This window comes from Balaenoptera musculus, chromosome 10, assembly GCF_009873245.2.
Source record: "Balaenoptera musculus isolate JJ_BM4_2016_0621 chromosome 10, mBalMus1.pri.v3, whole genome shotgun sequence".
Classification (NCBI taxonomy): Eukaryota; Metazoa; Chordata; class Mammalia; order Artiodactyla; family Balaenopteridae; genus Balaenoptera; species Balaenoptera musculus.
This window is the reverse complement of record NC_045794.1, coordinates 43,713,157-43,774,104: the sequence shown is the minus strand read 5'-3', so window position 1 is coordinate 43,774,104 and position 60,948 is coordinate 43,713,157. Positions and strand designations below refer to the sequence as shown.

Here is a 60,948-nt window from a genome sequence, read left to right as displayed (position 1 = left end):
AAATAGTAATACATAGTATTAGAATCACTTCCAACAAACCCAGTACTTCCTCCATCTGAATTAACACACGGCTGTGCTTAAAGCATTTATAACGCAGTTTTCTTTCAACAGCTTACAGTGACTACAGGGAAAAACACTGGTAAGGAATGAGGGTAAAATTCTTCTGGTTTACCATTAACTCCTGCATTTCCCGTTCTCAAACTTGATCTAGTAAAGAACATGCACTATCTCAAATTATTTACCATAAACATCATGAAGAAGACATAGAAAACAAGAACCAAAACCAAGTTAAATGCATTTTATTTTTAAAAAAATCCATTCACAAAATTGAATGATTAATTCAAGCTGCACAGCAGCTAATGACTACTGCATGGCAGTGAAAATGAAGTGCACAGTGGCTCAGATAAAGGTCCTCGTAAGGATGGTCCTGCAAAAAAGAAAAAAGTATATACATAAGTAGCTGAAAGATGCTACAATTATGTCCACTCTCTTTACTGAGAATCCCATTGTTTTAATAGCTTTTTGCTGGCTACAGTCTGTCAGATCAGATAATAGAAAACAAATTACGAGATCTTACTTTTTTAGTTCTGAGGCACAGCTTGCCGTTTTACTGTAGGAATACTAAGCACTGTTACTATATAAACACCTACCTTTTGGCCATGAGCTTGAACTGGAATTTTGTTTGTTAAGAGTTGCTAAGCCTGTGGTAGCACACTCCTCCCTAGAAAAGTAAACAGCCTTTAGAACTAGCTTTTCTCAGAGCCAAGTTCCATCTCAGGCTAAACCCTCCCACCTCCCACTAATGGTCCACCCACCCTCCCACCAGCATTCTGGGGAAGATTCTAATACATTACTTTGAGCCATTGTTTTAAGTTAATAGGTCAAAAGATAGGAAATATAGAAATTAAAGGGTAAGAATGTATCACTATACAAGTAATTAAAGTGCTCACTTCCTTCAGTTGGGAGCCACCAAGAATAGGGTGTCAACTTAAAAAGCAATTCATTTCCAGAAAAACCAAGTTCAGCTTAACTGGACTAGTTTTGGCTCAATATATTAAAGAAAATATGAGAGAAAGCTGGATTTTAGAGAGCTATATGGATGTAAGTAAAATCTGTTCTTACCTACCAGCATAGCAATAAAACCTTTTCTCCTGGTTCTGACTGCTAGGTCTAAGAGTCAGGTGTGCCTTACTCTTGTCTCCCTCCTTCCTTGCGATGGTCACTGAAACTTCACTCCCTCCTAGCTTTCATGGAGCGTGCCGTGGCCTGCCCCTGGCTTATCTGTACTCCACATACCACAAGTGTCTACTCTCAGCTGTAGAGTGTCTGACCTCGGAGCCATTCGCGCTATACTTGCTAGCAGTTCCTAGTAGCTGAACATCTCTCCTGGATCTTTAAAGGCATTGTCACGAATCCTGAGGTATCTGCAAACTCCCTCAATAGTTAAGGTTCCACCTGCCATTGCAAACTCAGCCAGTATCAAGCCCATGGAACTATTATCCACGCTTTCCCACCCACCTCCACCTCCCACCCAACCCCACCCAACCCCCTCCCCAAACTTCCAAGTAACACACCCATGGGATGGAATACACAGTCCTAGTGATAAACAAATTTCTATTCTACTAAGTACAATGGCACTGAAATTGAGGGTACCAAAGGGAGGGCTCAAAGGAAGCTATGTACAAATAACAATTAGATATTAAGTAAACTGTTATAAAGGTTTAGAAATCATTTTCTATACAATCAACATTTTAGAATGTTTGTGTCACCTTGTGCCGTATTTAAAGGAAAACTGCAGTTAGCGTGAATTAAAGTAGATAATATGGCTCACCATATCAACAAATTTTTATCTCCATACAGAAAATTACTAGTGTGTCAATCCATAAACCTATATAAAGACCCACCCAACCAGAACAAAAACCGCAGTTTTCCTTTAATGTAAACCTGTTTTTGTGTTAAGAGTAAGTTCCTTACTGGTACTGGTCAGTTTAAAAAGGTCTCCCCAAAACTTCTAATTTGTGGATTTATGGGGTGGCATTAGCCAGCATCTGGTTTCTATTCTCTGGCAGAGTTTTGAACTTGAATTGTGATAGAAGCATTCAACATTATCAGGGGTAGCGGGTAGGGAAGGTCCAAAGCTCTGCCAGTCCCAAATCCATACAGTTGTCATTCCATTCAAGAGGGTATTAAATTGTTTATTTATTACACATGATAATGGATGATACACAAGCTTCATTCCCATCTATATCTGGTACCATAATCCAATTTAGATATATTGCATAGGATGTGCCAACAATCATATTAATAATCAAAAAACTCCATGACTTTGCTTGGGTGACCCTTTTCACGGTGAACTCCAGGTCACAACGTAGTAACTGTCAGTTCAACTACACCAAGGTTTCGGAAGACAATAGCTTCTCCACCAAAGCAGGTTGTAAATAAATTTTGAATGGAACCTGGCATCACCCTGAAGGAATACTAACTTCACACTGTTGGGGTAGTTTACCAAAATGGCTTCAGAGTAGACTAACTTTACACAGCACATTTAAAAAAAAGACACATTTATTCAGCGTCATGATCAGACTATTACATTTAGCAATCAACAGCATGGGTGCAAAAAAAAAAAAAAAAAAAAAAAAATCTACATTAAAACCCTTTGTTGGAATGCTTTACACTTTCCACAGAACAGAAACTAAAATAACCTGTTATACAATTAGTCACAAATACAGTCCTCGAGTTTTTTTGCCCATACACATGAGTATTGTCTAAAACATGTCTTCTTTGTAGCAGCTAGGCCCTGCCACCACTGTGCTTGGCTGAGTTCACAAATCTGTTGTAACCTGTAGCTTCCCTGTCACTTCTCTGGCTCTCCTCTCCTGCTAAGCTTTGTTTCCTGTTGAACAATATGGAATAAAGTTGTTAATCTAAACATATTAACACTCAAGGCTACAATCCAATAGCAAGTTGTTTCCCACAAATTTTGCTGATCTGAATATTAACTTAATATCCACAATTTTATTGTAATTATAATGTTAACTATGTTTCACTGCTCAGCTACATTAGGGTTACTGTGTTCATTATCAATTACAAGAAAATTAAGTGGAAACAAAAAAAGGTGTTCACTTACCTGACAGTAATCAAAACCTTCTGCCACTGCCATAGCTACTGCTGCTGCTGGAACCACCATAGCCACCTAAGAACAAATTTGTTCCCTTAAGCTTTAAATGTATGAATAATAACGGTAATGCTTTTATATTTGGGGCTTTCATATTTGTATCGTATAAGTTCAAATTCACAAGTTTGGGCTCACATGATTTTCCTAACTGAACTACAAGTTACCACTTAAAATTTCCTCAAGATTTTAAATTGTCAGCTTTTTTTCTGCACCTGCATTGCCTAAAAGTCTAATATTTTCCTCAACAGTACTAGTTTAGCCCTCCAATACCACATATACACCATACCTTGGTTTCGGGGTTTGGCAAAGTATTGGCCTCCACCACCATAGGGGCCAGAACTTCTGCCTCCAAAGTTTCCTCCTTTCATGGGTCCAAAATTTGAAGATTGATTGTTGTAACTGCCAAAATCATTGTAGCTTCCACCACCTCCAAAATTGCTTCCTAAGAATGGAAAAGAGGGCCTTTATCTGTTACTCGGGGAAAATGAAAAATTCTGGTGTTCAAAGTAAAAAAGTTCCTTGATCTGCCTTGCTCCCAAAACTGGTGGCTCCAATGTTTATCTTTGTATTTTATCCTTTCTGGGCAAGGCATTCAGTTGAATAATCCAATAATTAAAAAAAAATTTACCCAACTCACCACAGTATAGCAAAATGATATATTCTCTTGCCTTGAAGACCTTTTACCCATCCAGGGGCACGGCAAACACATGCTGGATACATCAACTAAGTGCCTGAGACCCCAAGAGTTAAGACACTAAATCCTGCTAGAATCTAATCTAATTCCAATTGAAGACACCACTATCCACTTATCCATCTATCTATTGGGAGTGAGGCGGCCCCAGCTTAAAGCTAGGAGGAGGTAGCATTGCAAGCCCGTTAAAAAAGTACCATGCAGCGTTAACACACAAGCATCAAGTCCCCATATGGATAAACTCTAAAAGGCTAATCTAGCTATTGCACCAGTACTTGGATCACTGGATACCTACCACTACCACCGCCAAAGCCGCCTCCGCCTCCTCCGTTGTTATAGCTGTCACTCCCGCCATAGCCACTGCCCTGGTTTCCATAACCCTGTCCACCACTTCCATAGCCTCTGCTTCCTCCAGAGTAACCAGGGCCGCCTCCTCCATAACCACCTACAAGAATACAATTCTTCTCAATAAGACAAAAGTATTCAACAGTCAAATTCTGTGCTAGCATGACAGCTAAAAACCTGCTCACAACATGCTATTAGGTCAAAATTGAGCTTATCATGCACTAAAGTTTTAGTCTCTATTAGCCTATTCTAAAGGTTGCCAAAACTTTTTATCTGTAGTTCCTTAAATAAAACCAACAAAACTTACCATCATTACCAAATCCGTTATAGCCATCCCCACTGCCACCATATCCACCACCACCGCGGCTGCCACCAAAGCCACCTGGAGAAAAGCAGAATTAAAAAAAAAAAAAAAACAACAACAAAAAAACAGGTTTGAAGTATGTGGATCGCATACAAGTCACCCCCTTTTAAGTCTAAATTTTAGGCAGCATTAAATCAGTGAATTATTTCCGTATGCAAGACTAACTACCGGTTAGTGAGAAGCTGGAACTACATCTGGATTAAAATGTAACTTTGGATAAGTCATCTGGGGGTAATTATAATTTTACCATTAACTCTTATTAGTAAACTATAACCACACATACCTCGACCACTGAAGTTTCCTCCACGACCAAAGTTGTCATTCCCACCAAAACCACCTCCACGACCACCACCAAAGTTTCCAGAACCACTTCGACCTGAAGAGACAAATTTTAAGTGTTAGGCTGTACAAATTGGAATTACTCAAAATTATGTTTAAGATTTAATTAAGTAACAAACTCACCCCTTTGGCTGGATGAGGCACTAGCCATCTCTTGCTTAGATAGGGCTTTCCTTACTTCACAGTTGTGGCCATTCACAGTGTGGTATTTCTGAACTGAAAAAATTTTAAGACAAAGAAAACACCAACTCAGCATTTAGAATACAGCATGGATTTCAGAACCCTTAGCAAATGCCAGCCACCTGATACTTACTGACAATCTTGTCTACAGAGTCATGGTCATCAAAGGTTACAAAAGCAAAGCCTCTCTTTTTGCCACTGCCTCGATCAGTCATGATTTCAATCACTTCAATTTTCCCATACTGTTCAAAATAATCTCTTAGATGATGTTCCTCAGTGTCTTCTTTAATGCCACCAACAAAAATCTTCTTCACAGTTAAGTGGGCACCAGGTCTTTGAGAATCCTAACACGAAAAAAATTAAGTTAACTTATATTAACAAAACCTATCCACAAGTTAAGAATTTTAAGTTTGTTACACCCCCAAATGTTAAGTCCCCCTGGTGGCACACTTCCAAATGACTAAAGGAAGGGGGAAAAAAAGATCACTTACTTCTCTTGAGACGGCCCTCTTTGGTTCCACCACTCTTCCATCCACCTTGTGTGGCCTTGCATTCATGGCCGCATCCACCTCCTCCACAGTGGCATATGTGACAAACCCGAAGCCTCTGGAGCGCTTGGTGTTTGGATCCCTCATTACCTTTAATGTTTAATACGTGGTAAGCCCCCAGAAGCTACTGCCTTTTCTACCTTAAGTAAGGCAATAGGAGACTTTTTACCAACCCTTTGTCTGAAGCCCTTCGATTTCCCACTAACCATCTAAAGTTAATCTACCAATTGGGAGATTTTTAATCAGCTAAAGCCACACCTTACTTAAAACCATAATCCCATTAGCATTCAGACGGTAACTACAGCAAGCTAAGCCAGAGAAATCAAGGAGTTCTACGGTCCTTTGTCTCTTTCAAGTCTTACCACACAATCTGTGAGCGTTCCCCACTGCTCAAAATGGCTCCTCAGACTCTCATCGGTTGTTTCAAAGCTCAAACCTCCGATGAAGAGCTTCCGCAGCTGTTCGGGCTCTTTGGGTGACTATGAGTTGGGGGAAAAAAAGCGGTAAGTGGGGCTATAACGCAAAACACCTTCCAGTTACAAAAACCAAAACTAAAACTAGATAGCAACGTACGAAACACTTATTGTTCCTTCTGGTCGCAGCAAGCCACGTGCTTCTCCGCACTGGGGGAGGCGGTATGTTGGGTGCTGGGTGGGCCGAGAAGCGCCGAGCGCATGCGTCCCTCACTCCATTCGACGCACGCGCAACAAAAGGACTAGGAGGGAGGAGTACATCGCCAATATCGACTACAAATGCTCTTTAAGAAAGTCGCCCACTGAGACAAGGTAAAAAACAGATTGAATGTGCTTAAGAGTTTTGCAAGGTGGACCGAGCCTGCGTGATAGCTAAGGGTTGCAGGACGGCAACCTCATGGCGAAGAGGACAAAATGGCGACCTCAACTTAGGGAGGGGTAGGCCCTGGCAGCGACCGAAGAACTGCTGAACCGGCTGGGGCAAGCAGCCAAACTAGGCCGAACCCTACTGAACTCAGGAAGGCGCGAGAAAGAAAATTTAGCTAGAAAGAGCATCTTACTCACCTCTGACTTAGACATGACGGCAGTGGACGGGGGGAGACGTCAACGATGCTCACTCGGCGGCGTCCACGGGCAGAAAGAAGTAATCTACCGAACGTATCTGCCAGCCTACCTTCGGCCTCGCTCTTTTATCCCGCCTCCTCGCTTTCAGCATTGGTAGACTCCGCCCCTGAGTAGCTCTGATTGGATATTTGAAATTGCTTCCCCCTACTATTGGTCTCTTGTACTGCAGTGCTGTGTAACGTCATCCGTTTGGGCGTTCTACGCAGTCTCCACCCCTCGGGGGGGGGTCTATGGGTTCCCGAGTAATATTATTCTTAACTAGTCTGATTGGCTAGTCAACCATTCATGTTTGAATGCATTTAGGGTAACTAGATAACTTTTTAATTCTCTATGCTACTAATTTTATGTTCAGCTCATCTGGCAAACCATGATTAATACTATGTATCAGAAAAGTAGTTAGCCTGTAACAATTTTTGTTTTTGGCAGCGACTGCCTGCTGAGCGCATGTGTAGTAAAATGGCGCGTTTACGCAGGCGCGTTAAGAAGTTCCGCCTGGCGCTTGGAACACGTGAAATGGCGGGCAGGAGACAGCGGCGAACCTAAGGCGCCTGCGTAGTGGCGGGAGTTGGGCCCCTTTTTGCGCAGGCGTAATGGGCGGGGAAAGGGTCCAGTCCCAGGATTGGTCGCGCAGGCGCAGGGAAGGATCCGTTTTGGCGGGCGGTTGGCGTTGCGCAGAACGCGGCGGCAGCGGCGGCCTGTGGTCCGGCCTCACCACCGAGGAACAGGGGAGACGTTAGCGTGTGTGATCGGTCTCGATCCCGGGTAAGTGGCGGACAGTCTTGCCTACGCATACGAGGTCTTGAACCGACTCCAGTTGGCCCCGTTATTGTGTGAAATGAATGGACCGCGGGGTGGGGGCTAGTGAAGGGGGAGCGGTAGGTCCACCCAACCAATGGAAGAACAGGGGCGGGATGTTTTAATCCCCGTAGTTTCTGTGGAGCTTTGCAGCCGAAGAGTTTGACTGGCGAGTGAATAGGCCAATTGGGTCCGCCTTTAGCTGCCGACTGACCGGTCCTTGGGCCATCGGTATGTGGGAGGCGGGCTTTCTCGTCCTGAGCAGCGGCTCACTGAGCCAATGAGCACGAAGCGCGCGGTAGGTTGGGCTCCTCCAAGAGGCAGCGGTTTGACTCCAATGGGGGATGCGGCAGTTGGGCGGTTAAATGGATGGACCAAATCTGGAGCCAGTAGGCGGACAGCTTACGGAGAGCGCTCGGGCTGACCGTCCAATCAGCGCTCCAAAAGAGGGAGGTCTTAGATTTGGGGATGCAAGGATGGGGAGTCACTGCCTGCGATGGCGCGAGGGGGTGGGTATTTTATTCACAATGACTTGAACGAAGCCGTTGGGTCTCTAGGCCACACACTTCTCTGGTAGGGAACCTGTAAGTTTGCTACTGTATTTCTCGAGTTTGGCTTTATTTCCCCATTTAGGTACATCCCACCATCCAGCAATGTTTAGGTTTTGGGGGGGGGGGGGAACAAGGGAGGTCTTTTGACTTTGAGAACTCGCTTCTTTAGAAAGACTGACTTGAAATGTTAGAGCGAATAGGATAAATCTTTGTATTGTTGTGGAAAGGTACGCAAGAAAAATCAACATAATAGTAATAATGCATATTTTCACGGACAAAGAGATTTGTAAATCCACAGAAAAAGTTTTGGAAAGCTACATACCAAAGCGTGTCACCTCTAGGGATACAGTGGGATGGAGACAGGTCCGATCTCCAATGTTTAAGTCTTTGCAGGGATAATAATTTGTGATTCAAGTTAAATTTAAAAGCCAATTGTTTTTGTGTTTTCAGTTATAAGCAAGTACTTCTCAACACCTCCTTACTCCTTACACCTCAAAAAAGTTCTATTTTTCCATTAAGAACTAAGGTGATCCTCTGTTTAAAAATACAAATTTTAAAAAGGTAGCTTTTTTTGAGTACTTAGTATTGATACCTGCTAGGCATTATGCTAAATGCTTTGCAAGCATTGTCCATGTCCCCAATGCCTTTATCTTAGGCTCTTCTCTGTGGAACTTTTCTCTCCATGTATTATCTCTTTCTTTACACCATTACAGATCTCCTAAGCCCTTTCTGCTGTTCCATTGAGGATATCTGGATTTGGATAAAAAGGAGGTTGCTTAAGGAGGATGATACTTAGGGTGTTGGAGAAAGGAGGACTCATCCATCACCTGGGTTATTTTTTTGCCTTTTGATTATATTTCCTTCAAAGTATTTTATATGCAGTTCATATCCTGTTAGTAATGCCAATTCTTATCAGTCCAGTGTATTTTAGTAAAACAAATTTTCATTGCATATTGGCTGTATCAGACTCTACACTGCTCTATTATTTACTGATTTATTTAGTGTCAAGAGAAAAATGTTTAAATACTGTAATAAGTTGAAATACATATGAAGTTTTCTTATGAGTAGAGACCTTTCTGACATTGTACAAAAGGAAGATGATTTTAGATGAGCTTATCGTGAACCAGAGGAGAGATTTTCATGTTCTCTGGCACTTACAAAAGGAAAACCTATTTTGTATTTGCTTCTGAACTATTCGTAGGTATGCTAATAATGCAGCTACTTAGTTTATAAGAACTAAAGTGAAATAGATTAAGGGTATCTGTCCCTAATTTATTTAGGTTTGAAAGGAATACAATCTTGATCTACTACAGGGTTTCTCAAGCTCAGCACTATTGATATTTTGAGCCTGATATTTTGAGTCTTCCCCCCACACCCCCACTTGTGACAATCAAAATGTCACCAAATTTCCTGGGAGGGAGGGGTGCAAAATCTCCACTTGAAAACCATTGATCTGAAATGACAGATGGTAGAGTTGATTATCTTGTCAAAATCTGTTATTTTGCCAATTGGAATTTAGAGGGAGAAGATGGGTGAAGTGTTTAGGAAGTGTCCTTTGGTAAATGGATCACTAAATCCTCATGATTATCTCTTCAGATATAGCGTGATCATTGTTTGATTGGATAAAAGCAAAATTTCATTAAGGTTTTTACCATTTCTTACAATTTGAACGTTGATTGCATCTTGTGTGTGTTTGGCTTCCTAAAATAATGGCAAATATGTTTTTGAAGAAGGTAGACTTTGCTTCAGATGCTTATTATATTCTCATTTGACTTAATCCTGTTTCCTTTAAAGTTTCATTATGCAAATAAATGTGCAAAGCACTCTGACATTTTCTTTTTTTTAAATAAATTTATTTATTTATTTTTGGCTGTGTTGGGTCTTTGTTGCTGCACGCGGGCTTTCTCTAGTTGCGGCTAGCGGAGGTTACTCTTCGTTGCGGTGTGTGGGCTTCTCATTGCGGTGGCTTCTCTTGTTGCGGAGCACGGGCTCTAGGCACACCGGCTTCAGTAGTTGCAGCACGCAGGCTCAATAGTTGTGGCTTACGGGCTCTAGAGCACAGGCTCAGTAGTTGTGGCGCACGGGCTCAGTTGCTCCAGGCATGTGGGATTTTCCCGGACCAGGGATCGAACCCGTGTCCCCTGCATTGGCAGGCGGATTCTCAACCACTGCGCCACCAGGGAAGCCCCTCTCTGACATTTCCTTATCTACAGTACTCTATTTCATTTTCTTAAAAGCACAGGTCGATTGCTGCTGATCTGATTTTTCAGTTGTGTAGAGACCCGTACACTGGGAGAAAAGAAATACTGACTGAAAGATAGGTAACCAAATCATGCCACCCTAGATTACTCTGAATAGATTCATCTCATCTCCAGCCCCACCTACTTGGCTGTAATCAGTGACCCCTTATTTGATGTTTTTTTTTTAATTTTTTTCTATTTTTTAATTAATTAATTTATTTTTTGGCTGCACTGGGTCTTTGTTGCTGGGCACGGGCTTTCTCTAGTTGCAGCGAGCAGGGGCTACTCTTCATTGTAGTGCTCGGGCTTCTCATTGTGGTGGCTTCTCTTGTTGCAGAGCACAGGCTCTAGGCGCACGGGCTTCAGTAGTTGTGGCACGTGGGCTCAGTAGTTGTGGCTCACGGGCTCTAGAGCGCAGGCTCGGTAGTTGTGGCACATGGGCTTCGTTGCTCCACGGCATGTGGGATCTTCCCGGACCAGGGCTCCAACCCATGTCCCCTGACTTGGCAGGCGGATTCTTAACCACTGTGCCACCAGGGAAGTCCCTATTTGATGTTTTTAATGGTATATTTTAATTTGAAAAATATCAGGACTGGAAGCTAGACTTTTTGGTTTACTGTGGTGTGCAAATAAAAGTTGTTTGTTTTATTGGAAATTCTCTTACAGTGTCATAGTTAATAGGTCTGATAAACATTTCTTTTTGGTGGGTAATTTTTCATTGAAATTCTGAGACTATCACATTGAAAATCCTAGGTTTAGACTTTTATTTCTTGCCTTTAGAGAACCTGGTTTGGTTGTTAATTTGTTCCTCTCTGTTAACAATATAAAATGCTGAGCCTTTGTTATAAAGATTAAATTTCAGGCACTTGCACTTAGAATTTAGAAGCATATTATTGCATCCAAACATGAAATGATTATTCACTAAAAGGGAAAATAACACATCTTCACTGGTCTGTCTGAAATACAGTAAGTAGAAAGCTTCTGTCTGGGCAGGAGGTGAGCAAGATGATAATTGGGGAAAGAGAAAGAAAGAACATACCTCTGAAGTGACTGGATTTTTATATTATCTAGGGAAGTTCTGGTGATTTTCAGTGCCCTTGACAGTACCTCTGGAAAAGAGAGAAAGGTATCCAGGGTACAAAGGTTTCTGAGGAAGACTACTATTTTTTGCTTTTATCAAGGTATTTTATTTAACCACATAGCATGATTTATATATCTTATTGAAATAGCCCATTTAACATCCCCTGGTAAAGCATTTTTTCTTGTCCTTTTACTTGGTCTATTTTTATTTCCGTTTACCTTACGTGAAATTGGGCCTAAATGCTCTGGATGTTGATTTAAAAAGCAATAAATTACAGTGTGAGATATCACAACTGACTTAGTATGGCTGATATTTACACATTGTTATCTATGAACTTGGACTCTGGGCAGTTGTCTTTTTTCCCTGACATAAACTTTGATTTTCCTTCCCTCCTTGTAGAGGATGGCTTTAGCTGATCATCGTACTAATGGGAAGGAGTCCAGGTCATCCTGAGAAGAGTTGGCTTGTGCAGAGTCCAGGACGCAGATTTGTTGGATTTCTGTCAGCCACTCGAAGCCACGTGTTCATTTCTGATGACAACTTTACACTTGTGTTGGCAGAACACCCACAGTGACAACTGTTGCTCATGTTTAGTCTGTTCGGGAGCTCTACCAGCTAGCATGTTTGGGGGAAGACCTACACTGTTCTTGTTAGAAGCTGTGTAAATATTAGATCTTTCTGAATTTATCTTCTCAGATCTGCCATAATTTTAGATAAATTGCATCCTGTGATCGCCTCAACTTACTCTTTGAAATGAAAGATTAAAGGGTTTAGGCATTCTTTGGGTCATTTAAAGTACAATTCTTTTTGCGTCAGTAATTGGTTTTATATATGTCCGGTTTATGATTTTTAAAATTTTATTTCCCCTGTGTCTTGGTTTCTTGTGGCTGCAATTACCACAAACCTGGTGGCTTCAAACAACAGGAATTTATTCTCTCGCAATTCTGGAGGCCAGAAGTCTGCAATCAAGGTGTTGAGCCCATTCTGGAGGCCCTATGGGAGAGTCCCTTTCTTGCCTTTCCAGCTTCTGGTGGTTGTCAGTTTTCCTTGGCTTATGGCCTCATCTCTCCCTGCTCTGTCTTCATGTTGCCTTCTCTGTGTGTCTGTCTCAGAACTCCTGCCTCTCTTAAAAAGATACATGTGATTGCACTTAAGGCCCACTGATAATCCAGGATAAATTTCTCCTTTCACATCTTTAAATCACATCTTTTGCCATGTAAAGTATATATTCACAGGCTTGAGGGATTAGGTCACGGATAACTTTTGGAGGGCTATCATTCAGACTGTTATACCCTGGTTCTCTAACCCCTATGCAAATAAATTTTACCTAATTCAAAAAAGGAAAGGTTATTTTTAAAAATGAGGGGCAGCTGGGGGCAGGGGAAGGCTCAGGAGACCCAAGTGAGCCATTTGCTCTCTTCAGTCCTTAGTTTCTTTTTTCTTTTTGGCTGTGTTGGGTCTTTGTTGCTGCACACGGGCTTTCTCTAGTTGTCGCAAGCGGGGGCTACACTTTGTTGCGGTGCGTGGGCTTCTCATTGCGGTGGCTTCTTGTTCCAGTGCGTGGGCTTCAGTAGTTGTGGCCCACAGGCTCTAGAGCGCAGGCTCAGTAGTTGTGGCGCATGGGCTTAGACGCTCTGTGACATGTGGGATCTTCCCGGACCAGGGATCAAACCCGTGTCCCCTGCATTGGCAGGTGGATTCTTAACTACTGTGCCACCAGGGAAATCCCAGTCCTTAGTTTCTTATATGGAAGAAATTGGATAGGTGAGAACTAATAGCCCTCTAGACCTAAGACTTTTATGAAGTGACTCCTAAATTGTCTTGGAGTTTATTTTTGAAGTTAATTTTAAATGCAAATCAAGAACTCATTCTTATATTTTGGGCCAGTGTAGTCCACTGGTGGTTTTGCCTAGGACTTGAGGGACAGAAGACTTTGTTGGCTGCTTGTCAACTTCTCAGGGTGTTAACACAGGATAACAAACTGTACTTGTTAATTGTGTGTGATTTTCTAAAAAGAATGTAATGGACTAGCTGGACCACTTTTCACTCATTCTAATGAGGCTGTGAACTGTGTAGTATGGATTTCCTATCCAGTAAGAATAGTTCATCAAATTTAAACACTTAAAATCAATTATACCTCAATTTAAAATTATTTTTAAAGAGAGGGGAGTAAGCAGAATATAAAAAAAAAAATAGCACTGACAGATTTTTTCTAACTGAAAATAGGTCATGGACCTAGTTTTAAAATTTTTCACATGCAGTCTTTTTTTTTTAACCAGTTGGCACGCCGGATCTTAGTTTCCTGACCAGGGATTGAACCCGTGCCCCCTGCAGTGGAAGTGCGGATTCTTAACCACTGGACCACCAGGGAAGTCCCAACATGCAGTCTTATTCTTTAGACTTACCAAGTGCCTGTTGCATTGTGTTTCATTGCTAGGAAGGACACCAGAAAGCATAGGATTGAGATGGTGTCATTGAAAGGCCTACTTTAAGATCAAGTTTCATAACACACTCATTATTTATTTCTTCCATGGAGAGGAGGAACCAAATTGAATTCAAGTATTTCTCTGATTGTAATCTACAATTCTTAGAATAAAGCAAGTTCATATCTGAGACAGCAGGCATAATTATGTTGGAATAAAATGTCCTCTGCTAAAGAGGTCAGCCAATAGGCTGGGAAATCTATCTTAAGTTTGGTTTCTGAGGCAAATCCTTGAACTCCTTGTGCCTTGTTTCTCATCCCTAAATCATTAAGACTCACTTACTACCTCACAGGGAGTTGTGGAGGGTAATATACTGCTAATTTGTTCAGTGTTTCACAACAATAAATTATATCTAGGAATCTGATGAAACATAGGCAACCCTCATTTATATGTGTAGTTGGAGACAAGCATAGATGAAACTTAGAGATAGTTCAACAAATTCATTAAAGTTATTTTTAACATCCAACATTTTACCTTCTGTTTCCTGTATATTTTGCGAAGTGTTTTCTTGTTCTTTTTCCGTAACAGACATGAGGTAGGTAGGGCAAATAGCTAACACTAGGTTAGATGATAAAAGGATCAATTCATCAAGAGGACACAATAATTCTAAATTTTACACAACTAATAGTAAGTGTCAAAGTACAAGAAAGAAAAACAATAGAACTAAATAATAGACATCTGCAATTATGCTGGAGACTTCAACACCCTCTTTTAATTAAAAAAAAACAATAGAACTGAAATAGTAGATATCTGCAATTATATTGAAGATTTCAACACCCTTTTTCCGTAATTAATAGAACAAGTAGACAGAAAGTCAGTACGGAATAGACTTGAACAACACTATCAACCAGCCTGATGTAATTGACATTCATAGGATATTCCATCCAACAGTAGCAGAATACACATTTTTTTCAAGTGTACGGGAACATTTATCAAGACAGACCATCTTCTGTCATAAAACAAATCTCAAAATTAAAAGGATTTGATCATACAAAGTATGTTTTCTGGCCATAATGGAATTAAATTAGAAATCAGTAACTGAAAGACATCTGGAAGATCCCCAAATATTTGAAACTAAACACACTTCTAAGTAACCCATGGATCAAAGAAGAGATCACACACAGAAAATTAGAAAATATTTTGAACTGAATAAAAATGATGACGTCAAAATTTATGAGATATAGCCAAGGCAGTGCTTAGAGGAAAATTTATAATATTAAATGCTTTAATTAAAAAGGCAGAAAGATCTAGAGTCTGTTTCTATCTTAAGAACCTAGAAAAAGAAGGGATAAGAGTGATGGTGTTTAAGGGTACAAACTTGTAACAAGTAGTAAATAACCCTAAAGACCTAATGCATGGTATAGTGAATATGGACAATAATATTGTACTGCAATTATGTAACATAAATATCACTACATTGTCCACCATATTACAATACACAAATGTATCAAAGTAACACACTGTACACCTTAAACTTACAGTGTTACGTGTCAAATTTATTCAATTAAAAAAAGAAAAAGCAAATTAAACCCAAAGTAAGCAGAAGAAAGGAAATAGTGAAGGTAAAAGCAGTAAGTAGTTGGTGAAGTATAAGACAAAACCAGTAGAGAAAAATCAATGAAACTGAAAGTTGGTTTTTTGAGATGATAAATAAAATTAACGAGCAAGTCTGATCAGGGGGAAAACGTCACAAATTACTAATATCAGGAATAAGAGAAGGGCTATCACTACTGATCCTACAGACAGTGAAAGGGTAATAAGGGAGTATTCTGAACAACTATGCCAATACATTCAATGTCTAAGGTAAAATGAATGGCTTCCTTGAAAGACAAACTACCAGAGCTCACTTCAGAAGAAATTCAGAACCTCACTAGCCCTATATGTATCAAGGATAATGGAATTTGTAGTTAACAGCCTCCCCACAAAGAAAACTCCAGGTCTAGATGGCTTCACAGGTGAATTTTCCCAACTTCTACAGAAGAAATAATATCAAATTCTACACAGACTGTTCCAGAAAATAGAAGAGGAGGAAACACCTACGTGTTCATTATTTTTAACTTCATCTACTATTAACTTCCCTGCTTTATATATATATATATTTTTTTTAAATAAATTTATTTATTTATTTATGGCTGTGTTGGGTCTTCGTTGCTGCGCACGGGCTTTCTCTCTAGTTGCGGCGAGCGGGGGGCTGCTCTTCGTTGCGGTGCACGGGTTCTAGGGTGCACGGGCTTCAGTAGTTGTGGCTCGCGGGCTCTAGAGCGCAGGCTCAGTAGTTGCGGTGCATGGGCTTAGTTGCTCCGCGGCATGTGGGATCTTCCCGGAGCAGGGCTCGAACCTGTGTCCCCTGCATTGGCAGGCGGATTCTTAACCACTGCGCCACCAGGGAAGCCCCTGCTTTATATTTTTAAAAGTGTTTAGCTTTTTTACCCCCACAGCAGACCTATGAGATAAGTGGGGCAAATAGCTAACACCCTTAAAGTTAAGTGAACTGTCCAGTTCAACCTTTCAGTGATCTAGTTGGGATAGGACCCACATCTCCTTACTCCTAGTCCTGATATTGCCACTGTTAACTAGCTACCCCTTTAGTAGCTTTTCTGTAGTAACCTTTGGGGATGGTGCTAACCAGTGCTGACTTAACTAAGGAGAATCTTAAAATCCTTAGTCCTTAAGTTGAAGACTGGGCTAGACTCACTGCTTATGCAATGCTTGACACCTACTTGGCCCTCAATAAATGTCCCATAACCAATTTTAGAGCAAGGATCAGTATTACTGTATCATCCTTTTGGCATAGGATCTGAATTGGGATGATGGTTGGAAGCTGGACAAAAAGAGAGTCAGAAACATCTGATTTGGCTGGCATAAGCAATGTGTCAGAGTGCTCAGTGGAAGAGCTGGGTGGTCTGAGATTGGCCCATCCCTTTAGCTGTTTATCTGATGGCCTTTCTTTGCATTTAACTATCAAGATATCTGAAGTGTAGAGCACACTTTTATGATATTGTGGCATAGTAACTCACACTTAAATGTCAATAGAGACGCTTGCAGAGATGTACAAGGTTCAATAATTTCTGGTGTAGGTTTGTTTCTCCTGTCATCACCCATTATGTATTTTTTTACAGCTTTTAAATTGCCACAGAGAGAAATTGGTCAGGATCATAATAGATGGCCAAGGAGCTGCCAAGGATACCGTTGTATGGGATGGGAAAAAGTTCAATACTGGCTTGATTTTATTTATCTAAATTGTAGGCTATGACTTCAATATAATTCATGTTGCTAATACACCAAGGTAATGGCAGAGCACAAAACTATGCCATATGTTGAAGGAATGCTCTCTTTTACTCCTGAAGTTTTGCAGTCTGAGATATCTTTCTTATTCCAATTATATAAAAACTCCTTTTTTGTCAGGATGTATTAATCAGGTTTTAGCATATTGACTTAAAAGTCTAATACCATCTCAACAGTTAGAGATTTTAGTTGGGATATGCAAATTAATTTTTATGACTCTTGAATGTCTTTGCAAAACTAAGACTATGTTAGAATGTAAATTGTTTGGCATAGTAGAAGCTCTTCCTTGAAATAGAGGATTTGTTGAAATGACCTGAAGGGGCCCTTGTAACCCTTAAGCTGCTGATAGCCAAAATCTGTACAAGCTAGATAAGCATGAGTCTTAATTTTATGGCTGTTTAGAAACTGCTTTATGACCATAATTTTATTTGGTGGTGGATACTTCAGTTCTCTTTTAACCCTTCCATATTTTGTGAACATGAATTGCCAAAGTGGTACGTAAAAATCTAAGATTCGTGGTAATCTACTCAAATGTTGCTCTTACTCATTTTTCTTAAGATTTATGATGAAATTGCTAGGTTCTTCATGAAAGGTGACAAGATCTACTAGTTCATGCTTCATCACATTTAATTAATAGAGAGGAGTGGGTGTGAGATTAACACTCACTAGAGACTGTGGTGCTTTGAGATGAATTCAGCACATTCCAAGGATAGAGTTGTTGGAAGCACCATCTGGAAGACATTTGCCCATAGTGATACAAATTCTACTTTCTCATGAATCTTGGAACAATTGACCATCTAACCTCTTGCCCAGCGATGGGTTTAGGTGTGCCCTAACTAAATTTAGAGAAGATGGACACTCGGTAGATTTGAATAAAGGAAAGAGACAAATCTCATGTAAAATTACTATTTTGTGGAATTGTGATCTGGTAATGAGTTATCAAGAATTTGTGTGTTAGTGCTAAATATACCAATGAACCAGACTTCACGCTTTGAGCAGTTCTGAGAATTGCTGTAGTACACATTCATTTATATTTTTTAATGGCATTCAGAGCTTGGAGGACAGTACAGTCAAATGAAATTTATAAGGCACCCTTTATCTCCATTTATAATGTAGATGTTTTAATCTAAAAGAACAAAAGGCTCTTTACTGCCTTGCTCGCTGGAGCAGGAGGCTTAGATAATCAACAAATAGGATACTTTGCCCCCAGAATAATTCTGTGACTGGTTGAAGCAGTGCCTTGGCCTGATTTTTGAAGGATCATGAACTGGAGCTTGTGCTAGCCAAGGGAGAGAGCATTTCCTCTTTCCACACTCCTCTCTATTAATAAAGTTTGTGTTCTCTGTATGTGGCTTGTTAATGACAGGGGTGTTAACGACCACAGTTAATCTTCCTCCTCAACTCTTTCCTAATCCAGTCTCTTAAATAGACATTTGAAAAGCTTTTAACTCCTCTTGAGTTGGGTGCTCATAGGCTTTTGGTGGAGGTAGAGTGATAGTTATCAGCCCATTTAACAAAACCTGAGACAGCTAGGACAGCTGTAATGTGCATCCCTAGGCGGTGTTTTTGTTAAAATGTCACATGGCTAATACTTTGGAAATCATAAATCTAGTGGAAGAAAACATCTTTATCAAGGGTATTTTAGTTTTATGCTGTATGTGTTAACAAACCTAAAACTATTGGTACTTCTAGATCTATAAAGAGCAAAGAACACAAACCAGATTAAAATGGTTCTATAAATTTGGTTGCTTTTCATCTGTTTTATTTGCTGCAATACGGCTATAAAGATGACGCCTTGAAGACAATGCTGTAGCTGACAGTTTAATCTTCGCGTAAGCCACCAGCTTTCCCCAAGGGCCTTAGGGGAGAAATGGGAGTTTCTCAAGCCTAGACCAACTGAAGTCACCCATCAGTGGCATATTAATACATGTGATAGGAACCTTTGCATATGCCCTTTCCCTTTCCTACTCTTTAGAATGACTTTCTTTATAGAAGATTTTGCCTTTTTAGTGGGCTTATAAAATTTATGTTGAAACTCTAAAATAAAGAGCTCATTGATTATGCATTTTGACATTTGGTTTGACTAATGTCAGTTTAGTAGGTAGCTCAGTGAGGCAGCTTAGCAGTTGGTTTCATTACTTTTAAACAATACAAAGAAAACTTAGAGAAAAACTTAGAATATATATAATACATATATATGCTTTTGCTCGTAAGTCGTAATGAAAATACAGTGTGCTACACCAAGATCTAAGAAAAGCCACCAGGACAGTTGACATTGAAAAGTCAACTGGAGGGACTAGAGCAGAGCCTGAACTAGACAGAGCAGACAGATACCAGAGATCTCATGTGGGTGGTTCTGTTTCCAGGATTGATTGGTTGATACAAACAGCTAATCATTACATCTGTTGTTCTTCTGGATTGCTCCAGTTTTCTGTAATGCCCTCTCTGTAATTTCTGGGCACTGGCAGTTTTTACCATTTTTTTTTTCTTTTACCTGTATGTGTGGGGGTTTTTTTGTCCCTCTCTTTCTGCTTCACCTCCTCACCTCTTCCCCCCCTTTTTTTTTTCTGGAAGATTCATGTGTTAAAGAAGTTTCCTGTCATCGACTTGGAATGTGGGATCTGACTGTGCCTGACCGCAGAGCTCTTTGATGTTTGTCCAAGGCTGAATTTTCACCAGATCCCTGGTTTAGGTGTTTTTCCCCCAGCACTCAGAGGCCTGTAAGGTGAATTTGCCTTGTATCATTGATATGAAGGGTTCGTGGGCCTGCTCTTTCTTGTCATCTGATGGGCCATTAAATTGCTGGACTCTGTGGTTGTTGATGCCTTTACCAGAGAGTTTCTGTGTATGTTCAAGAAAAGGCTGAGAGCTGTTATGTCTGAAGGACTCTAGAAACTTGAGAAGCTCTCCCCTTCCCATGGAGATTTCCATAAGGATAATAAGGTTGTGCTCAGAGGCTCAGCCTCTCTTTCTCTGTCATGGTATTGGGATTCTACCTTAATCAAGCCATCATCCTGCCAGCCATGTCTCATTTCTCACACTGGAATGCTCCCTCCTTCCAAGCTCAGCGTGAACCACCAGTCTTGATGCTTTATCTGGTCCAGACTCTAGCCCTTAAATTGTCCGTCTGACTCTGTGTTTCATTTGACCCTAATACACTGGGTCGCACTGTCTAAAAGAGAATTACGTCCCCTCCAGTGTCTGAGTGCATTTCTCATTTACTGCTGCTCCTGAGCAGATCTGTAACTTCAAGGTTAAGATAAGACACATTCCATCAGAACTATGTCGTCATCCTTGCCAGCTTCTGATCTGTGACTGTCCAGGAGATTTACAAGACAATTGCATGCCATTCTTTACAGAATATTATGGTTGGACTCTGACTCCTGGCATAAGGCCCAATTTGATTTGTCAGCTGTTACAAAACCCATTTCCCAAAGAGAAAGGGATCTTAGCCATGTGCCTTTTAGGCAGTTCTTAAGAGTGGGAAGGAGGGAATTCATCTGGCTCTTTATTTCCTGATGTTTTAAGGAGAAGGATGGACACCTGAATGTTTTTGTCCCTTTACTTGTTGAATTCCCTTGTTTCCCCTGAAAGGTTTCACTAAAATGTTAGCATTGCTGTCCTTCTTTCCTGTCCTTTATCCCTTTACAGAATTGCTTAGTCTTTTCATTCTGCCATCTCCAATGCTTTCCTGAATTTTAAGCAGTAAGAATTTTGCCCTGGAGAGAAAGGGTTACCTGCCTTTTCTCTGAAGGTTTATTAGTTTACCAGCACCTGGTTAACAGAGACACAGTTCCTCCTTTCTTGCTCTCTAACATGTTGAACTGCAGGAGTTACTGCATGTGATATGGTTTAATGGCTTAGGAATTTGGAAGGTCACATATTTCCTGCTGCTGTTGTATTAGGCCCTGTAATATTTTTACAAAAGCTTCTCTTTGGGGGACTTAATAGCCCTTTGGTTTCAACATAAACTCACTCTTTCCCTAGGTGGTAGGCAGTGGGGATTTATTTGGCCCACTTTAGTGATTCTGGGGTTAGAGCTAAAATCTATTTACTCAAGATCACACATGGCAAGTTAATCACAGAATCACAACTCTGATCTAATTCCTTTGGCATTGTTTTCATATCCCTTAACTACAAAAAGTTTTAAAAAGTTAGGAAGAATTGAGAAAGGCAGTTTTTACTCAGATTTCCTGATGGGTCTATTCAAGGTTGAAGAAATCCTCGTAGTTGAAAACTGTCCACTTTGCCCTCATACCCTACAGTTTCTTCTGTTTGATAACCAAAATAATAACCCGTCTCGATGCTTTATCTGGTCCAGGCTCTAGCCCTTAAACTGTAAAAGAATCACCATTCTTTTTTTTCCTCAGTCGGGTTCTTTGCTTTTGATTGTCCCTTTTTCTTAATCTCCTATGGCAGCAGCCTCTATCTCTAAAAGACCCATATCTGTAAAGCAGAGAGCAGAGTTTTGGAGCTCTCTAAAATGTTCTTAGGGCCAGGAGAAAGGAATTCATGGGACTGCAAGTCTTAATTCTCTTTTCTTTCAGTCTTCCTTTTCTCAAGTATTAGGGATTCTTAATATACAAAGTTTTAAATTACTATACCGTATAATTAATGTTCCAGGTGGGTAATTATTTAAAAATTTGTTTTATAACATTACAAGAACAACTAATGAGAAGTGGTTTTAATAGTAATGGTTGTGACTGGACTGCTCCCTCCCTTCTCTTTTTTAAAACTACTTAAGAATTAAATTTTTTTCTATCTATAATTTCAGCTGAAAGGTTCTTTGGTAGTGCTTCAAGTCGCTACATTCTGTTTCTGTATCCGGTGATTCCCCCCAAAGGGAAAGTTGTATAGCATCTTTGAAATCCTTCCCTTCCCCCTCTCCGGTTAGTCCCTGCACCCCACCCCCACCCCAGCAATCTTAATTAACTGTTCAGTGACAGATGGTAGAAAAGGCCTTGTCTAAAGTGCTTCTGGTGGGCTGGATTAGGGGGTGGGTAGTTTGTACTGATCTTGTTGTAGAAGGAGCTAGCCTTTCCCCGCCCCCCGCCCCCCCCCCCAGTTGAGCTATAATCCTGTTATATCTTAAAATGCTATTGATTAATTCCCAGTGCTCTTAGAGGAATAAGCACAAGTTTTGGGTTGAAAATCCAAGCGCCAATTCCCTAGAGCTCTGAATGCCTTAGCCTTGAGGCCAAGGGAGGTACCTTCCAACTTCTCCACCCAGTCTTCACTGAAAAGAAAAGTTAAGCCTTTTAACTTTTCCGTTTGCCTCTCCCCCCGCTCCCTTAGTCTAGTACGGCTGCCAGTTGCCATGGCAACGGACTGGGACAGCTGCGCAGTGGCGCCTAGGCAGCTGGGTGGGGGCGGGGGAGCTGCCAGCCCGCCAAGCCCCAGACCTGGGAGGGGAGGCCCCTTCTGTTAGCCCAGAGGGAAGAAAGAACTGGGGCGATCCGGTAGGTAAAGGAGGGAACCCCCATTCATCTGCTGCCTCTGGGGCTCCTCTTCTGCATGAAGGTGTAAAGGTAGATTTTCCTCTTTCCTCCCTCAAACTGAAGAGCACATATGTAAATCCTTGTTTTTCCTTGTGAGGCAGGGGAGGCCATAGCCACAATGCTTCACTGCATGCATCTAACCCGGGGCTGGTTTTAACCCTGGCGCTCTGACCTAAGCTGCTCAGCTCCCGGAAATTCCAAGGTGAGTGGGGGCGGGGGTGGGTTACTCTCCCTGGAATATGACATTTCCTGTCTCTGGTGAGGTTGGAGGCTGCTTTTATTTTAAATAAATCAAATAAGATTTTTTTTCTTGAAGCTTAGGACTGTCCCCTGAATTCATGGAAAAATTATTTTGAAACCCCTCACCTACATTACCCCATCCTCCCACCCCGTCTTCCAAATAAAGTATGTTAATGAAGACAGTTTTATTACGAGGCAGTAATGGGTACGGTTTTTTGGGTGGGCAGACCTATTGCTAGTAAGTTCTGGAGGTATGGTTTCCAACTGTATATTCTGGGAATAATTCCCTAAAATTTGCTAATTTGAAGTAAATTGATGCAACTTTTTATGCTACTCGAACAAAATTCGGAGATCAGTAGTGACCTTCCCTATTGCTGGGGTGGTCTTCTGATCCGGATGGAAATATTTTTAGTGCTGAAAAAAAGCTTTAAAGGTTACAGCAAAATAAAAATAAGAGTTCAGCTAAGAAAACAGTTCCTGCTACTCTGTAATCCAGACTCTAGGCACCATTTAACATGGTTAAGGAAGAATTCTTAAAAATGATTATGGTAACAACAACGTGGGAATTTAAAAAACTAGATTCTCTGTTGAGTACCCCTGGTTGTGCATATTTCTGAGCTTAACTCAATTTCCATTTGTGTTGCCTTGCTTCAGCTTTCCTTGGGCCTATGAATGGTTCCTCTGTGTTTTGAGGCTTCATGTTGATGTGAGTCTGGGACCAGACTTCTTTTTCCTCCTCCTCTTCCTTTGGCCCAAAGTCAACTCCAGTTAAGAGGAGAGGTTCCTCCTTAATAATTGGATTAGTTGAGCCTTAAGAATTACTGAACAACTCAATGACTAATTTTGATTTTTAGGACTAAAAAATCTTTTTCTCCTTCCTGCCTCCCTCCCATCCCCAAATGAAAGGGGAAGCTTAATGTGTTTGAGATGTCAGCCTTGCTTTTGTGAGCTGATGGATGCTCAGAAGGGACAAGCTCAGTTTGTTTAAGGGAAATGTACTGAGTCACTGAAAATGTGGTGAAAGGTGCCTGAGCAGGACTTTTTTTGTGCTGCTAAGAGACTGTTCAGGATGCTCAGAGCAGAGGAAAGTTAGATTTTGGTGGCTTTTCTTCTTTTCTTTTTTTTTTTTTTCCATTTTTATAAAAAACCTTATTAACTTTGGAGGGAAATGTGTTAATTCTATCACGGTTCTTTTAAGTGAAGATTTTCCATACTTGTCTTTGAGTTTATGACTTGTAAACAGTTACAGAATTAGCTAGGAGTAAAATCCCATACATTACTTGTCTTATGGAATCTGAAATTAGAGGAGTTAGATAATTGTGCCACCTAATACTTTTGATCTTGTTAGCTGAAGAGAAAGTTGTAATTGAGAAAGTGGGGATCTGCCCATTTTTGATTAAACTCTTAGGACTCATCTGTAGGATGCTTTAAGACACAAGAAAAAGGTACATGGCAACTTTGTGTTATACCCCCTGCATCCCATCTAGAAGAGACAGAGTTTTAACTGCTCACGTGGATTCTGACCATTTTTGTCCTTCCCATTTGCAGGAACCCGGTGGCCTTAGTCTTTCAGGTGGAACAGCGTGAGACATGGGAAAGAAAACCAAGCGGACAGCTGACAGTTCTTCTTCAGAGGATGAGGAGGAGTACGTCGTGGAGAAGGTGCTAGACAGGCGTGTGGTTAAGGGGCAAGTGGAATATCTACTGAAGTGGAAAGGCTTTTCCGAGTAAGTGCCTTCTCTCAGGCTTTGGGACTCTGTGCAGGTAGACAGACACAGACATTTCCCTGTGAACCATCACCATCTTTTTCTTTCACCACCTGCACTCCTTTCTAAGAGTCAGAAGACACAGCAATAAACTAAGCAAAATCTCCCCCTTCTTGGAGCTGATGTTCTAATGAGAATGCTTTTGAGAGGCAGTGTAATGAACTGGTTAGGAGCATAGACTGGGGGCCAGATTGCCTGGGTCCAGATTCTTGCTCTACCACTTATGATATGAGCTGGGTGACCTTGGTGAAGTTCCTTAATCTTTTTTCTTCCTCAATAAAATAGGGATAAGAAATAGTATATATCATAGAGACATTGGGGAGATGTGTAGAGCCTGACACATAAGCTCAGTGTAAGTATAAACTGCTACTGTTACTATTCTTTTGGATGTAACTAAGCGAAAACACATACATTTAAGCAGAAGAAGTCGTAGTTGATCCCATAGCCCATAGCTTTCGATAATGATCCTTGGACCTCAAGATTGTCCTAGGATGAAACACTCATCTTAATGAGAGACTTAAATCTGAGACCACATTTTCCCCCCAATATTTATTTTTAAAAATTTCAAATATACATACAGCTGAGGCAAAAGAAATTGAGTGAACACTCAGATACACACCACCTAGTTTCTACAGTTAACATTTTAATATAATCTATCCCTTTATCTCTCAATTTATCTTTTATTATTATAAAACCCCTCTTTTTAGGTCAATGAGCTTTAAGAATGGTACTGAAGTGTTGACTATTCAGAATTAGGCAGTAACTGACTATGTTGAAGTGCTAAAGTAGGTTATTCTTTCCTTTGGAATAAGTAGAACTAGACACACAAGCATAGGAGAGGTAGCTTGAAAAGTGAAATACATGAAGCTGTGTGATCATTAGGCATTTTGCCTCAATTTCTCATTAATTCTCTTCCCAGGATGCCTGATAACAAAGAATGGGTTTCTCTGAACTCCAGTGAGCTTTTAGGAACTGGTTTAGGCTCCTTAGAGTGGTGCTGTCCAATAAAAATGTAATGCAAGCCACATATGTAATTTCAAATTTTATGGTGGCTACATTAAGGAAAAGTGGAATTAATGTTAATAATATATTTTATTAAGCACACTACATCAAAACGCTATTTCAAAATTAATTAATACAAAAATTATTGATAAAATTTTACATTATTTTTTCATGCTTAAGAATTCAAAATCTGATGTATATTTTACATTTTGTAGCACGTCTCAGTTCATAGTAGCCACATTTCAAATGCTCATTAGCCACATGTGGCTAGTAGTTAACCATACTGAACATCACAACTTTGAAGTGTGAGACTTAAATATAATAAAAGATTGAATGTTTTGCCAGTACCTTTGGACAAAGTTATGATCAGGAGCCTTCAGAATATATTTAAGGTTATGTTACTATGGGAATCAAGTTTCTCACGTGGAGCACTGTTGGTGTTTTAGGTGGGGCAGTTTATGCACTGCACGATGCTTAGCATCTGTAGCACACACACACAGCACTAAATGTGGGTAGCACAGCAATCGGAATGTGCCCTCCATATTTCTAAAGAGTAGTGGTATCACAACATCTTCTAGAGATGTGAGCTATGAACTTGAGAGACCTAGAGCACCATGAGAAAGGAATTAAAATACACCTAAAGACTTTGAGGGTATTTATTTGGCCCATTGAATCACCACTGGAAATTGTTGGGCATTTTGAAGAATTTCAAGACTATATAATTGAGCTACTGGTACCTTACATACATAAAAGAGGGAAAGAAAAGGTTTAGGGTAGATGGATTAAACCTTTTTTTTTTAGTATTTACTTATTTTATTTTATTTTTTTTGGCTGCGTCGGGTCTTAGTTGTGGCACGCGGGTCTTTCATTGGGGTGCGTGGGCTTCTCTCTAGCTGTGGTGCGCGGGCTCCAGAGCATGTGGGCTCTGTAGTTTGTGGCACGCGGGCTCTCTCGTTGAGGCGTGCGAGCTCAGTAGTTGTGGCGCACGGGCTTGGTTGCCCCGCAGCATGTGGGATCTTAGTTCCCCGACCACGGATCGAACACGCGTCCCTGCATTGGAAGGCGGATTCTTTACCACTGGACCACCAAGGAAGTCCCAGATTAAACATTTGTCCTTATTTTGTCAGAAATATCCAGAGTTTATTATTAAAGACCGGAACAGATTGTGCCCCTTCAGCATTGTCTACAACTAAGTACCTACTGTTTACTAGGCAGTGGTCATATTCTACCTCATGTGTTCTCTCTCTTTAATTCTCATAACAGCCTTTAGAGGTATTTTCAGTTTACATATGAGGAAATTAGTTGTTTGCCAAAGATAACAGCACTGGTATGTGCTGAAACAAGGACCCAGCATCAGATTTCTTTGGCGCTAAAACCCAGATTCTTTATAAATTATACCGTGCTATCTTTTGGGTGAAAATTGATTGATGTAGAAATAACAATACCAATATGGTAGGAAAAGGGATAAATAATCTCATTAGAAGACTGGCTTTCCTTGCTAGCAACAGAGATTCTCTCCTGCCTCTGCATCTGCTTGCTTATTATGCTACAGTGTTGGCACGTCTCTTGATTTTTGTGCCTTAATTTCTCCTGGGATAGTAAACTTACATATATATTCTGTGGATTTAGGAGAAAGTTATTGTATGAGGAAATTTTTTTGTTTTTTTTTGTTTTTTTGCTGAAAGAAGAGCTATGAGGGAGAGGCTTTTCCGGTTTTGGCTCAAATGATTTAGAAATAAATTTTGTTTCATTCTTAAGCTCTTTTTGCAGAAAGTTGAAGTCTAGAGTAAATATCTCAGATTTTCCCATCATTGTGCTACTTAGTTGAGTCATTATGGCATGTGTTCAAACCATTCCAATTTAAAGATACCTTATTCAAAAAACAAAAACAATAAAGGATCTAAAATGAATGGTGCATAAATGTAAAAAATTTTTCCTCAGTCGATGAAGGGATTATAGAAACTGCTATGATATATTTACAGATATATCTTAATGTACCTAATTCTTACTATATAACCAAAAGAACCTCTGCCACTGGCTAGGAGTGAAGAGGATGCCTGGTCTAGTTTTTCCCGTGTAGAGACATTTCTTGCTTTGATTCCATAAACTGCGGATGGTAGTTGGTGGTTTGGTTTTCTAAAACCCATGCTGGGGATACAGAGAACAGCTTTGTGAATACCAACTATTCGTTTTCCTCATAGTAGGACTCCCTTGATCCAAGTTTAATTAGACACAATTTTTTAATTTGGATTGTTTTTGCTTATTAATATACAAATGTATTTTGACTACCTAGTATCCATAAGTTGAATCCAGAGCGTTGAATTAATGCACTCCGAATTCCAGTTTTGAGTCTTTTCCTTTTTATGGTTTGTCTATATTCTAATGATTAAAGCCCTTACTGCCTCTTTTCTAATTATTTTAATCTTCCAATAACTTGTTGGCATTTCTTCAAAATATAAGTAACATATTTAAGTTAGTATAAACTGGAGTGCATTTAGAATTAGATTGTCTTCTCTTCAGCATTTGCATAGATGATTATATGTATGAAATCACATTATTTTGCCACTTACAAAGCAGAACTTATATTTGAGTGTTTTAACAGCTTTATTGAGGTATAAGTTACATACCATAGGATTTATTTATTGAAAGTATAAAATTCAGTGATTTTTAGTAAATTTACAGAGTATGCAACCATCAGCATGCTCCAGGTTTAGAACATTTCTGTAACCTCCCAGAATTCCCTTGAACCTAAATATTTGTATTTAATCCCAAGCCCTAGCCACAGGGAACCCCTGATCTGCTTTCTGTTTTTAAATTTGTCTTTTTCCTAGAGGTTTCATGTAAATGGAATCAGACAATGTATAGTCTTTTGCATCTGTTTTCTTTCACTTAGCATGTTCTTTTTTTATACATATATATATATAAATTTATTTATTTTTGGCTGCGTTGGATCTTCGTTACTACGCGCGGGCTTTCTCTAGTTGCAGTGGGGGGGGGTTACACTTCCTTGCAGTGCGCAGGCCTCTCATTGCGGTGGCTTCTCTTGTTGCGGAGCACGGGCTCTAGGCGTGTGGGCTTCAGTAGTTGTGGCACGCGGGCTCAGTAGTTGTGGCTCACAGGCTCTAGAGCGCAGGCTCAGTAGTTGTGGCACACGGGCTTAGTTGCTCCACAGTATGTGGGATCTTCCCAGACCAGGGCTCGAACCTGTGTCCCCTGCATTGGCAGGCATATTCCTAACCACTGCGCCACCAGGGAAGCACACTTATTAGCATGTTCTTGAGGTTCTTCCATGTTGTAGCATATATTAATATTGTGTTCCTTTGTGTTGCTAAATAGTATTCCATTGTATGGATATACCACATTTTGTTTATCTATTCACCAATTGATAGACATTTGAATTGTTTTCTGTCTTTGGCTGTTAAACTGCTGCTATAAGTAATTGTGTGCAAGTTTTTTTTGTGGATATATTTTTTCTCTTGGTTAGATTCCTAGGATCAAATTTGTTATCTCCTTTAAGCATAGGGTTTCTTTCCTTTTTGCCTACTTGTCTTTAAAATAAAGGCATTGGATTCCCGCTCCTCCCCGCCCGCCTCATTTCTTTCCTTTTTTCTCCATTCTTCTTGCCCAGGGAGCACAATACTTGGGAACCTGAGAAAAACTTGGATTGCCCTGAGCTAATTTCTGAGTTTATGAAAAAGTATAAGAAGATGAAGGAGGGTGAAAATAACAAACCCAGGGAGAAGTCAGAGGGTAACAAGAGGAAATCCAATTTCTCAAACAGTGCTGATGATATCAAATCCAAAAAAAAGAGAGAGGTAAGCTTTATTTCTCCTTTTTCCCCCCGCAAACTATTATTCTGCCTCCCCCAATACCCCTCCTCCCAAAACAAGGGCATTATTTTGGTTATTTCTGTTCTAAGGATGTCCTGCAAAGTAAATTGTTGAACAAAAGAGCTTCCAGGAAGACATGTTGATTGACCACAGCGCCCCCTCCTGGATGAGTGAGAAACGTAATATGTGTTCGCTGAATTGCGTTAGGGTGGCAAAAATAAATCCCGTAGAACATTCAGCCACCCTGTGCCTTATCCATGAATAAGTGGCTAATTATCTTAGAGAGGGAGAGTCTTTGGTGAATTTTTTAAGGATATAAAGGAGCTTTTTAAAAGCTTCACTTTTCTTTTGTTCCAAAGGTAGCACTTAATTTCAACCCTTTATAGTCTTTCTTTTTTTAATTAAGGTGGAATACACATAAAATACAATTAACCATTTTAAAGTGAACAGTTCAGTGGCATGTATATTCTCTTTTGATCCTATTGTATTTTTATATACTCTAAATAAATTAATTTTCATCTTCCTTTTGAATCTTCTTATTGTTCAGTTTGGAAAAATGTGTTTATGAAATTTTGGTTTGATTCAGTTGCCTTAATTCTTCTGAATTTTAGCTCTCAAGTAACTAGCCATAAGCAGTTATTGCCTCTCTCCTTTTTTCATATATATCTTTTCCATCTGGGCACACATATACACATACCCCACCCCTCAGCTTCCACTCCTTTCATTTATTTCAAGGTTGTGAAGCCTTTTGTGGTGAAGGATGTACTGTACCCTTAAAGTTTAATAAAATAAAAGCGTAAGTCTGCTTCTGAATCTTCTAGCATCACTGCCATAAGCATCCTTATTTATCTTCATTCTCCTTGGATACCCATCTTTCTAGAGCATCAGTTCTCAGCCCTTGCTGCACATTAGGATCATGGCAGGGGACTGGGGGGTTGCTTCAAAAACCTCCAGTGCCCAAGATGCACCCCAGACCAATTAAATTCAGATTTCTGTGGGTCGGACCTAGGCATCAGTATTTTCTAGAGACTTAACACAAGTGATTCCTGGTCTCCTGAGGAAGGAAAATGGGAGACCAGCTTTCCAAAAAGAATTGAAATAAGAGTGAAAGATTGGAGGCTGCCAGTGAAAGTGGACTCTAGGTTTTTGTTTGTCTCCTTATTTGTTTCCCTAGTTAATTTTACGTTTTACAATCTTACTTTTTAAACTACCCTATTCTGGTGAGGTGTATATATCATTGTGATACAGTCTACTGGTAAATAATTTGAGAATGCCTTCCCTTCTCTAAGGAGCTAAGACTTGTTTCTTTCTTTTTTCCTTTTTTTTTTTTAGCCCTTTGTATTCTGGCTCTTGTCATTTGATTCATTTTCTAGCTAAGTAAAAAGACCAAAAAACAACACAGCATAAGACTTCTGTAGCTATTTGTGACATATAGTGTGTATTGCCTCAACCTCAGGCTTCTGTCCTTTTCAAAAGGAGCGACCTGGCTTTGAGACGCTGGCCAGTGCAGAGAGTTTTGTTCCTAGGCCAGGTTCTGATGCTGCTGACCTTCAGAACCACCCCACGTGTCCCGTACATTGTAATGTTCATCTGGGGCCCCGACAGCATTCTCAGCAGTGCTGGCGGCTGTCAGGTAGGCAGCTGGGAAGATAGGTGATTGTGTATCTTAAAGGTGCAGGAGGGGATTTCGTTTCTTTCTTTAGACCACTGCAGAAGAAATTTGTTAGTCGGCATTATGCCTGATTTAAGATTACCGCCTGTGTAATGATTTTAGCATTTTCCTCACCTCGGCTCCTTTTCAGCAGCGTGAACAATTTTCTTCCCTTCCCTCCCTATGTGGCAAACTGTTTTCAGCCGCCAGCTATGATTTACGACTTAGTTTGTGCACCAGCATTCCAGCTGTGAGCAGCTGTGTGCACATCTGGGAACCTCCTCCCTTTAAGCACCCCCCCAAAAGAGGCTATGCTTTTGAGTCTGTATGTCCCCTGATTCATGCATGGAATTTCCTTCCCAGTGTGGGTTCTGGTATCTTTGGGGACCACCTGGACGCTGAATGTATTTCTCAGAAGAAAGCAAGGTGAATGTCAGATCAAAGAGATTTTATCATGAAAATCAGACAGTGATTTAGTTCACTTGGGCAGTCCTTCTGAATCTTTTTTTGTGTTGCCACTAGATAAGTGGCATTAGCCTCCATAATGAGGTTTTTAAAATTACCTGGTTTGTATAAAATTTCACCATTTTGCTCTCACCAGTGCCATCACACCTGAATCAGACCCTATGCTCCTTATCTAGATTGCAGTTTGACCAAGTTTGAATAATCCCCTACGGAATTATCAGTTTGTTTTAAATCACTGTCCAGTTCTGCTCTCTAAAGCTAACGACCTATCTCCATCAGGAGGGGATAGGCACAGATCAGGGCCTCTTCCCCAAGTGTGTGGGTATTACAGTATGTGAGCGCTGAAAGAAATTTGCTATTTTATGGTAGTGCCTTGAATCATTCTTATCTCTTTTCTTTCATAAATATAGATGACTATGTGAAAAGAAGTATTAAAAATATTGGTCAGTGTTAGGTGAACTAAAAGTCTAGAAAATAAAGATTGAGAGGTGGTATATTTGAAGTTTATAAAATGAAAAAGGATTTAGTTCAGGTGGGCTTGTTTATCCTCTCAGAAGCAACAGTTTAGGGGTAGTCCATTTATCATATCAAGGAGATTAGATTAGGGGATTAGAGAAGTTCCTAGATGATGACTCCAGAATATTTTAAGGGATATTACGAAGTTTTAAGGACCACTCCTAATCCTTTGAAGGAATACTTGAAGGACAACTGCATCTTCCTGCAAAAATATCTCTTAGCATTATTGTCACTGGCTGACCCAGTATTGTACTTAAGTTCTAAGAACTTTATGAATTGGGTGACAAAAATGGTATCCGGTGATATTAACTTAGGTTGTGCTTTGTTGAGCTGAGAAATGGGGAGGTTTTTTACTCTTATCTCCAAGCTGTAACCTTTCTTCATCTTCTATTTATAGCAGAGCAATGATATCGCTCGGGGCTTTGAGAGAGGATTGGAACCAGAAAAGATCATTGGGGCAACAGATTCCTGTGGCGATTTAATGTTCCTAATGAAATGGTGAGAGAGATTGGGCCTCACTCTGCGATTGTGTTTCTTTGCCAGTGGCTTGCATTCGTATGGAAGATAGGGAGGGAAGACTGAGTATTCCCCAACTAAGAATTTTGATCGTCACTGATCTAAATTGTTAACTGATACCAACTGTCAGTATTAAATGGGAATTATGGTTCAGAATGGATTTAAGACATTGTAAAGCTTTGGTATTAAGCCAAATTATATTAGCCCACATACTAGAGGATGGTAGAATTGAGGTAGGAAGCATATAAACGTGACCTAACCGTTTATTTACACAGTTCTGAATCATTTACCGTCACACCATGAGCCTGTGGCCAAGGAATAGGAGTTGAGTGAGGCTTTCTGCCATCGCTGAAGACAAAGACCACTGAATAATGTCTAAAAGAGAAAAATAATGTTAACAAAAAGCATTAAGAATAACACTAGCCAAAGCACAAGTTATTTCATCCGGTAGAGGGAATAGCTCTTAAAGGAAAGTGTGGTTACTTCCCTTCAATTTGGTTTCTTAAAGATGAAGTGATTTATGGTGTGGCCCTCACTACCTCTCTGTTTCCAAGTGTTCTGGGCTTGTGATTTAAGTTTGGTCTCTAAATAGAGGGTTCATGCTACAGTGCCACAAAGTAAGCTAATTACATTAAAAGTTGTATAGTCAAGAGGTTTAATATTTTATCTGATCGAAATTTTGCTGGTAAATTACCCAGAAGTCTATATTTGAAGAATCACTATACTCTGAAGTAAGGAGCTGTATTGACTGCTTTTCTCACTCAGCCATATATGGGACTTATGATGTACATTCACATATTAACTAGCTTTTTCAACCACAGTCCAAATTTGGGTAGCTGCTCTAAGCTGTGTGTTTTCCCCCTCCTCTTCTCATCCATAATGCTCACCTCTATGAATTCAACATCTCCGTTTTCTAGAGAAGGAGTTAGTTGTCTTTGCTCACATCTCAGTGGAATTTTAATTAAAAATTTTTTTTTTCTTGATTTGGAATCCTGGTTAGTTAAGGAACTTGCTAGATTTTTTTGTTATACTGGATAGTAGAGCGTGTGTAACTTGGGTACTTGAAATTTGCAGCTAATTCCTACATTTCATTTTAGTGACTAGATTTTACATTCATTGATGACTTAAATTTCTGTTTTCTTATTATTCCAATCCACAGTTCTGACCAAAAGGATGAGTGTTTAAAAAGGCCACAAGATGAGGAGGGTTAGGACCTTTTCATGATCCAGATGATCCAGAAACTGGATTGAGCAATTTATGCATAATCAATAGGGCTGAATTTAGGTTTGATTGTGTGTGCACTCACATGCTCATACACACAAATAAAAATTATGGGAGCAGAATTTATATAGTAGTTTAATTTTCAGCCTTTTGATTAAGCCTGCTGTTTTCGATCTATTCTAGCTGCAGACTTCTGTTTCTTTCTGATGTAGTGGTTAAATGATATTTACTAACAATTTGATTCATTTACTTAAATTTCTCCTTGAAAGTGTGGAACTGTTAGGATCCTTTTCCCTTTGAAATCAAGATGGAGAGGAAATCAAGTCAGCTAAATCATAATTTAATAACATAAATCTATATTTGGACAGACTCTCGCTCTTCCTCTCGTTCTAAGTCTCATATTCTTTCTCTCCAGGAAAGACACAGATGAAGCAGACCTGGTTCTTGCAAAAGAAGCTAATGTTAAATGTCCACAAATTGTGATAGCATTTTATGAAGAGAGACTGACGTGGCATGCGTATCCTGAGGATGCGGAAAACAAAGAGAAAGAAACAGCAAAGAGCTAAAGGAGGGGGTGGTCTCTGCCATTTCTCTTTGTACATAATACATTCACCTCCCTGCCTCCTCTCCCTCTACCCACCCCCTTCTATCCTAAACACATCCATAAAAAATGTGCTTATCACTGTGCTCCACAGGAGAAATGTTGGTATTGGTTCTCTTGTAACATAACTGATGGTCTGATTCATGATAAGTGTCTCTCTGTGAAGACCAGGCATTTACATACTGTGTGTAATTCTCACCATTTTTTCCTTTGCCCTGCTCTCTTCCTTCTGCTCCCCTGTGACCTCAAGATGAGTTTTAACTTTTTAATCACCTTAGAGTCTTGATCTTTTCAGGGTTGGTCGCTTTTTAGTGGGGGATTTTGTTATAATGATGCTGGATTTTGGTTTCTTTCTTTGGCTCTTAGAACATGTTGATGACCAGCTAGGCTTTGTTTTGAGATGTTGGGTTGGAAAAGATTGGCTTTTTAAAAAGCCAATAGCAACTGCCTACCTGTTGGGGCTTTCCCAACCTCATTCAGCTCTACCCAGGAGAATACAGGGTTCCTCGTGTGGTCTTCTGGGCCACCCTCTGTTGTTCATCCTCACCCATCCTCCCAGAATAGCTCCATCCTTTGGAGGGCTTGAAATTTTACATTCAGATTTGTCAAGGCACTCCTTTTAGCCCCAGGACTTTTGGCCTTGTTTCTTAGCAATCCCTGGTTCTGCTCCTGCAAGTTGGTGTAGTCTGTCATAAAATGACAAGATTATTGACTGTGGAGATTTGTAGCTATTAGTACATGAGGATGACGGGGTAGGATACAATTGTCTTTATTATCACATATGGTATATATGTATTATTTCCTTCCATCCCTCCCATTTGGATTATCTATTTATGTAGGTGTGAGTGACTGCCTGGTGCTTGCTTGTGCCAAGGTGCTAGGCACCCTCCAGCCCTGCCAACTTTTGTGGCCTCCCAAAGCATTCCTGTTACCAAAGAGGCTTCAAACCTGACCCTCACTTCTCAGTGGACCCAAGTTTCCCTCCATGCCATTATTTTCAGTGGGGAATTCTTAGAGGGGAGCCATTGGCCACAGTATCAATTTTAAATATTCATAGTGTTTATAATCATAAATTTCCTGCTTTGATGACTCCTGGATTTGCCACCAAGAGTCCCCAAAGTATTAATGCTCTTCCCTTTCTCCACCCTCAAACTCTTAGTTGTATCTTTTTTTTTTTTAATGCATTTCCATGGAAGACTATCAACTTCAGAGAGTGACAGGCCCCGGCAGTAGCATGTTGACACGACCTCTCCCTACTCAGCAAAATACTTCCCTTTTGGCTTCTTCCTGCTTTACCATTATATTGAGAGATTATTTTTCTGATTATATTCTCTGCCTTTGTTCCCCAAGAAACGCCCTACTTCTCGTTACCCCTTTTTTCTTGTAGTTGAAGGGAGCTAGAGAATCAAGACTAAAAGTAAGGAAATAACAGGGTTTTGAGCATCCTTGTCCCAGCCCAAAGCTGAGGAGATAAGAATAAATGCTTGAAATAGCCTTAACTCTAGAGTTCACCAGCCATTGAGGTTTTTGTGGTTGCTTTTGATTTTTAAAACATATAGCTGTCTGGCCAGGAGCATTCAACCATTTCTAGATTATTCAGAGTAACAAGGGGAATGGAGAGATTGCTCCAGTCCACAGATGAGCCGAATAATATGCAAATCATATACCCATTCATAGCATTTGTTAACATTGCTTCCCTGCTCAGCTGCTGATTGAATTCTGTGTGGTTGTATAAATTATGTCAAAAATTGTACTGCACGGTTGAGAAGACAGCTGTTGCTGCGGTGACATGACAGACTGGAACAATGAAGCTTTTGGTTTCAGCCATCCAGGAAAATCCTTCTGAATGGTAATGTGATTGGGTGAGAACTCATAACCCATACTCAAGTGGGTAGGGGTTTTATCTCCATCTTCCTTAACTCTCTGAAGGAATTAAAGGCCTAGATCAAGTGCTGGATAGTTGACAGTTGTTAGTACTTAATCTGATGGGCATCTGAAAGAAAGGATAGTCAGAAAAGAGATTTTTCATACAAGTAACTAAGGATATCCATTAGGGTATACTAGAATAGGACAGAAGTAGGCCAGAGCCACTGAGGAGGTGATCCGGGTCTCTAAGTTTGCAGGTGGAGAAAATGACAGCTTATCCATGTAGCCAGAGTGTGTCTCCCAGGAGCAGTGGGTATGTAAGCAAAGTACAGTGACCATATTTTTAGAGCCCAAATCTAGCCTGTGGACAAAGAACACGACCGAAGTATTTGGTACTAAGATTGGTCTTGAGAAACGTGGGACACATGGTTGCCAGGGTTATAGGTAATACGTAAGGCATTCATCAAAATCTGATTTCTTTTAACAAAAAAAACCCCAGTATCATCTACTACTCATCACCCCTTTAATACTTCAGTCTTCGCTCCATTCATCTTTTTCTGTCCACAGTTCACTGATTCATGGTCTTGTACTGAGTGCTGCCCAAACAACTTGTTCTCTCCCTGCCTACCCACTGCTACTTCTGTAGGAACGGAGGGAGCCAGAGGCCAATACTGATCTCAGCCCTCAGCAGAAAGCAGACGGATGCCTGCCTGTTCCTTTGAGATTTGTTAGTGCTGAGTAAGCTGTCCAGGCCCTTGGAGGATTGCAGCCTCAAAGAGAAACCTGCATTCATGGGGCTTTCTCTTCTCAGAAGAGTTAGTGGCCCTGGGCTAAGCACTCTTAAACATCTAGGTCTCAGGTGCTCAAAGTATATTTTTCCTATGTTAAGTCCTCTTTCAAAACATCTTTCTAATGCTGAATGTTTTCTTGTAATCAGCATTCAAGGATTTATCTTTCCTGAGAATGTAGCAGAGCTTTGACCAGCAGAGTCTACCAAGGTCAGCATAGCTGCTTTTCTGAGCCCTGGGCTGGGCGGATCCCCTCACATTAAGATCAGCTGTTAGAGAACGTCAACCCTGATGGAAGCACCCATTTTTAACCTGGAGAGAGCTATATCATTTTTCCTCCTGCAGTCCAGTTTTCATCTGCTCAAGGGAGCATTTGGACCTGTGGTGTTCCTTAGTGCTCGAAAGTCTATGGTCCTTGGCTGGCCCCCAGCCATATATCCGTACTACTTTTTTTTGTTGAAGAAAAGTTGGTCTTGTTCCTGTAGTTCCTGCAGTTTTAGATTCTTCTTAACTTAACTCTTCGTACTTATGCTGTAGCCTCCCCGCAATCCAATTTCCTTATCTTTAGGCCAAATCCTTTGGCCTCAGGGAAGGTGCCTGTGATTTTCATCTTGTGGTTTTGTCTGATCTGTGTGTAGCCCAACTTACCTAAGGTACAGTGAGGGATCAGAGGGATCCCTGTTTGGGCTGGGGAGTGATTGTTTTTGCCCTTAGGGTTCAAATTTGAGGGCCTAAGATAAGTTTGCAGTGACCTGAGAACTTCAGGAAGGGTTCTATCATTAGATTTGAAATGTGGAAATGGTTTCTCACAAATTAGGTCAAAGGAAAAGCTCATTTTGCACCCATGACTCCATCCTTTTGGTTTAGGTTTTTAGAGTGTTGAGATCTGTACCTTTGTAATTAGACCACCAAGCAAGCATACCTGTGTCAGGGCAGAGAGGGGAAAGGTCTGGACCCAGTGTATTTCAGTTTCATTTTGGCTTTACCACTAATCATAAAAGTTACATTTTCAAAAATAGAGATGTTACCAGCCTTGCCCCCAAGAGCACATGCTCAGAATTGCCACCCCCCCCACCCCCAACTAATCATGGTGGATTTGTATTGAGCCATCCACATTCCAGCCACCTTAGTGTAAATCAACATGCATTTCATTCAACGGACATTTTTTGGCCCTGGGGATACCAAGTTCAAAAAGATGCAGTCCCTGACCTCAAAGAATTTTCATACAGGTGTGGGATGAACTATTAATAGTTCATTGTAATAAATGCTACAAATAGGCACACATTTTATATTAGAGCTCAGAGACAACTAACTGGTTGGTATGGTTTGTGGCCCTAAAGTAGGAGGGTGACAACTGGTTCGTGTGTAGAAAAGACATGACCTTGGATGAATTGAACTAACTGGCCACAGATAGACCACAACAAGGGGCTGTTTTATTCTAGAAAATAAAGATAACAGGTTTGGTTAGAGATGCTACTACGACAGAAAGGTGAGTGGAGGTTGAGAACCCCTGGCTTCAGTCCCTATTTGAGGCTCTTTGCCACAGTATTTAACGGTAGTTAATCCCTGCTTGTGGAAAGTATTAACTATGTTGCAGATCCAGTTACGTGTTGTTACTTTATTGTGGGTTCTGTAAAATGTATTCCTTGTGGATATTTTATCAGTGTTGCTCACACCTTTTTTTTCAGTTTCTCATCCCTTTTGAAGGAATTAACATGAGGCTGGCTTGAAGCCTAAAACAGGGACATACTTTCCAATGACAAGATTCGCAAAAAAAAAAAAAAAGGCTTGGGACACGTAACACCTGGGCATCTATTCTGGGCAGTGTAGTTTTATTTAACACCTCAAGATGGTGATTTCTAAGCAGAGACTTGTGTCAATTATGTGGAAACCTCTCCCAGAAATACACATGACCCAGAGTTTCGGATTTAATCAGTCTAGGGAGGTCCAGGGTGAGGCCTAACCCTGTTAAGAAACAGTCTGACTTTAAGAAATGTCCTAGTTCTGACCATGTGACCACAGGAAAAATGCTACTTTTCTCTGCCTGCATAATTGAGAGTTGGATAATTGAAAGCTTACTAAAGTGTGAAGGTTCTTTGGATACCTTCATAAAAATTCTAGTTTCTTTTTGCTTGCGCTGGATTTCTTGGATTTTAAACTACCTCATCTCGTCTTTTTCGAGTTACTTCAGCTTGTCGTTGCCACTTGAACATCATGCTTGACTGTGGTGGTTTTCTAAGATGGAATGTTTCCTATTCGTTGAGAGCATGTTTTCTTGCCTTTTATCCTGATACGCATTTCACCTAACATCATCTCATTTTGCTCCTCTGTCAGAGAAATATTTTAAGATAGTTTAAAATCTTGGTTCATGGGAAGAAAGTGACCCTCCAATGCTCTATTTGTCTCTGAGGTCAGTGAGAGAAGGAGTTAAAACAAGGTGGTGGGGGAAGGGACAGAACCTGCACTGGAGGCAGCCGACAGGGGAAGAGCCATTAATTAAAACAATTTCAAAGTCAACTGATTGTGATCATTAATGTCACAATAGATCAAAACCTAATTATCACTGCCTAGGTAAGAGCCATCAGTATTAATCAGAAAATCTAATAGGAAACTATTATCAAGAAATTAGGCCAAATTGAATGCAATGAACTTCTTGCCATTCTCTCTCCTCTCCTTTTCTTTTCTTTTCTCTCGTTTCTTTTTTTTTAATTTGGCGATGTCCCCTGGCATTGGCAGGTGTGACCCTCAGTTGACTCAGGCCCCAGTGGCCAGCTTGTCATGCTTTTTGAGAAATTCCACCACAGACTGAACCTGAACTGTCGCTGCTGTTTTAATCAGTCTTGAACTTTCTCATCACCTGGTCTTACCCAGTGTGATCAGCCGTCAGTGAAAAAAGGTTTATATTTAGGTCTTGGAATGGTTGGTCCTTCCTGGAACTAGAGCGTCCCTGGTGAACGTTATACTGTGTGTGCTGATAAGTCATTCTTCGAGCTTCTGAGGTGCGTAGGGTCCTGTTGCTCTGGTTACTGCAAGTAGATATGGAGGAAAGGAGGGGCTTCCTGCCTGGAGATCCTTCCAGAAGACCTTAGAAGATAGAGTTTCATCGTGTCACGGCCCTTTTAAGGCTCAAGTCACTGTTTTGCAGTTTCCAGGAGCTTTAGTATTTGATTGTAAACCAGGACTGGCTGTGGGTTTAGTTTTTTTCCCCTTAGTTTTAGGGTAAGGGTCATAGTGATTTCTACCAGAATCCAGTGTAAATCCAAAGGAGGGGGGAAAATGTTTTTTCTTTTGCCTTTCTTTTGTTAAAGATTTATGCCTCTGGCAGGAGGTAAGAATATTACAAGTGTCTTCTGACTAGTTATAGAGATCACTTTATACCCTCTCCCTGAATGGAAAAGTAAGTGTCACCGTCTATATCCTTAACTGTTTTTGAAGATACTGCAACTCCTGAGGTTGAGCTGAGGCAGAAGGGGTGGAAAGATGCTGGCCTTGGGTATTGTGGGGAGGGATGAGTGGCAGCAGGGGGTGTTTGGTGGTGCTGGGGTTCCTAGCTTAGCCTGTAGAGAATGTTGCTGCTGCCACCGCAGTTGCTGGCCTTTCCCCACCAACCTTGGAGCTCAGAGCACTACCCAGACCACCACTGAGGGAGTTGTTCTTAGCTTTCTGCTTGAGTGTGGTCTTGCTTCACTCTGAATTTTAGGAATTTGGGTTACTCAGTATAGAACTTTGAGAAATTGGTGTGACTTAGTCCTTCACCTCTTAGGGTAAAGTGAGTATTTCTTTACAAAAGAATTCATGCCCTTAATGTTTAAAATGTAATTTTATTTTCAAGACACCCATTAACACATGACTTTCAGAAGCAGCTTGTTTCTTCTCCAAGGTTCCTTGCATTATGCTAGATAAATAATGGGCCATCAGTTAATACTTGTGGGTTGATTGAGTTCATCTGGTTTGCAGGGTGAGGTGTGCTACCGGCTTCCTTTTGCTCCCAGGTGCGCTCTAAGATGTAAAATGCTCCGGGGAGTGGACAGGAATTGAGTGGATGCTGACTATGGTGCCAACCTCCTCAACTGATTCATAATGGCTGACCTTGGGCAAGTCACTCCTTTCAATGCCTCAGTTCCCCATCTGTCAAATGGGGGTAATAATACTGACCTACCTCACAGGGGTGTTGTGAGGCATTGTAAATCGAAGCTGATAGAATACTTGAGGGTCCTCGACGGAGGATGCCCTGAGCCGGTGTCTAGGCCTGCCATAGGCTTTTGTCCTCACTGAGCTGTCCCAAGGTTGGAACTACTTAGTGACCTTGGCAAATTCTCTGCCCCCCCACCCCTCATCAAAGCTGCTAGTTCAGATGTTGACAGTGTTTCCATGAATGTTGAAGTCTTAATAGTCCAGACTTAACTTAGGATGTTACGGGGGAAGGCACTTAGTATATTTTATGTCTTGCATCCACAAAGAGAGGCTGTTTGAGACCCAAGAGCATTGCATTAGGGAATCAGGGATGCTGCTGCTTTCTCTGCTGGTTGGGAGTTAAGGTCCCATACCCCGTGGGCTTGGAACAGACTTGGGTTGTCTCAGGAGCAAAGCACACACAGTGGGTTTGATTTATATCTTGGCTTGCTGCTCCCTGAACTGATCCCAGGATGGCTGGGTCACTTCACCCCTTCGTGGTATCTGTACCCGAGCCTTTGCCTCCCCATAGGAACCAGCTGGTTCAATAAACATAACCACTTCCTCCATCCCCCACCAAAAAAGAGCCACATTGGAAAATTGTTTTTCTAGAGATAAGCTTAACACTCAGAATTGGGCACTGATGCTCCTGAAAGCTTCATCCAGTTTCCTGTATTCAGCATCTGTCATCTCTTTCTCGGTGTCCACTGCCTGAACCTGACTTTGACCTTTTTTCCCTCTGGTTTGGGAAAGCTTTGGACACTTTGTATTTGCCCAGGTGTGGGCCCAAGAGCCTTGCTCTCCATCTCAGTTTAGGGGCTCGGCTGGCTCCTCCTCCCAATAGGGCTCTTTCTCCTTTCCCTCTCCTTGGCCCTAGATGTGTAACCCCTGAAAAAGCACAAGGTCCTGGCCCCTTGCTGCGGTCACATTCTGGTTCTCAGTGTTTAGCGGACTCTGCCCCTCTGTTCACTGCGCTGGCGGCACCAGGCGGTTCTGTGGAGTCCTGGAGGATGGAGAGAGCACAGTCGGCCATCCTGCCAAGTAGCCAGGAGTTGATTTGCCCATGGCCACGGGCCTTCTCACCCCTTCCCACAGGATGGGATCTGAGAGACTCCAGAGGCTGGGTTTCCTTCAGCACTCGGTACCATCCTGAGTAGCAAAACAAGTCACACTTTGTAGCCAGATTTCTGAATGGAAAAATGGGAAATTGAATTCTCTATGGACCTTTTTGGTTTGTGGGGGAGTTTTGGTTGTGTTTCTTGGTTTTATTTCAGCCAAACATGTCTGCTTTTGATTTTTTTTTTTTTTAGGATAAGTGATATATATATATATGTTCGCCTTTTAAATGTAAATGTTTAAAAGTAGGCAATTTATATGTTTCCACAACTGACATCTGATGCAGACCTCATTCTCTCCCCCTCTTCCACTCTCCTCTTTTCCCTCTTTTCATACTCTTGTATTGGTTCTAATAAATGGTTGCTTTTCAAATACGGATCCTGAGTGGTGGTTTCAAAAATCTGGGTCTTACACTCCTTCGTTAATTTGGGCCCCGAATGTCATCCAGTGGCTGCACATGCGTTTGTGAAAGAGCTGAGAGACTTGGAGAACAAGGGCTTTTTTCTAAGGATTGTTGGTCTCTGACTTTGTGCAGATAGCCACAGGGTGGCGCAAGCCTGAGGGAATAAGAGAACGTGTATCCTGTTCCCCGCTCCTTCCCTTAACCCCTTCAGACTGTATGCCTTCCTGGTCTTGGAGCTGGTGTCTCCTCGAAATGGCTCCGAGAATAAACATTAACCGTTAGGAACCCAGGGGACCACTAGAAAAGTCAGCCCCTGGTTATTAGAATTTGTGGAAAACCACATTGACAAACAATCTGAATCAGGTTTGAAAATCCCAATACATGTGAATTATATTTATGAGCTGTTTTGATTTTGATTTCACAAATACCAAAGAAACTGAGGATCTAATGATTATGGGTCATGGTGGGGGCAGTTGGAGGTTGGATTAGGAAGGAAAAAGAGTGTGTGGATAATCAAGCATTTATTGGGTGATACAAGCCTGATGCCGTTCTGAATCTAATGGATACGTGGGCAAAAACTCACAGAGGAGTGAGAAGTGAAGACGGAGGGATCCCAGAACCCAGACAGCCTCCCAGAGAGGCGCCTCCTCTCGTTTTCCACCATCTCTTATCTGCAATTCTCCCTTTTGTTTTCCCTTCTTGCTGCTGAGTTATAGGGTCTCCCCAGTCTAATCTCGTAAAGTCTTATGAAGACATCTGTAGGTTGGCTAGTTTAATGGTCCATGACCCCATAAACATGGGACAGGAGAGCCATTTGGTCCACTTCAGAGCCAGACCTTTCTGGACATTATTTATTTCCTACCTCTGAAGCCTGGGACTGCTCACCCCCCTTCCCATCTTTTTCTAGTTCTCTCACCATTGTGCCACTCTGTCTCTGCCTTGGGCTCATCAGAAAGCACGACTCTGGGGTTTTGACACCCACTCCCACTCCTAAACAACTGTGTCTTGATCTCTGTTTCCCTCTGACGTGTCAGGGGATATGCCTGCCTGGCCGTCACTCAGATGAGCTCCTCACCGCTCCGCACTCTTCTCCCGGGAGCCCTGCCTCTGTGTGCTGGGCTAGGCCCCCGCCGGCCGGTGGTGCCCTCCCTTTTGTCTCCGCCAAAGGGCCGCAGAGCTCACGGAAGTCCAGGCAGGCCCGACAGCCTGGGGAAAATGGAGGGCTGCAGTGTGGGAGTCTGCGCTTAGTCGGATGGCTGAGCGCACAGCATGAAATCGCCCTGTTAGGAGGAAGCAGCCCCCCAGGCAGCCTCCGCCCTTTGGAAGGAGAGTGGCTACACAGAGGGGAGCCCATTACAGCCTGTGGGTACGCTGAGCTGATCCCCTGATCTCCGAGCCCGCGGTGTGACCTGGGGGGTGGATGGGGGACAAACAAAGCAAAGCTGGGCCAACGGGTGTGAGAGCGTGCCACACGGGTACGGTGCCCTCTGTTACTCCCGCAGAGCGGGGGGTAAAGGATGAGTGAGAGCCCTCAGTGACTCCCCTGCATAAAGTCGTGCACACGGTGAAGACACGTGAATGGAAGGGTCTGGTTCTCAGCTCCGTGGCTCCTCAGCCTTTGTTTTATCCTCCCCTTGCTCTCCTGCTTCCCCCACCCCCTCTGCAGCTGTAACATCTTGCTTTCCAGGTGCCAGCTCCCTCCTCTCTCAGCTTCTGTCTTTATTTGTGCGTCTGTATTTTTTTACGGTTCCTCCCCTTTGTCTGCTCCATCGTGTGTGTTTTTCTCTTTGTCTTTTATTTCTTCTCATTTCTGGTCTCCGCACCCCATGTTCTCTCCACCCCCCTTCAAAGTCCATAAGCAGCCTCAATTTGGACATTTAATTTCAACCCCATCAAATTATTATCTTTCTTGCAACAACCTGGGACTCTTTACGAGGTCTTTCTACCCCACACCGCCTCTGGAAACAGGTGCATCTTTTTCTCCGTATAACGTGATGCCGCCTCCCAGACTGGGGGAGGTGAGGTCGGCTCAGAGGCTTCGTGCCCCTTCTCAGCAGAGCCTTGTGCGATCATTTGGTTATGAGCCAAGGAGAGAGAAAGAGCTGCCGAGAATTGAGCTTGCTGGTAAATATGGGGGCTGCTGAGATGAAAAGGTTTGGGGTTATTATTGCACCCTTTCCTCTCCCTCCCCCTTCCTGCTGCTGCTGTCTTCTGGGGAAAGAAGCTGGTGGCGAGCCGAGGTATTGGCCACAGCTGCTGCAGCTTATAAAATTCTGCTTCTACATCTGCAGCAAGGGTGGGAGTGGGGGCAGGTGAGCTCTGCAGGGAAGGGGAGGAGGGCAGGGGCGCTAAACCCCTTGCCTGTGCTGTGTGGGAACGGCATGGACCATTCCTTCCTGCTACTTCCAATAACATGCAGCACCTCTCTATGCAGCCTGTTTCCGCCGTAACTTCTCACCCCTGCTGTAACCCTCTGCTCCTTTCTGCTTCAACTCTTCCGGGCAAAAGCCTGGAGAGCCAGCTCTCAGAGACCTGAGCCTGACTGCTCCTTTGTCCTCTGTCACACACCCCCTTTCTCTAGTTCCTGCCTTACCACTCCAGACCTGTCTGCAGGAGAAGCTGGGTGGTAGAAGGGATGGAGCTGCTTCTTTGATCCCTGGGAGAGAGCAGGGCTGGGGCTACCTGTTCCTCAGAGGGTATGGGGAGGGTGCAGGCGCATCGGCTCCTAGACCAGGACACAGGATGCTCTGTCTTTCCACGTGTTCTCTACCCTTCTCTCCTCTCCCCAACTACCTGCCTCTCTCTGACTTTTTCTCCTGTTCATCCTTTCTCTGTTCCTGTTTTTCCCTTTTTTATCATCATTTCAGTTCCTTTTCCCTTCTTTCTCTCCCTGTTTTTTACTTCCATGTTACTAAGAGTAGAAGTAAGTAAGGGGGCTTGAGGAAAGGGATTGAGAGGGAAAGAAAAGTACACAGGTTTTTTTTTTCCACTTCCCCTTTGGAGGTGTGGGGATGAGGAATATCACCCATTTTTCTCTTTCTGGGGATTGAAGCATCTCTCCACCCTCAGCCCTTCTGATTTTCTCAGCAATGATGTCTAAAACAGGGATTCCTAACCTTGAAAAACAGTTTATATTTTTATTGGTTTCTTTATGATTTTGTAGATGAGAGAAAACCTTGCCATCCCTACAAAGTCGGTTCACTGTGTGATATTTTTCCGTTAGAATGTTTAAGATGATCACTTTTGAGAATTTCATAACCCTCCTTGAGATGATTGGAGTCTGGGGTGTTGTAACAAGGCAGGAAATCACTGATTTTTAGTGTCCAGCTAAGCCAATTGGATCCTTATTTCTGTGTGAATTTGTTGCAGCCTTTCAGCATGGGAGTAAAAACTTTCTTCTTGGGGGACTCTCGTTGCCCCATTCCTCAGCCTAGGGGATCATGGGGCAGGTCAAACCCAGATTGGTTCCGTGATTCCCTTCCTCACCCTAAAAGGCCAGCCCAGTCTGCCTGTAGAGGGAGGTGAGGAACAGTGATCTGATCTCTCATCCCCTCCCTTTACTTCACCCCACAGCTTCTTTTCAGTCATTGAGAGTTTGAGGGTTTGGATCAGAGAAGAGGGTTTCTGGTTTGGATTAAGGAGCTGGGTTAGGAGGCATGATTGGGGGTGAAGTTGCAAGCTTGGATGGAGGAGGTGGGAGAGAGAGGGAGGGAGGGAGGGAGGGAGAGAAACGGGTACAAGGCTGTCCTCGTGAAAAACTGGGAGACTGGAACGAAATGAGGAAGGATGGGAGATGAGAGGCTTGGAAAAACATGATGCGCAGGGGGCGCATGTGCATGTGCGCATGTGCCAAAACAGATGCGAGGAATGTGGATGCTCACGGAGGGGTCTGCAAGGCCCTCCGAAGCTGCATCTCCTGTGTCCAGGCATAATGTCTTCTTCACTCTGACACAGCTGGCTGGAACTTCACTTCTGAAGAGCTCTGGGCAATGAATCAACGTAGTGTTTACCCTCATGTGTTCTGAGTTAGAAGAGTCTTTGCTCTAGACTGGATGACCACCCTGAAAATCTAAGAAATGTTTTCAGTTACTTCGGAAGGCCCTTCTGCACCCTGAATGACTTCTGTTTCCACTCTGGCATGGGAGGTGGAGGGCCTGCAATCCTGATATTTCTCCCTTCAATCCCTGATCCTGCTTCAGGCGGTCCCAGGAAGGGTCTGAGAGGAGAGTGCGCTGGTGGCGGGGTTTGGGGGGGGGGGTTGACCATACAGGGGCCCCACTGGCTGCAGATAGGGGTGCACTAATGTTCATTAGAGATTCAGAACTGAATAGCTATTGCTATCTCCAAAGAAGGAATGGGGCAAACAGCTCCAATTTTGCCCCCAAGGAAATGGCAGGTTTGTATGTGTATGAGAGTTGGAGGAATGTGTTAATTTGAGTATAACTCTCTGAATATATGTTTTTGCTCATCTGAAGGTGTTAAATTCCATGGCGTCCAACTTCAGTCACTCTAACGGTGGGGAAGCAATGGCCTAGGTAATTCCAGGCAGCAGATAACCCCCAAACCATTTATGAATATGATTGAAATGTGCTTTGGACTGTGCTAGGGACGGGCTTTGGAAGGTGCCTTGTGGGCCAAGAGGAGGAAGTCATTAATCGCGGCAAAGGAAAGCTGCTCTTAGCTCTGCACCAGGACAGCCATACAGATCAGAGGCAGAAAATGGCAGGCACTGAGTCTGTTCAGGTGGAAAGGCAGGGAGGCCAGAAAGGGCCTCAGGGGCAGCATGCTAGTGCAAGGCTAGTAAGCATGTGGGAAGATCAAGGGCACAGTGGGTGGCAGGATAAATTGTGGATTGAGAGAGTTTAGGAAGCAATAGAAGCTCACAACTGACCTTGCTCTGGAGCCAAAGCACCAGCCTAGAACAGCCCGGGCACTGGAGAAAAAATCATTAGGTGAGAGTTCTATCAGGCTTTGTCTTTCACAGTCTGTGTGATATTGGTTAAGTTAATTTTCCCTTCTGGGTGTCAGTTTCCTGAGAAGAGTCAGCTGAAATGTTGAATAATTATTTCATTTTTCACAAAATAGTTTATCTTTTCTTATAATCATAACAGAAAGTTGATAAAAGAAAAAAGTGGAAAAAGCATAATCCTATCACGTTAATACAATACATATTTTTATGTTTATGCACTTGATCAGATTTTTGTCCATAGGAGACAAATTCCTATTTTTACATTGTGTACCATTTTGTATGTTTTCACTTATCATAAAATAGTTCCATAGCACTATGTATTCTTTCTTTTTTGTTTTTGGTAGCCCTGGTGGGATACAAATAGCACTATGTATTCTTTTTTTTTTTTTTTTTTTTTTTTTTTTTTTTTTATGGCTGTGTTGGGTCCTCGCCTCTGTGCGAGGGCCCTCTCCAGCTGTGGCAAGCGGGGGCCACTCCCCATGGCGGTGCGCGGGCCCCTCACCATCGCGGCCTCTCTTGCTGCGGAGCACAGGCTCCAGACGCGCAGGCTGAGCAATTGTGGCTCACGGGCCTAGGTGCTCCGCGGCACGTGGGATCCTCCCAGACCAGGGCTCGAACCCATGTCCCCTGCACCGGCAAGCAGACTCCCAACCACTGCACCACCAGGGAAGCCCCAGCACTATGTATTCTTAACAATTATTGTTTAAAATTATTATGAGAGAAACTAAGCCCGTGCGCCACAACTACTGAGCCTGCGAGCCACAACTACTGAAGCCCACGTGCCACAACTACTGAAGCCTGCACGCCTAGAGCCCGTGCTCTGCAACAAGAGAAACCAACGCAATGAGAAGCCCGCGCACCACAACAAAGAGTAGCCCCCGCTCGCCGCAACTAGGGAAAGCCCACATGAAGCAACGAAGACCCAACTCAGCCAAAAATAAATAAATTAATCAATTAAAAATAAATAAATAAAAATAAAATGATTATGAATGTGCTACATATGAATTCTATCAGGACCTGGGGTCTGGAAGGCCCCCTTCTACCTCTCTGGCTGCTTCAACTCAGCTTCGTACCTTCGAACTAGTGGTGGTTCCAGTGTTCCACCCTCAACGCTTGTTCTCATCTGTTTCCTCCTCCTGAAATAGCTCAAGCACTCTCATAATTTCAACCATTACTTATGGTAAGGCTCGTGAACCCCAGACCTGTAAGTCTGGGCCTCAACTGTTTCTCTGTCCCCTCTGTGTCCACGTGCCTTCTGCTGCCTCCTCCTGAGTATCCTGGAGGCTTCTCAAAGCAAAGAGCTTTACGGATGGAGTACATGTCGTCCCTGCCTCCTGACTTCACGGTCCAGGACACAGCCGGTGCTGGAGGATGGTCATCACACACTGACTTGCTGAAAGATAGACAGTGAACAGGATGTGAACATAACTTAATGAATGACATGATATGACATCGAGGTGGGTTGGATTTGTCTCCATCGTCACCAGCAAGCGTGAAACTCACCAAGAACACCAGCGTGGTTTGCAAGACCTTCACTGCCTGGACTGTCTGGCCCCAGCCCCAGTCCTCCTTCCTGCCCTGCTGCTTTCTGCATGGGACGGTCTCGGTCTCAATACCCTTATCAGTGAGGCTGTCCCAGCAGTGAAGTTGCACATTATGTCCCTTGAAGCACCAGAAGATGTTGGTTTCTGAGTTTGGGATCTCCAAAAATGGCTCATAAATCCTTAGTGCCCTGGTGGTGTCTCAGGCCTGGGAGGGAAGCACAGAGGACAGAGGTGGGTATTGGAGGGAGACGATGGAGAGCTCCCCTAGGAGAGCAGGGGAAACACTGGGATGGAGAGAGGATAGGCTTTCTAGAGGATGAGAGGATGGAAGGAAACTAAGTCCCAGAAGAAAGAGGAGAGAGGAAATAGAAAGGTGGGTGTATAAAAGGAGAGGAAAAGAAAAGAGTAAAAAGAACGGTGAGAAGGATGAGGTATGGTGGAGAGTGAAGGAAAAGGCACCACATGAGGGAGGGGCACATGAGTTGTGTCCAGCACCTCCTGGACACCCTCGCCATAAAAGAAAGTTGATGAGAGTCTTGATGGGGACAACTTCACCAAGTGTCCTGTCTGTGGAATGGGGCGGGGGAAGGGTATGTGTATCCAAGAAGGTGTCAGAAAGATGATGGGTCTTGTCACCAGTTCAAGGAAGTTGAGACCAGACAGGAAATAGGGCTGGTATGAGGGAGGCTCTGGCCTGAGCAGGGGTAGGGTGAACCCTGGGAAGAGTCAGAAGGATCAATGTTGAACAAGATACCGACAGAGCAAAGTAGAGCTTTCCATGCAATGAACGCATTGACACCTCACAACTCTTGAGAGGAGACAAAGCCCTTTGTGAATTGCCTGAGGTGTCGCAGTTGATTAGTGATAGAGTCAGGCCTGGACCCCAGGTCTGTCTTCCCCAGAACTCCATGCTGTGTTTTGTTCCCAGAGCTTTTAGTTGTGCCCTCTCCAATCCTGGGATGCCTACTTAGGGCAAGATTGGCCATGATCAAGGGGAGGCTGGGCAATTAGGGGGCCTGGGAGTCTGCTGTAAGTTGACCAAGAGAGCATGAAACCACCAGAAAAGACAGGAGGCACCGGGAGAGGGGTGGGGGGAGACAGGACGGACAGGACACCAAGACTTGCCTGGGAGGGAATGGTAAGAACAGACAAGAGAGTCAGGGACCAGGACTCAGTTCTGAGGATGGCCCAGGAGGGTACTTGCCTCTAGCTGTCAGGCAGCCTGAGGTGATTTGGGGGTTTGTGCTGCCCCCTGGTAGCCATTAGGGGAACAGCAGTGAGGACGGCCCTCATCGGGCAGGCTGGTATGACCTCTACCCTACTTCGCTGAATGTCTTGCTGTCCCAAACGTTCCTGCAGAATGCACACTGGTGAAATCAGAGGCTCTGGAAACCTCAATCCCTTAAGCTTCTTGGCTTGGATTGTTAGTGGAGGTGCTCTCTTCCCCAGGGAAGGGGGCAAGACGGATCCTCGCGTCATCTGCCTGGAATATCAAGGAATCCAACACTTTTTAACACAGAGTAAGCATTTCATGAACTATTTCATTCAATCATTATGAAGTCTCTATTAAGTGGTCAATATTATTCCTATTATTCCCAGTTAAGGAAACAGCCTCAGTGGGAGGAAGTTACTTTGCTGAGGTCCTGCAGCCCTAGAGTTTGACCCTAAGCCCCATGACTGAGTCCACTGCTCTTTCACTGCACTGGCTCTCCTCTCATAATCCTGGTTTCTCACTCCTCACAATCTTTCTGTTGCTTGAAGAGGTGCTTGGACCAAAAGGGAATGGGGTGGGAGCAGGAACTCTCCTGTGGGCTCACAGATGTCATGTAAAGGATGCTTGGGACCAGCACAGTGTCTCAGCTGTGTCCTACTCCGAGTGCCTGGGGGAATTGCAGCTTGCTTCATTCATTCATTCATTCATTCAGTATTTCTGAACATCTCCTGGGCAGGAGGGCCAGGAACTTGGGAACTGGGACACAGCAACGAGCATAGTCCCCTGTCTTAGCAATCTGGTGGGTGCAACTGACCAAACGTTTATACTGTAAGTATTAACAGATGTCATTACAAATTGCCAAAGGTGAGAGAAATTAGGGAGGGAACTAATTTCTCCCAGAGGAGGGAACGTTTTAGCACTGATTTAAGGATGTGTTAGTCAAGCAGACGAGGGAGGGGCAGTCTAGGTGGAAACGAGGAGCAGGTAAAGGCCAGGCAGAGGAGGAGAGCTCCTGAGGAGTTTAATGACTCCCTTGCAGTTTTGTGTAACTGAAGCACACGCTGTTGTGTGCCTGGGTCTGGCTACGATGCAGGAGACAAGGCTAAAGGTAAAGAAGAGAGATGCCGGTAGGATGTGAGGGGCTTTCCTTGGTGAGAGTAAACAATACAAGCTTTATTCTGCAGGCCTAGGGAGTCCACAGAGTTTTAAGCTGCTGACCATGATTAGACCTGTTTTTTGGCAAGGTGCCTCAGGAGGCCGGACTACCACCTAGGAGGCTACGCACTAGTCCTGGCAGGAATATCCGCCCAGAAGCCCCTGGCCCGAGGTATCAGAGCAACGTGAATTCTTTGCTTGACCGGGTCGCGTCCCAGAGAGACGGAGAACGGGGATCTGGGGTTTTAGGCCTGGCCTGCGGCTGGCGGAGGCAAGACAGATGCCCGGAAGGTGGCGCGAACTGGGGGAGGTGGCTCAGGAAGGCGTGAGAACCCGCTAGCGCCCGAGGCGTGAACAGGCACAGCCGAGATGCACTGAGAGAGCGCCCGCCCAGCGTGGGGCCCGCTCGCCCGGAGCCACCCGCCACGAATTTATGGCCCAAAACCGGATGCAGCTGTGCGCAGCTGGGTATGCAAATGTATGCAAATTCACACTGCCCGGACCCGGGTTTGGTCGCCAGCAGCGTCCATGGGCGGGGGGGGGGGGGGGGCGCAGCCTTGTGAGTGCTCTTCCGCTCTCCAAAGGAATTCAGAGAGGGTGTGTGCGGGGTGCATCTTCCCCCCTCAGGACCGTGACAATCTATTGTGACGAACGTGGAGTCCCCTCCCTGTCCCGATGACCTTGTGCACCCCCCACCCCTAGGGTGTGGGCAGAGGGACCGTCCCCGGCGGCGACGCTACCAGAGCATCCCTGCTGGAGAGAGCTTCCTTAGTGCGGAAGCAGCCGCGGGGCAGGGGCTGATAATCCCACACCCGCCCCACCCTCCTAAATGTCTCTGTCCTCACCGCCTGGGAAGGGGAGGGTCGGAAGGCATGTTTCCTTTCATCCTTTCATTGCGATGTCCTCCCAACCGCTTCTAGAGAAGTCGTTCCAGAAGTCTAACCACGGTCACAAGTGCTACTGTTTCTGTCTTATTTTTCCTGTGATTTGGTAAGAAGACTATTCCCGAAGTCCCAGTTGTTGAGTTTTTCGGGTGTGGAAGTGGGATGAAGGATTGCTGTGAACAGCTGCTCTTCCCACAGCAGCCACATGGGGTCTTCCTTGCGCTAAGAATGGGAAATCCAGCGCAAGGCCAGAGCGCTGGGAGGCTGGGGCGCCTGGCGCAGTGTCTTCTCTGCGGTCCCGGAGCACTCAGACCCGCAGGCGTCCGACCAACCCCGCCCTACCCCGGTGGCTTCACTCGCCTGCCGATAACCTTCAGTTCTCTCACCTCGAGCTCCAGACTGGAGATCGGCACTCTTGGATCTCCCGCTCCTTCCTCTAAGCCTAGGGAGCAGCAGCGGAGGGCTGCAAGTGAGTCGAGGCGAGGAACTCGGGCCGGACACAGAGTAGGCGCTCAATAAATGTTTTCGAGATGAATGAAAGAACGTGGCGGTGTCCTGTTCAGAAGCTGGGGGAGGGACCCTCACAAAACAGGAGGGCGCCACAGAGGCAGCGCAACTCCCTACCGGGGAAACCGAGACCATCTATGGACCCTGGCGAGTGGGACTTGGATATCAGTACAGCTGGGGAGGTCCTGTACTGAGAGGGGATATTGGAAGGGAGGGGGCAGCCAATCAGAAAACACCTTGGATTACTTTGACCACGAAAGGCAGGAGAAACGAAGATCCCGACGACCGCTAAAGGGAGGCCTTGTCAGGATGGGGAAATAGGATGTGGAAAAGGGGCTGGAGGCTTGGATTGTTTAGCTAAAAGAAGGAAAGTTAAAGCACCCACTTTAACTTGTTAGGTTTAGCTGCAGCAGGAGGAATGGTGGTCAGACACCAGGAAGGACTTCCCCGTTGGAGTCAGACCTGCGCTGTACGGTGTAAGGGGATGATGATACCCCATACCCAGGGGCTGGAGGCGAGTTACCCGAAATCATGGAAGCCCGTCAGGGGTGGTTGGCATGAGAGAGGTAATATAGTTTAAGAGACACAGTTGGCAGAAGCCTAGGTGGAGGCGGCCAACCTTTCCCGACGGAAGAGGCTGCAGGACCCAAAGGGTAGGCGGCGTCCGACCAGGTGCTCTCACTCTGACCGCCCACTGGGACAGACTCAGGGTGGTCCTGCGACCCGCCCCCCACCTGGGGCTTGCTGGGGGCCCATCCCCAGCCAGATGCGGCGAGCTGTGTCTGGATGAGCTCAGGTTTCGAGTCTCGGACCGCACGCTGGCCGCACAGATCTCCACGAAGGTCTGCACACTGGCTCCCGCTGCACCTCGGCCCCCCGCGCCCCCTCCTTTGGCGCGTTCAGAGCACTTCCTTAAAGGTCCTCTCTGTACCCTTGGGAAAGGGCTCCTTCGGGAAGCTTGCCCTGCTAGCGCCAGCCGGGCCGGTATTCCGCTTGGCACTCTAGTTTGTTTCCCTGGTGACCCTTCATCTGCGAACAGTGACCACACCTTGATTAGCACATAGTAGGGACATCAAATATAGCCTTGGGGTGGAGGCCTGGTTTTAAAATCTTGTACTTACTAACAGTGTGACCTCGGTTTGAAGCCTCTATTTCCCCATCTGTGTTTCCCCATCTCTATTTTCCTCTCTTGTTCACTTTCCAGGCGGTTGGAAAGAAGAATGGATGAGAAAGTATTATTTTACGTTAATTGTGAGCTATGGGAGTTCAAGCCAGAACTGGCTGTCTCAGAACCAGGATCCAATATTCTAGGGCAGGACCCCAGTTCCCTGAGGGATTCTGGGTGTAACCCAGCGGGCGCGGCCCCAGAAACCAGAGGTGGGAGACCCCACTGTAGGAGCCGTGAGTCCGGGCCTCCGGGACCGGCCCCCAGCAGAGGGCGCCCCGGCCCGGGCGGCCACCTCGATACTGTCCTCTCCAGATCCGGCCTGCCTCCCGCGCGCCCTCTGCTGGCGACGGGGGGCACAGCTGCGCGGCCCCTCCCCTGTGCCCACCCATTGGGCGGGTTTCTGCTTATCTCTGTTCTCATGGCCACGCCCCCTGCTGAAGCCAGACTGAACTCAGAAGTCCGACCCTCCAGCCAGGCCTGGCTCTAAATCCCCCTGTTCCTTAGCTCTGTGGAGGAGGGTCTGGCTCATCCCCACTCCTCAGCCCAGGTTTCCTGCCCATCTCCGCTCCCACGTTGGTCCGATGGCTGTGGGTGGTGAGGAAAATCGCCGCAGCTCGAGGCTTAAGAGTATCTATATCCACACTCACGGAGGCTTGAAATCTAACCTGCCTGCTCCCAGCTCCCAGGCCACTGCCTGGTCCTAACCGGCCAGACCTTCGGGATCTCTCAGCCGGGACATGCTTCAGCCTTCTAACTGGACCCGCCTGCCTACCGTCTCTCCTCTGCACCTTCCATCTTCTCTTTCCAAAATAGAAATCAGGGCAGGTCACTCTCCTAAACTCTAGTAGCTCCCCACTGCCTGCAAGAAAAGGTCCAGACTCCTGCTCAAGCCACCTCCATCCTTGAAGATCTGGCCTCCAGTCTCATCAGGTTGCCTCCTTGCCTACCTACTCAAAACTCTCCAAGCACATATTGGTCTTCCATGTCTTTGCACATACTTTCCGTCTACACTTGGCAAATTCCTACTCATTCCTCAAGGCCCAGTTCAAATGTCCCCTCTTTGGATTGTTTTTCTCTGATACCCCCAGGCAGGAAGTTTCTGTGCTCCTGTGGATTTTATATACACCTCTTTTTTATGGCACTTATTGGGGGGGGGGGAAATTATCTACTTAAAAGCCTGTTTTCCTCCCAACAGGAACTTGAGCTCCTCTAGGGCAAGGTTTGGTTATTTGTCCTTGCACATACTGGCAGTCTAATATAGGTCTGAACTTACCATGAACGGCTGACCCATAGCTCAGCCCCAGACATGGAGAATCCGTGTCTTGTGTCTGCCCCTCTGCTTGAATGTAGCAGAGATACCCCGCCTGTTTAAAGACTGGCTGGATATGCCAATCATCTCCCTCCCTCAGCCCTGGGGCTGGATTCTGCCTCCCTTCCCAGCCCCTAGGAGATCAGCTGTCCCCCTTTTCTCTCTGTTATTTGCTCCCCTCCCTATTGGGAGGGGGGTGGTCCAGACCCTGTAGGTTCTAGAAACTCAATTCTAAGTCCTATGCAGAGATTTATTTCTCAAGAGCCCAGAAACAGATGATAGGGGGAGGCTTCTCCCCTCTGCAGAGTCCTGAAGACACCCCACTGATTCTTGGACCCCACCCCAAGTCAGCCCCCTCCCCACCCCAGGACTCACCTGGTCCTTGCTTGTTTAGCCTGGGGCTTGGGGGCAAAGTCATAAATTTGGGAGACAAGAGGCGAGATAAAGATCATTTGTTGAAAATGGTGTCATCAGTCATGTGCTGGAGAGAACACATCCAAGATTTCCCCAAACCTGGGTGTTCAGCTACCCACCCCCAATTCCTGGTTATGGTTTTCTCTCCTCCCCGCAAAAAATGTACTCCCCGCCCCACACCCACACCACCACCATCAGCTCCTTCCAGGGCTTGAAGTTGCCTGGTCAGTTTGTTTCAGCCCTTCCCATCTGCATTCTCAGAAAGCCCTCAGGCTCTCTTCTCTTCTACCTTGGGAGGGTCTCAGGATGGAGACGTCCCATCCCCCATCCTTCCTTACTCACATTAATTATCACATTTCTGAAAGAGCCTGGAGGGGAGATTCCCAAACTCCTAGTTGCAGAGTTTCAGGTTGAGGATGAACAGATAAATAATGGCTTGCCAAATTAATTAATTATTTTATTAGCCTGAGTAATTATTAATCAGGTCATTAATCACCCAGCTGTGCACTATGAATAGTAATTGTGCGGTGGTGGTGGGAGCAGCAGCAGAGCAGGTTATGGCTCTAAGGTCTGGCGGTGTCTGGACCTTCTACTGGTCCTAGGAAGATTTGGGAAGGTTTATAAGGCCCCATCATTCCCTCCACCCTCAGACTCATGCTTAGAGATTAGGAACTGAATGGGGTCTACCTGGATCCCTTTCCAAGGGCAGGTACCAACTTCATCCTTCTCTTCCTGATTTCCAGAGTTCAGATGGATGCAGAACTTGGCGGCTGGGGATATGCACACAGAGGTGAAAGGAAAATGAAGACAACTTGCACTTATGAGTGTGTGTGTGTGTGTGTGTGTGTGTGTGTGTGTGTAGGGGGGACAGGGTGAAAAGAGAGAGGGACCTGGTGTGGAGAGACAGAGGGACAGAGGCAAGTCCTAAATGTGCCAGATGTCCCCACAATCTCAGTCTGACGGGTCAGTTGATATAGAAGAACGATGCTGGGATGGACTCAGAGTTTTGCCTTTGAACCTGATGCTTTGGAACGGGGTGGATGCCACCGGAGAGGAGGAGAAGTAGAGGAGGTAGAGACCAGAGGAGGGAGGAAGGGAAGGTGAGACAGTCAGGAGAAGGGAGGAGGGAGGAAGGGAGGATGAATGGCTGGTTCTTTACCTCTGGCTTTGGAACTCTACTGGAACTCCAGTAGTCCGTATTTTGTTCTTGCTGGGGTGTCTGATGATTCCTTTTGTACCTTCTTTTCCATACCACCCACCCTACTCAGGACCTTCTCTCTCCTGAGGTTTGGAGTAGACCTCAGCATCTGAATCTTTCCCCTTGGCTATTTCCTGGGACTCTGCCCACTGCCCTGTGGGGTTGGAGGGAGGGGAGATGGGAGGACAAACAGAAAATGTGAAGTGGTGGCAGATGACTCTTGCCCTTGACACCAGGAAATCATTCTGTAAGTCTCACCTCCATCCCTCTTGCTCCATCAACTCGCATCCTTGTGTGGTGCCCCGTCAGGTGGCAGTAAGCTCTTGTCCCTCATGCTGTCCCTTCTCTGGGCCTCCTTCTCCCTGGGCCAGGTGCTCCTGGGTCCCCTTCCCTTCATGGCTCACTTGGGAAGGGGTCAGTGATCATGTTTTGAACTACCTCGGGCCCCTCTGTCATGGTCCGATTCACCTTCTGTTTATGGTGAATTTCACTCTTTATTTGCCATAGTCCTGCTTTGTTTAGGACCTGCTTAGGGTCAGTTTCGGTTCTGTTTCTCCAGTTTCTCTCCCATGCACTGTGCTTATTCCTGCTCTTGATGCCCTCTTTGTAGGCCCTTCCTCAAAACCCTCTTCTGAAAGGGGCAGGGCGGGGGCTCTCGCAGGCCCAGTTCCACCTGTTTGGGGCTCAGGCTGCTGTGAGGATATGAACCCCACACTCTTGAGGCCCCGGCCACCGGGGAGGGCCTGCCTGCGGGGCATCCCTGCTCAGTGTATCTTCTTAGCAGAGCCGTGGGGGAAGGGCAGGAGGTCAGGCGCAGGGGCAGCTTCTGACAAGACAGAGCCTGTCCTGAGATAAACACAAACACAGGGCCTGGAACCCAGCCTTTTGTTTGGAATTCTTGACAGCTGGGATGGTGGTGGGGTGGGGAGGGGCTAGTTGGCGGGAAAGGAATTGGAGAGGGGAGAGCAGACCTCCTGGAGGGTCTGGGGATGCAGACAAAAGGGACTGCGGCCCTGCAGCCCTTGACATTGCTCAAGGATTCATTGCTGATGACTTTGAGGAAAGGTCTAGCATCTAGAGTCCCCGAAGGTTGACCTCCCTTTTTATGAAATTGCCCAGTGGTGGGCACAGGTGGGTGAGCAGAGGATGGGGAGATCCGTGGATTCGAAGTGCCTGGGGGCCAGGAAGGGAAATGCAGCGCAATCTCAGCCGAGGTTACAAGTTTTTCCTCTTGTCCGACTTCCACGCTTCCCTCGGTAAGGGACTGGGGGCGTGTCGAGGGGGGAGGGAGAGTGGAGGAGGCCAAGTTCCTGGCTCTTTCCTCCCAACCCTCCCTGGGAGTTGTTCATCTTCAGCCAGATTCTGAGCGTTATCTGGAAGACACTCCAGGGAACCAGCTCCAGCTCTGCCGGTGTCTTTATCTTGTCTGCAGACAGACTCAATTAACCTCTTCCCATCCTTGGAGAGTAAGCGAGGGCGTCCTCCTCCCAACCCTAGTGCCCCCCTTTCCGAGCGTCTCTGGGGGCATCATACATCCCTCCCAATCCATGTCCCCCCCCACCCCGGCCCTGTCTTTGTCAGGTGGGCATATCGCTGGAAAGGAGCTGTCTTACATTTTCTCTCATTCCCTTCCCCTAAACTCTCTCTCCCTGCATCACTGGGAAGCCCTTCTAGAAGGCTTTCCTTCATCCCTCCTCTTCCATTCAGTTTCATCTGCCCAAACTTTTCCCTAGAACACAGACGTTCTAGTCCTTGACTCCTACTGCGAAACCTCTGTGAGCCCTATTGCTCTTGATCCTTTTCTGGGTTCCACAGAGGTTTTCCCTGATACTTGGAGTACCGAGGAGGACCTCTCCACCTCCCTGGCTCTTCTTTCGTTCCTAAGCCTCAGGTTTCTAGGCCCCAGAGGGGAGAGGAGCTGCAGTTCTGCCCATTGCCAGCAGAGGGCAAGGGCAACACACCCAAGCCCAGGCAGAGGGCGTGGAGGCTGAAGGGTCTGGGGTGGGGCCCACCGCGGTGAGAGGTGGGACAGAGGCAGCTTGTAGCATAGGGACTGGGGCTTGAGGGTAGAATTAGCGGAAAATTTCTAGGACCACTAAATGGGGTGGGAATCTCTAGTTCTTTGCCTTATTTACAAATTCTGTAATAGCTAATAATATCAGCTACAATTTGGGGCAGACACTTTATATATAATGTGTCAAATTCTCAAAATAACCATGAGGTACTATTATTTTCATTTTACATAATGGTAAACTGAGGCTGGGGAAGGTTAAATCATGTTAAATCACCACGTGCCCAAGGTCACACAGGGAGGAAGTGGCAGAGCTGGGATTCGGTCCTGAGATTCGGTCCCTGTGGGGTGGCCCATGCTTGGGAGTCTGCATCCTCCCCCCAGACACTCAGTAAGGAGCTTGGAAGGGGCCTGGAAGGGGCCCTTGTGGCGCCCACCCAGCCCCCTCCTTCCGGCGCCCAGCAGGGTTCAAAGGAAGGGTTGGGAGGCTGGGCGGGTGGGGGGGGACCCCTGCCCCCACAAGCCTCTCTCAGCCTGGCCAGATGCCTTTGGGGCCTGGAGACAAGGGCTGGAGAATGGGGCTGCCATAAACAGTGTCCGGCAGCACCTCAAGGCTGTAAAACCAGCCCGGCAGAGGCTGGAATGTGGAGGGATCCAGGAAGGATTTTCCGGCCTGGTCTGACCTGATAGCATCTTTGGGGCCCTGGGGTCAAAGGGGAGCCCGCCTCCCTCCCCTCCCTCTCCCGGCCATCCTGCTGCTCTTTCCTTTCCCCTCCCCGCCCCCTCCTCTCCCACGTTTCTGTAGCTGTGTCCATGTGTCTTTACCTCTACTTGGTCCTTCTCAGCTCCTTCCTGTGAGGGGTGGTTCAACCTCTATGTGAGCCTGTTGGCTGTGTAACCATGTGACTTCTTTGACTTGTTCCCCCATCTGTAAAATGGGGAATCACGCGTGCCTATCTCAAAAACTAGATGAGATAATATTTGTAAAGCACTTAGGACAGTGCCTGGCTCATATGAAGTGTTATCTAATTGTCTGTTAATATAATAAATATTAGTATGTCTGGTATTTATTTCTGTTTCTTATTTCTGTTCCCTGCCGAGGGATCCAAATTAGCCAGTGGGTTTTCTTGTCCTCATCTTTTCTTACCGCCTTCACCTGGATCCTGGAATGGAAGCAACTGAGGGGGAGTTGACTCTAAAGAAAGGGTGCCTGCTGGACATTCTATCTCCCCTTCCTGCAGGCCCCCAGGGCAGCTCTGCGGGCCAGACAGCCATCCCTTCTCTAGCCAGCAGGGGGCAGCAGACGCTTGACTGTGCTGCCTGGGAAGGGGTGTGCCCAGCTCACCTGGCCCTGCTGAGGGCAGGGGCCAAGGAGGGCCATGAAGAGAGCCCAGGGGTTGTGTGTCTGTGGCACCGCCAGGCTGATTCCAGAGTGCCTCCTTCGTGCCCCTGGTCCTCTGTGTGTGTGTGTGTGTGTGTGAGAGAGTGAGGTGGGGAGGGCAGTGTCCTGCTCTGTGGTTACACATGTTGTGACATTGCACGGGGGCAGGTGTATGTTTTTCAATGTACCAGAACCACCGAATCAGAATGTTACAATCAAAAGGGACTCAGAGATTGTGTAATGGTCCAGTCCTCTTCTTCAGATGAGGAGGCTTAAGGCACAGAGAGAGCAAGCTGTTTGTTAAGGCTTGCGCAGCAAGTTTGCGGCAGAGCTTTCAGACTCTTACCCCATTGCTATTACTAGTGGGTG

The 60,948-nt window shown here is 44.3% G+C and overlaps 2 protein-coding genes across 11 annotated transcripts; one reads left to right on the top strand and one right to left on the bottom strand.

The window, feature by feature from the left end:
- Positions 1-283: 283 nt before the first annotated feature.
- Positions 284-6,805, bottom strand: HNRNPA1 (heterogeneous nuclear ribonucleoprotein A1). 6 transcript variants are annotated; one of them, XR_005021554.1, is made up of 12 exons: positions 6,680-6,805; positions 6,005-6,121; positions 5,586-5,732; positions 5,228-5,438; positions 5,038-5,130; positions 4,859-4,951; positions 4,519-4,593; positions 4,162-4,311; positions 3,462-3,617; positions 3,128-3,193; positions 651-721; positions 284-427 (listed from the first exon to the last, which is right to left on the bottom strand). XR_005021554.1 is itself a non-coding variant. In XM_036866642.1 (12 exons), the coding sequence occupies exons 4-11, from the start codon at positions 5,727-5,729 to the stop codon at positions 3,138-3,140; spliced, it is 978 nt and encodes a 325-aa protein (XP_036722537.1). In that variant the 5' UTR covers positions 5,730-5,732; positions 6,005-6,121; positions 6,216-6,417; positions 6,680-6,786; the 3' UTR covers positions 2,545-2,893; positions 3,128-3,137. The 6 variants fall into 6 exon arrangements, 4 of the variants coding, with proteins under 4 accessions (XP_036722536.1, XP_036722538.1, XP_036722537.1 ...); XM_036866642.1 differs by lacking the exons at positions 284-427; positions 651-721 and adding exons at positions 2,545-2,893; positions 6,216-6,417 and having other exon boundaries at positions 6,680-6,786; XR_005021555.1 differs by lacking the exon at positions 4,162-4,311.
- On the top strand, positions 6,341-42,795 carry CBX5 (chromobox 5). 5 transcript variants are annotated; one of them, XM_036866646.1, is made up of 6 exons: positions 7,357-7,501; positions 11,806-11,907; positions 24,461-24,639; positions 29,309-29,495; positions 32,540-32,640; positions 34,295-42,795. In XM_036866646.1, exons 3-6 carry the CDS (start codon positions 24,503-24,505, stop codon positions 34,443-34,445), a joined length of 576 nt encoding a protein of 191 aa, XP_036722541.1. In that variant the 5' UTR covers positions 7,357-7,501; positions 11,806-11,907; positions 24,461-24,502; the 3' UTR covers positions 34,446-42,795. The 5 variants fall into 5 exon arrangements, with proteins under 5 accessions (XP_036722542.1, XP_036722539.1, XP_036722541.1 ...); XM_036866647.1 differs by lacking the exons at positions 7,357-7,501; positions 11,806-11,907 and adding an exon at positions 6,341-6,427; XM_036866644.1 differs by lacking the exon at positions 11,806-11,907 and having other exon boundaries at positions 7,347-7,501.
- The last annotated feature ends 18,153 nt before the right edge of the window (positions 42,796-60,948 follow it).

What these genes read in the sequence shown, in the direction of transcription:
- HNRNPA1 (XM_036866641.1), bottom strand. An exon ending in GAACGCTCACAGATTGTGTG is followed by an intron (nt 5,733 to 6,004) that starts GTAAGACTTGAA and finishes TAAACATTAAAG; the next exon opens with GTAATGAGGGATCCAAACAC. An exon ending in TGCCAAACCCCGAAACCAAG is followed by an intron (nt 3,194 to 3,461) that starts GTATGGTGTATA and finishes ATTTGTTCTTAG; the next exon opens with GTGGCTATGGTGGTTCCAGC.
- CBX5 (XM_036866647.1), top strand. Translation starts at nt 24,503, where the DNA reads ATGGGAAAGAAAACCAAGCGGACAGCTGACAGTTCTTCTTCAGAGGAT. An exon ending in AAGTGGAAAGGCTTTTCCGA is followed by an intron (nt 24,640 to 29,308) that starts GTAAGTGCCTTC and finishes CTTCTTGCCCAG; the next exon opens with GGAGCACAATACTTGGGAAC. An exon ending in TTAATGTTCCTAATGAAATG is followed by an intron (nt 32,641 to 34,294) that starts GTGAGAGAGATT and finishes CTTTCTCTCCAG; the next exon opens with GAAAGACACAGATGAAGCAG.